The following is a 72,089-nucleotide window of genomic DNA, read 5'->3' on the forward strand; positions in this document are numbered from 1 at the left end:
CATGTGGAATACAACATATTTAGAGGGGAAATTAGAGAAACCTAGATCAATCTTAAAGTTGGATCTACTAAGCACCAAGAGGGATAACTTATATTTTCACTCTAAAAGGAGTTTGCATCTCAATACATTTAATCCCTCTTAGTGATTGCTAGATCCAAAGTTAAGATTGATCTAGGTTGGTTTAATTTAAACCTTTAAATAGGGTATACTCCACATGAATACCATGGCTTCTCAATACCATGGGTAATTTTTCATTATTATTTTATTTTTATAGGGTTATTTTTATTTATTTTATCTTATTTTATTTTCATAGAACTAAAATGTTTTCATTAGATTACATTACCTTTTTTTTATATATATAAGCAATTTGGGTTAGTCAAAATGTTAATCATTATATTGCAACATCTCTACCATACTCGGTTGGAGAGAACTTGTGAGCACATTTACCAAATTCATCTTAATTTTAATATCAAATGACTCCCACATTTTAGCCTCCATCTCCTGGTTCCCTGCTGTGAGGAGAAGTGCTTCCTTTGCACTTTAATTTAGGCAATGACTTTATTCTAGAGCACAGTTTCTCTCTAATCGTTCTGGTTCCACTCCTAGCACATTCCAATCAATCACATGAGAAATATCATGAACATATTTTTCCAATAAAGATACGTGAAAACCATTATGCATTGGTATATGACATGGCAATGACAGCTGGTAGGCCAACATAAGCTTGGTGACTCCAACATAGGACAAGTTCCTAATCCCAATGTAATCTTCTTTAGTGTGACTTTGATGTATACATGTTCTCCCACTTTGTATCCTTTGTGCATTATGTTATGATATGCATAGATGTTCTAGTTATCTAGGCAGTCTACAAATTATGTCTAATATTATTTAACACTTATTCCATTTCCTGAATAAGATTAGGCCCTAACACAAACCTATATTTTGGTTGGTTCCATATCAAAGGAGTGTTACACTTGCACCTATACATAGCTTCAAGTGGGCTCATTTTGATAGATTCTAAATAACTATTAATGTAAGAAAATTCTGCTAGTTGTAAACAATCTTCCCACTTAGTGGGTTGATCCATAATATACATCCTCAATATGTCTTCCAATATATGATTTATTATTTTTGATTTACAATCTACTTGAAGATGGGAGGATGTTAGAAAATATACTATGTTTGTATGAACAAGACTGGATACTTTCACTCTAAGATGTTTGTATGGTGATGGCTCTTTTACTTCCACTTTCACTTGTAGTGTCTAGGAGAGAATATTACCTCATGTAATGGTATAGATAGCTAAAGAAGAGAAAATCCTGAGGTTATTTATTAAAATTTCTAATTAACTATAGATTATGAATAAAATATTATTAATTAATAAAAATAGTTATTATTTGAACGAAATTTCTATTTTTTTAATATGTTATTAAACTATAAAATCAATATGAATCAAAATAACTATCATTAATAATATATTATATTATTAATCCTCTAGAGTCAAATAAATATATAATGTAATATTTAATATTTTCGCTAAGTCAAATTACAATAAAAAAAAAGTGTAATAGTGATGTAATGTAAACATTTGAACTGGGTAAATATAAAATATAAAAATAATAATAATAAATATAAAAATGACCCATGCTATTGACAACCTATGATATTCATGAGGAATACAGCCTATTTAAAGGGGCAAATTTAGGTAACCTAGATCAATCTTAACACTTATACAAATACGTGAGAGGGATCAAATCTCTTTGCATCCCAACATATTTCATCCATCTAGGTGCTTGATAGATTCAGAGTTAAGATGGTTCTAGGTTTGTTTAATTTACACCTTTCAATAACTTATATTCCACATGAATACCATGACTTCTCAATACCATGGGTCATTGCTCATTATTATTTTATTTCTATAGGGTTATTTTTCTTTTTTTATTTGATTTTGGATAAGTTAAAATTTTTACATTACATTACATTAGTCTTTTATTTAGTTATTTAGTTATTTATTTTTTAATGTAATTTTACTTAATCAAAATTTTAAACATTACATTACAACATCTCTACCAAACTAGGCTCGAGAGCATCAGTGAGTACAATTACAATATTTATCATAATTTTATGATTAAGTGCCTCACATATTTTATGCTCCATCTCTCAGTTGACCTCCTCTGAGGAGAAGTGCTTCTATCGCATTTTAATCTAGGCAATTACTTAATTCTCGAGCATAGTTTCTCTCTAATCTAATACTTTTAGTATATCAATCTATAACTCTCCTCTCGCTTTATCTTGTAGCACATTTCAATCAATCATGTGAGAACTATCATGAACATATTTTTCAATAAAGTGACATGGAAAACATTATGCACTTTTATATGACTTGGTAGTGTCATCTTGTAGGCCAGAGACCCAACTCTAGCTAGTATCTCTAATGGTCGAAAGAACCTTGGTGGCGACTTAGTGAAAGTTCATAAAATCAATGTACACTTATTTGGTTTGACATTTATGTATACATGTTCTCCCAATTTGTATTCTTTTTTAACTATCCTTTGATCTGCATAGCCTTTCTACCTATCCTAGGTAGTCTTCAAATTCTCTCTTATTTTCTTTACCACTTGTTCCCTTTCATGAAGGATATCAACTCCTATCAACCAAATGTCTTCGAGCTAACCCGAGTTGTTGTGAAGATAATTTCCCTCTATGGACAGAGGAAATTTCTCTAGTTGAGTGAGTGAGTCTAGCAACAAATTCAACAAACTAATGCATACATTCCTAGCTTATATTTCAAAAGGCAAAGAGAAAGAGAAACCTACCTCACTTTGATGCTAATTGCTCAATCATTTCGTGATGGCTTCAATCACATAGCTTCTAGCCTCTCTCCTTGTTTGTACCTTACCTCTGAGTACCTGCAGGAGAGACCAAATGACAACACAAGATACAAGAGAATACATAGTGTATATTAAATATAGAATACTTGATAGATCAAGGAGTATCAAGCTAAATGAATACAAATTTAGACATTTATGGAAATTGAACATCAGATGTACATATTAAGGAATAAAAAATGGAAGCATATAATCATTTCCTTGATGTTTGAGACCTCCTTCTGGTGGATGTTCAAGTCGAAGCCAAGAATCTTCAAGAACTCCTTATCCAAGTTAGATGGGCAACATTGAGGCATAATCTTAGCATAGGAATGCATGCAATCAATGACCAACCATTTGGAAATGGACAGGATTTGATTTATAGGAAGGAAGAGAGAGTTAGGCATCCTCAAAAGAGGGAGGAAGGTCCAAATCTCAAGGGGAAGGCCCTAAAAGGTATGATCAAAAGCTCTAAATGAGAGAACTTGACCATATCTCTACCCAACAACATCGAGCTCATTGTTTCCCGAAGTTTCAAACATATGAAGCTTCTCTTCCATTTTGAGGAAACATGCCAGAAGATATTAAGCATGGGTTTCCGTATCAAAGGTCACATTGCTAGTGCTAGGTCAAATAAATGCAACCCGACATCAGCATGGGCAAGTATTAGAGGAAATATCATTGGTCCTAAAATTTTGGGTTTCAGTCAACCTTTTTGAGAATTGTGTGGGGAAAAATTTCTTCCATTTTTCATGGATGTTTCAATAAGTGTTTCATGATGATTACACTTCATAGTTGTCAAAATTTTAGCACTTCACAATGTGGAACTGGAAGTGAACAAGAGGTGTGAAAAAATACTATGTAAGAGATTCCCCTAAAGCATGAAGGCGTAATAGGGAGTGATGGGTGAAATTTTTTAGAAGTCAAGGCAAGGACCAGAAAAACATTGTTATGAATGATACATGAATAGGAATCTAATAATAGATGAATCCACGGAATGGGCACAACCATCTGAATAAAATGGATCATGTGCATGGATCCACAGTATGGATGCAACCATGTAAATAGAAAGGATCATATATATGGACCCATGGTATGGTCGCAACCATCCATATAATCATGTGTATAATTATGAATATCTCACAACTCCACACAACCTGGATTTTATCAGATGGAATCTAGGGTCTTGAGCTCTGTCTCGATCCGATAAATATATGAATTACAGCACACAAATAAATGTGTCAAATTCGAACATGATATAAAACCACCTCATTGCCGGTGAGTGATGTAAACCGTTAATAGGCACAAGAGAAACCACAAATAATGACAATGTCTCTCAAGGTACAATCAACACAATCCATGAGTGTCAATAATGAAGCTATCCATTTGATCAAATGCCAATGATGTAAACCTATCGTCGAATGCAACGAACTTTCCATTGAGGCATGCAAGCTCCAAGGTGTTGGAAGGGAGTTTCTAGATCATTTTCCTAGATAACGAGTTGAAGTTGACAAGAAGATATTCATCGGAGGAGGGCCATAGTGTATCCCACATCATCGACATGAAACAAAGGATATATTAGAGTAGGTATGTTTGATTCAAGATTGTAGCAGAAAGGTTAAAGAATGTATAAGTGGTAAAAAACTGTAGGTAGGACTTCTCTTCAACATATCAGCGACACGACTCTAGATTTTGGCAACATTTGAAAAAACATGGGATAATAGGTCATGATGAAGAAGAAATATAATCAGATGAGAGGCAAAATGGATTTCCCAAACTCATAAAGCCAAGAGACTAAATGATGATATCCCAAACTCCACAAGAACAAATAAGTGTCATGTTCAGGAGCGACATGCTCCCTTCACACAAAATACAAGAATTTTTTTCCTTCATTTTTCCCCCACTATTTTTAATGAGTAACCCATTATTTTTTATCACAAGATTGAAGGGGATAGAATATTCTTTCCATATAAGTTCATCCTTCAGATGAATCAATCTTAGTAAGTTTAAAGAGTCTTGGCAAGGATAAAATTTATCTCGTCACGATGACAAGTCCTGCATCATTCAATTTTTGCAAGTCTGACAAAGGTGAACTCGACATCTTTTTCATGTTTAGAGAGTTTGAAAAAGTGGCAAAATGAAAACTCCAAAGGTCCCTTTTTGTAAATCGTCTCTTGAATCTGAAAAGGTAGAAAACAATATCCAAGAGATCCTCTTAACCACATTCAACTGAGGTATTCCTTTTTTGTACAATAGTCTATCTTAGTGTGGAAAAGGGTTAAACTTATAGTGAGTAGATGTCATTTCATTTATTTTAGCGAGATTGAAATGAAAATTACTTGGTGATTTTTTAATGTTTCAAGAGTCAGAAAAAGAGCTTAAAAATGAATCCAGTGGGTCTCTCTTTCATTTATTTTTAACAAGTCTAAAAAAATGATAAAATAAAACTCATTGAATCAATCATGATTAGTCATTCTCACCATGTTCCATGACTTTTCGTTGCAAAAGTTAAACACACATTATTAATTTCAAGGAAAACTATTAAAATATAAGTGAAATATGCCCGCATTTGCTAAAAATGTCATTTAAAAACTTATAAAGCTCAAAAAAGTAAATCATTTTCACCATTTTACCATTTTACAAATTAGAGAGCATCTTTACCCTATTTTATATCGATCTTCAGGCGAAGAGTACAATCAATCCCTGACATAGTTCCCGGAATTAGAAGCTAGGTAGAGTTACTACAACATTTGATTAGTTGGTGGGATGTGGATCGCCAACTATTCATGATTGGGGACTAAGAACTTGAAATAGATGTTGTAGACATTTATTTCATTACTAGTTTGTCTAGAAAGGGACAACATATTTAGTTGCCTGGTTCTCACATTGGAGGGGACAACACAGATATGTTGATTGTGAGACATTCTCTAGGCACTCGAAAAACTCAGAATGGGAAGATAAATATAAAGACCATCACTAATCTCCTACTATGAACAATCCCTCATACTATGGCCCAAATAGTTGGGGCTCATGCATTGCATGAAGCAATAAAGTCTCATTTCCAATATGCCATTGATTATATAATTCCCATGATTTGCAACTGGTGTGAGCGTTTCTTGGTCAATATGAACAGCCAACTTACAAAGTGCAAGTGAGGAAAACTAAAAAAAATTGGTTATTGATCCATCCTAGTGACGTTTTTTTGGACCGTGTGCCATTTTTTCAATACCAATGGATAGAAGTGGATGCACCAGTGCCCACATATCCATGGTTGATGAGGGGGGTGAGTTGTTGTCTCGACAGGAAGGTGGTAAGCGAATGTCTTTCCCCCAACATCTTTTGGATGACTGTGACAACAACTAATCATGATAGATGATTTAGAATACACTAACATAGATTTGTGAGGAGACTCTGATATTCCACTTCCACCAGGTGCAAAGTGGACAAATGCAGGTAAAAACCATTTTATATGTGTATCGGGATTTGACACTTGTGATTTTTGTAGATGTCAGACTAGAGAGACCTCCAAGGGTTTCTCCAATAGTTAGGTGAGTGGCAGGCCAGATAGAGGATACTCCCTATGAGGAGGGAGAAGACTCTATCGTTGACATGAAATGCAATCTAGAACTCCTAACAAGGGGAATTCCAGAATATGCATCAATTTGGTGAGGCGTCACTGCGATATCAGAGGCATATTGCAGGGGTACCTGTCACACTATGTCTATTACTGAACCAAGTCATTAGTGTTGTGTCATGATATCATGAGCACCATGTGGGTAGATAACCATCTATATTCTTTAATTTTCGTAGTTATTTAAGCTTGAGAAGCCATGTGTCACAGAACACATTTTTTGACATTTTGATGTAATAATTTTTTTCAAACATACACACTCAATATATATATATATACATGTTTTCCTATTATGTTCACTATGTAATGGTTTTTTGTTTTACATATGTCAGGAATGTCTATATAATACATAATTAGCCAATATATATGTTACTGTGTTCAAACATCTAAGAATATGTTGATAAGTGATATAATCAAAGTCACATTCCAAAAGACAAAATCGCAAATGCTTTCTCAAAATTTGAGGGTTTCTAACTGAATACTATCTATTAACTTGTTGTACAATGAGCTATGAATCATGATTAACGGCTAACTCTCTAATGCCAAGAGCAATGGCTTCTCACAAAAGCTCAATAATTGCACTATATTTGGTAATGTTATTATTATTTCAACCTAAACATATGCCTTGTAAATTCATTAACTCACCATTAGGGCATATATTTCCCATGTGGAAAAATATAAATTATGTGCACTACGACAATATCCATCAGCAAAATTGACATAAAGGTTCGATGACATCTGCAAACCAGGTAGAACACATGGTAAAAAAAGGAAAACGTGTTTACAAAATCAAGAAAACACACCAAAACCAAACTGCACACTAATGAATCACACACTAATGTACAAAGTATTTACATGAAATCATGCATAATACTTCTTGAGGTGAAGCAAATTTCGAGGTTTAACCAACTAATTTCCTTCATTGTCAACCAACTCATAGGCACCTTTCTGTAATATATGTTTGACAATGTAAGGCCTGTTAGCACTTTAGATTTCACCTCAGGCTGAGAAAGGCAAATCTCAAAGCTACATCAAACCATTCAGCCTCGTAGCTAGCCCTACGGGGCAGGAGAAGGCTCTCTCCGGTCAATCTCGGCAAATATTCAATGAGATGAGATGACCAATCAAAGGTAACACTGATATTAGGCTAGTAAACTGATTAAAAGGTTGATTTATGGGTTTTTGGTGGCAAATTGAGGAGCTGCAATTTAAGGTGCGGGGATTTGACACAGTTTCTGCAGGGGGGTCTTTGGGGCAAGGTAGGAGCTTGTGTAGATGTCTTTAGCTGAAGTGGATGATCAGGAAGAGAGATAAGAAGACTAAAGAGAGCAAACAATGGATTTGAATTCTCTTTAGACAATAGAAAACATAGAAATTAAACAAATTTGAAAGCAGAGCATGGCAAGCATGAATTCTAACTTTATCACTTCATTTGTTTAATATGCAGCTGTATAGAAAGGAAATGAATCACATAACAAAGCTTACAATAACATGAAGAGACACACCATCAACACATGACTCCACAAGAATCCCAAAGATGACTGTAAAACCCTGGTCTTCCTTAGCCAAAAAATTGCAGAGATACAAGTGATAATACGATGATAGCTTCCTCCCTCAAGAGTCCAACCATGAAAATGAGCATGAAAGTACATAATATAGATGATCTAACCTCTTTCCCTGCCTCCATGGGTCGAGCTCACTATCCTAGGAGTTGTTTGAACAACTTCTAAACTAAGCACTACAAAATAGGCAGTCAAAACAACTTGCCTCTATAAACTTGGAAACCAGTTCATACAGTCAATTTTACCCTTTTACATGAGAGAAACTTCTAGAAGAGTAAAACAAGAGTAAAAGTATCCAAAAAGTGCCACAAGTACAGTCAAAAGGACCACCATCGACCTCAGCAAGTCAAACTGGAGCTAAACTGCAAATTCTGGGCTGAAATGGTCAAATCTGGCACAAATTCCTCAACGGGTCGCGCACATCATCCTCAACAGGTCGCGCACTTTGGAGCCCTGTTTGGAGGCCTTCCCGATGTCAGAATGAGGTGCAGGATAGCTCGTTCGAAAGGTCTCTGAGTATACTTTCCAACCCAAATGGACTTTTTGGATTTGGAGGTCATTTGCCTAGTCAAAAGTCAATTCGTCCAAGACTACTTCTGCAGCTCAAAAAAGTGGCAGAAAGTCAAAATTTGGCTGTATTTTGACTTTTTGGAGGCCCAAAACTCCATGAAAACTCAAGGTAATGCATGGGCATACGTAAATTTGCATGAAAAATCCAAAAATGCTGAGTTTTTCCAAAACGGAGCTATGATGACAAAGGGTCTCACCGGGGGTGAGACCCGTTGAGAAGCCAAAACCTGTAAATTGCCCAAAAATGCCAAAAATGAGCCAAAACTTCCAAAAAAATTTGTGCTTGGTGCTGTGAAGAGGCTAGTGAGTGTCATGATGAGTGAGCGAAGCCTCGGCCAAGATGCGGAGGGGGTTGGTCTTCTTCTTCCTCTTAAGAGCCTCGGTCAACCTTCTTTGGAACATTTTCATCTTTGCTTTACAAACGTGCATCCTAGCCCAATAATGGTTTTTCATGTTCCTTAGCAACCTTTTGTCTTGGTTGGCCTTAGCCAATAGCCTCTCCAAGTGGGCATTCTCCTGAATAAGCAATGACTCCCGGTCAACAGGCAATGGGTCACCGGGCCTCCTACAGTTTAGGACTCGGTCACTACGTATCCTCCATAGCTCATCAAGTTCCTTTTCCTCCTCTAATTGCTTGTTGTGCTGCTCAAGATAGTTGATAGTCCATTGAGCCATGTCAAGCTTCTGCTGTAACAAGCGGTTCTCCGTCTCTCTCTGCCTGATAATCTCATGAAGATCTGAATGTATATATGCAGGGATATGGGAAATAAGGGAAATACATGTGTGGACAAAGGGAAAATCATGGGGATTGTTTTGGGAAGTTTGTCCACAATGTCCTTTGCAATTTCATCAACTTTTCTTGTTTACAATATGCTTATAGTGAGGCCAGCTAGGGTTTACAGTTTTGTTGTTTTAGGAGGGGGTAGGGTTTTTGATTTTTTTGGTGACTAGGGACAAGGGATGGCCTGCACTTTTATTTTCAACATGGCATGGGAAAATAGGGGCAAATGAACATGTGAGTGATAAGGGAAGGGAAAAACAATGTGCAAAGGGAAATCTCTTCAAACCACATAAAACTCTAGCAAATTTCAAACATCAACAAGCAGCCACTGAATGATTTTTTCACTTGCATCTTTGGAGGCTTTAAAACAAGTATGGAGGTCAATCATTCATCATCAACCAACAAAAAAATTTGTAGAGAGACTACCTCAACCCAATTTGCAAATTTGAAGAATATTTGAGTGAGTTTGAAGTGAATTTGTAGCTTACAGCTCAACGAGTCGCGCCAGTTCAAAATTTGAACTGCAGAAGGGTTCTCAACGGGTCGCGCACCTCTCAACGGGTCGCACTTTTGCAGGAGGATTTTGGAGGAATTTATGGTGTCAGAATTGTGTGCAGGATGGCTCGTTGGAAAGGTCCTTGATTCTACTTTCCAACCCAAGTGGAATTTTTCAATTTGGAGTTGATTTGACTTGCCAAAAATCAAATCTCCCAAGACTGGTCAAAAAGTGCCAAATGAGGCTGCCTGAAAGAAGAATACTGTTGCAGTCAACTTTTGAATGCCTTCCTCAACCCCAAATGGAGCTCATGATAGCTCATTGGAAAGATCTTGGTGTCTAGTTATAATTTTACCCATCAAGGAAATCATTTGGCCAACCCAGATAGGATAAAACTTGATTTTCCCAAGGTCACGTCAGAGGTGTCTTTGATTCTCCTGAGGCAACGGTATTCTTGACATTTCTCTCAAAAAATGACACCTATAAAAAACGTGAAAGAGGTTTTTCTTCTTTGGCATGTTATGAGCACAAAACTCTCTCAGTTTTCCAAAATTCATCTTTTATTGCTCTGGAACATCATTTGAGTGCGACTTGTCCCGATGTGTGAAGCAAGGAATTTTGTCGAAATGGAGCGAGATGAAGGGGATAGGGGGCTTCTAAATTCTTGGGGAAATTTGTGGGAGTGGGGAGGGATGTTAGGAAGCAGGGGAAAGTGGAATCTCAGTGATTGAGTGAGGGGAAGGGGTCCAAAAGGGCAAAACACAGGCCCAACCTAGAAAATTGCCAGGTTGTAGCTAGAAACTAGGGTTTGTGCAAAAATGAGGAATTTGGCGGATCTAAGGGATGGGAAGTGTTTTATAAGGTACTTTAAGGATAGGGGAAGGTGTATGAACATCAGGATATGATTTTTGCTGATTATTTAGCCGCCCAAGAGAAATTGCCTTCAAAACCCTAGGAGAGGGAAATGACCTTGCCAAAGCACAACTGAAGCATGAACAAGATGTAAAATGACTCATTAGACACTGACATGATAATGACAACCCTCTGAATGATGATAGGCTCAGCTGAATGATGACATGGACTGACATTTGGGCAAAGCCTAGACCTAATGCCTAGTGACCAAATTTTGCTTGAAGACTCACTGAAATGACAAAATTTGACCTTGACACTCTGAGACCACTTTGTAAGAGCACATTTGATCACTGGAGGAAGGCTGGAAAGACTGACACTAACATTGGCTCCAATGGGGATGGTAGCTCCTTGAAGGTGCCAAGAACCTTAGACCTCTGGGAGAGCAGACCAGTGCCTTCAGCCATTGGGCAATGGAGTCAAAAACTCAAGCTGAATGCATGACTGAAAACCGACTCAAACTAACTTAACAACAAGACTGAAAATGGACTAACAAAGGACTCATGACTCAACTAAAAACTGACTCAATACTTAAACGCAATCGACCAACTGAAAATGATGCTCAAAGTGGAGCTTATTCATCACAACCTACTCTAACAGTTTCATTCATCACCCGATCAAGTGAAATGAAACAACCAATGCAACCAAGTAAGTATCTCATCTGCTGTTTGAAATCTCTGCAAGTTCTCACTTATGACCAACAAGAGAGAACTGATGAAAGGCAACTCCCATGACAACTTAGAAACAGATCCGTTGAATGATATGAATTCTCTATCCACCTCCAAAAACACTGCATAAGGATCTTGAAGTTCATGCACATTGGGACCTAGCTCATCCAATGGATTACTTCTCTTCTCCTCATACCATGAATGCACACTTTGATCTGAGCCTTGTGATGAGACCTCTCCTGAAAATGAGAAAGAAACTGACTGCCAGATCAAATTTGTATCAGCACATGTTTCAAGCTCACATGTAGTCAATGGAGAAAGACTTTGACTGCAAACCTCATCCAAAACAACAGGTATTCGATCATGAAAAACTTGAAAAGACTGCTGCAATGTATCCATTGAAAATGTATGACATCCTTCTAGCTGTTCATCTTTTTCTTGAGAGATTTTATGAAGATTCTACCTTATAAACTGAAATGCTTCGAAACAAAAGGGTATAGAATCTTCCGGCATCATCAAATCATCTTCCACAGCTTCATCTGTAATCTGCCCTTCAATTTCATTTGGTGGCTGCAAGTCTGATGCTACAGGCTGCTCAAGAATTTTGTTATTTGTCTTGTCCTCAACATTAACACTGAGAGATTGCTGATTTGTTATAGGCTGTCCGTTTAAAGATTTACTATACAATCTACCCTTCAAAAACTGAAATGATTCGAAACAAAAAGGTAGGGAACCTTCTTGTATCATTTGATCAAATATGTCAGCTTCCATGCTTTCATCTGCAATTTGACAACCAATGGCATTTAGGGGCTGCAAATCTGAATATGAGAAGTCTTGAACAAGGTTTTTATTGCCTTCAAGATGGTCTAGATCAAGACTTGTTGACAGCTGATTCCTAATTTCATGGAAGTTGTCTCTGATGAACTGAAATGAATCAAAACAAAGAGGCAAGGATCCTTCACTTACTTCCCAATTTTCTGCACTTTCCTCATCGATGTCATAGCTGATATGTGATGGCTGAACATTGTATTCAAGCTGCTGAAAATGAATTTTTTCCTCCCACAAACTAGCTGCTGGTTTGTCTGCAAGATTAGCGTTTGTTTGGAGAACATAATCATCATCATACTGATCATAATTAGGCAAATCATCATCAAACATACACATCATATCAACAGCTCTCTCTTCTTCACAATGATCTATAAAACAATCACTACGACAACTAGGGTAAGAAACAAAATGTTTTGGATCAGCAACTTGTTCTTCTTCAATCAGCGCGCCATGAACATCATAATCATTCCTTGAGTTGATCTTGTCCATCATCTTTTCCACTGCACTTACCAAAATGTCAAGCTTTACCTCTAGAGATGTTGATTCGGCCAGATCTATGTTTTTCATCTCTTCTTCCTTCATCCTTGCCCTTCGGATCAGCAGATGTGCCTCTACATTCACTGCACTATTTTGCATCTCGTGAAGTGTTGCAATATCCCTTTCTCTCAACTGAAACTCCATCTCCGGATCAAAGGCACCCGGATAGTGCAATAGAGCAGATCTAGGCGTAGGCCTTATATCAACTGGCAGCGAATAATAAACTTGGTTAAATCTGGCTGAAAATTGTTGTACAGTCTCCCCTGGTAGTCTTTTCAGCTGGTTATACTCTTCTACAATCAAGAAAAGGTTCTGCCCGATCATCCACCTGTCGAGAAAAACTTTGACAAACTGCTGGGAATCTGAGATGCTTGCATCAGGCAGGGCTTTGAACCAACTCTTCACTTTGGCTTGCAAAGAAAGAGCAAAAAGCCTTATACTAACATCTTCTTCATCAAATTAAAAAAGATCTAGAAAATTCTCAAAATTCTACAAATGTTGCTTAGCGTTGACATTCTTACTTTCACCATCAAACATCGGCAAGTATAGATCATATTTTTTGGGAAAAGCATGAAGAACAGAAGGTAAAACAAGAGGTTTATACCGATCTGGAATTTTACAAGGTATAGGGGTATGTACAGCAGGTGTAGAATTAGTTTTGCTCACTTGAGGTTCATCAACTTGAAGATGGCCATCACAAAATTCAGAAGAAAGGTCTTGATCAAGCTCAAAGGTATGCAAATCTTTGGTATTCACAATCTTCGAAGGAAAAGAATTAACTGTAGGCCTGGGATCTCTTCTCAAATACAATATACTTTGCAAAGCCTTCTTGACATTCTTGGGAAAAGAGAAGAAATAATTTATGACAAAGAAAAAAATGTCTTGGATGAAATTCCAACTTGAATACCTGGTCTGTCCATGTTGTCCTTTCATGTTTTTGCTGGTCGGGATCATCCTCCAGTGGAGTCTTTGGATCTGATCTCAAAATTGATTTAGAGTCGCCAAGTGAATGATTTCAGCCTTTCAAGTGTCTGATTCGTTGTTCACCATCAACAATCAGATCTGAACTTGATACATGTACTGGGGTAAATTGTCAATGAAGCGCTACGTTCACAAGCTCACGGAGATTGACTGAAGCAGCGTTTATCTACTAACGCTGATGTAAAACAAGAGCGTTTTCGAAGGCTACCTGGCGTAACTTCAGGCTCCGTCTAAGACTTATGAAATAACACATCAATGAGCAAACGATCATTTGTTCTCCCCAGTATGGTCGCCAGTATGTTAGCGCTTGAGATTTCACCTCAGGCTGAGAAAGGCAAATCTCAAAGCTACATCAAACCATTCAGCCTCGTAGCTAGCCCTACGGGGCAGGAGAAGGCTCTCTCCGGTCAATCTCGGCAAATCTTCAATGAGATGAGATGACCAATCAAAGGTAACACTGATATTGGGCTAGTAAACTGATTAAAAGGTTGATTTAGGGGTTTTTGGGGTTTTTGGTGGCAAATTGAGGAGCTGCAATTTAGGGTGCGGGGATTTGACACAGTTTCTGCAGGGGGGTCTTTGGGGCAAGGTAGGAGCTTGTGTAGATGTCTTTAGCTGAAGTGGATGATCAGGAAGAGAGATAAGAAGACTAAAGAGAGCAAACAATGGATTTGAATTCTCTTTAGACAGTAGAAAACATAGAAATTAAACAAATTTGAAAGCAGAGCATGGCAAGCATGAATTCTAACTTTATCACTTCATTTGTTTAATATGCAGCAGTATAGAAAGGAAATGAATCACATAACAAAGCTTACAATAACATGAAGAGACACACTATCAACACATGAGTCCACAAGAATCCCAAAGATGACTGCAAAACCCTGGTCTTCCTTAGCCAAAAAATTGCAGAGATACAAGTGATAATACGATGATAGCTTCCTCCCTCAAGAGTCCAACCATGAAAATGAGCATGAAAGTACATAATATAGATGATCTAACCTCTTTCCCTGCCTCCATGGGTCAAGCTCACTATCCTAGGAGCTGTTTGAACAACTTCTAAACTAAGCACTACAAAATAGGCAATCAAAACAACTTGCCTCTATAAACTTGGAAACCAGTTCATACAGTCAATTTTACCCTTTTACATGAGAGAAACTTCTAGAAGAGTAAAACAAGAGTAAAAGTATCCAAAAAGTGCCACAAGTATAGTCAAAAGGACCACCATCGACCTCAGCAAGTCAAACTGGAGCTAAACTGCGAATTCTGGGCTGAACTGGTCAAATCTGGCACAAATTCCTCAACGGGTCGCGCACATCATCCTCAACGGGTCGTGCACTTTGGAGCCCTGTTTGGAGCCCTTTCCGGTGTCAGAATGAGGTGCAGGATAGCTCGTTGGAAAGGTCTCTAAGTCTACTTTCCAACCCAGCTAGAATTTTTGGATTTGGAGGTAATTTTCCAAGTCAAAAGTCAATTCTCCCAAGACTACTTCTGCAGCTCAAAAAAGGGGCAGAAAGTCAAAATTTGGCTGTATTTTGACTTTTTGGAGGCCCAAAACTCCATGAAAACTCAAGGTAATGCATGGGCATATGTAACTTTGCATGAAAAATCCAAAAATGCTGAGTTTTTGCAAAACGGAGCTATGATGACAAAGGGTCTCACTGGGGGTGAGACCCGTTGAGAAGCCAAAACCTGTAAATTGCCCAAAAATGCCAAAAATGAGCCAAAACTTCCAAAAAATTTTGTGCTTGGTGCTGTGAAGAGGCTAGTGAGTGTCATGATGAGTGATCGAAGCCTCGGCCAAGATGCGGAGGGGGTTGGTCTTCTTCTTCCTCTTAAGAGCCTCGGTCAACGTTCTTTGGAACATTTTCATCTTTGCTTTACAAACGTGCATCCTAGCCCAATAATGGTTTTTCATGTTCCTTAGCAGCCTTTTGTCTTGGTTGGCCTTAGCCAACAGCCTCTCCAAGTGGGCATTCTCCTGAATAATCAATGACTCCCGGTCAACAGGCAATGGGTCACCGGGCCTCCTACAGTTTAGGACTCCGTCACTACGTATCCTCCATAGCTCATCAAGTCCCTTTTCCTCCTCTAATTGCTTGTTGCGCTGCTCAAGATAGTTGATAGTCCATTGAGCCATGTCAAGCTTCTGCTGTAACAAGCGGTTCTCTGCCTCTCTCTGCCTGATAATCTCATGAAGATCTGAATGTATATATGCAGGGATATGGGAAATAAGGGAAATAAGGGAAATACATGTGTGGACAAAGGGAAAATCATGGGGATTGTTTTGGGAAGTTTGTCCACAATGTCCTTTGCAATTTCATCAACTTTTCTTGTTTACAATATGCTTATAGTGAGGCCAGCTAGGGTTTACAGTTTTTCTGTTTTAGGAGGGGGTAGGGTTTTTGATTTTTTTGGTGACTAGGGACAAGGGATGGCCTGCACTTTTATTTTCAACATGGCATGGGAAAATAGGGGCAAATGAACATGTGAGTGATAAGGGAAGGGAAAAACAATGTGCAAAGAGAAATCTCTTGAAACCACATAAAACCCTAGCAAATTTCAAACATCAACAAGCAGCCACTGAATGACTTTTTCACTTGCATCTTTGGAGGCTTTAAAACAAGTATGGAGGTCAATCATTCATCATCAACCAACAAAACAATTTGTAGAGAGCCTACCTCAACCCAATTTGCAAATTTGAAGAAGATTTCAGTGAGTTTGAAGTGAATTTGTAGCTTACAGCTCAACGGATCGTGCCCCTCCCAACGGGTCGCGCACAGCTCAACGGGTCGCGCCCCTCCCAACGGGTCGCGCCAGTTCAAAATTTGAACTGCAGAAGGGTTCTCAACGGGTCGCGCACCTCTCAACGGGTCGCGCTTTTGCAGGAGGCTTTTGGAGGCCTTTCTGGTGTCAGAATTGGTTATAGGATGGCTTGTTGGAAAAGTATTTGAGTCTACTTTCCAACCCAAGTGGAATTTTTCAATTTGGAGTTGATTTGACCTGTCAAAAATCAAATCTCCCAAGACTGGTCAAAAAGTGCCAAATGAGGCTGCCTGAAAGAAGAGTACTGTTGCAGTCAACTTTTGAATATCTTCCTCAACCCCAAATTGAGCTCATGATAGCTCATTGGAAAGCTCTTTGTGTCTAGTTATCATTTTACCCATCAAAAAAATCATTTGGCCAACCCAGCTAGGAGAAAACTTGATTTTCCCAAGGTCACTTCAGAGGTGTCTTTGATTCTCCTGAGGCAACCGTATTCTTGACATTTCTCTCAAAAAATGACACCTGTGAAAAAATTGAAGGAGGTTTTTCTTCTTTGGCATGTTATGAGAAACAAACTCTCTCCGTTTTCCAAAATTCATCTTTGATTGCTCTGGAACATCATTTGAGTGCAACTTGTCCCGATGTGTGAAGCAAGGAATTTTGTCGAAATGGAGCGAGATGAAGGGGATAGGGGGCTTCTAAATTCTTGGGGAAATTTGTGGGAGTGGGGAGGGATGTTAGGAAGCAGGGGAAATTGGAATCTCAGTGATTGAGTGAGGGGAAGGGGTCCAAAAGGGCAAAACACAAGCCCAACCTAGAAAATTGCCAGGTTGTAGCTAGAAACTAGGGTTTGTGCAAAAATGAGTAATTTGGCGGATCTAAGGGATGGGAAGTGTTTTATAAGGTACTTTAAGGATAGGGGAAGGTGTATGAACATCAGGATATGAGTTTTGCTGATTATTTAGCCGCCCAAGAGAAATTGGCTTTCAAAACCCTAGGAGAGGGAAATGACCTTGCCAAAGCACAACTGAAGCATGAACAAGATGTAAAATGAATCATTAGACACTGACATGATAATGACAACCCTCTGAATGATGATAGGCTCAGCTGAATGATGACATGGACTGACATTTGAGCAAAGCCTAGACCTAATGCCTAGTGACCAAATTTTGCTTGAAGACTCACTGAAATGACAAAATTTGACCTTGACACTCTGAGACCACTTTGTAAGAGCACATTTGATCACTGGAGGAAGGCTGGAAAGACTGACACTAACATTGGCTCCAATGGGGATGGTATCTCCTTGGAGGTGCCAAGAACCTTAGACCTCTGGGAGAGCAGACCAGTGCCTTCAGCCATTGGGCAATGGAGTCAAAAACTCAAGCTGAATGCATGTCTAAAAACCGACTCAAACTAACTTAACAACAAGACTGAAAATGGACTAACAAAGGACTCATGACTCAACTAAAAACTGACTCAATACTTAAACGCAATCGACCAACTGAAAATGATGCTCAAAGTGGAGCTTATTCATCACAACCTACTCTAACAGTTTCATTCATCGCCTGATCAAGTGAAATGAAACAACCAATGCAACCAAGTAAGTATCTCATCTGCTCTTTGAAATCTCCGCAAGTTCTCACTTATGACCAACAAGAGAGAACTAATGAAAGGCAACTCCCATGACAACTTAGAAACAGATCCGTTGAATGATATGAATTCTCTATCCACCTCCAAAAACACTGCATAAGGATCTTGAAGTTCATGCACATTGGGACCTAGCTCATCCAATGGATTACTTCTCTTCTCCTCATACCATGAATGCACACTTTGATCTGAGCCTTGTGATGACACCTCTGCTGAAAATGAGAAAGAAACTGACTGCCGGATCAAATTTGTATTAGCACATGTTTCAAGCTCACATGTAGTCAATGGAGAAAGACTTTGACTGCAAACCTCATCCAAAACATCAGGTATTGGATCATGGAAAACTTGAAAAGACTGCTGCAATGTATCCATTGAAAATGTATGACATCCTTCTAGCTGTTCATCTTTTTCTTGAGAGATTTTATGAAGATTCTGCCTTATAAACTGAAATGCTTCGAAACAAAAGGGTATAGAATCTTCCGGCATCATCAAATCATCTTCCACAGCTTCATCTGTAATCTACCCTTCAATTTCATTTGGTGGCTGCAAGTCTGATGCTACAGGCTGCTCAAGAATTTTGTTATTTGTCTTGTCCTCAACATTAACACTGAGAGATTGTTGATTTGTCATAGGTTGTCCATTTAAAGATTTACTATACAATCTACCCTTCAAAAACTGAAATGATTCGAAACAGAAAGGTAGGGAACCTTCTTGTATCATTTGATCAAATATGTCAGCTTCCATGCTTTCATCTGCAATTTGACAACCAATGGCATTTGGGGGCTGCAAATCTGAATACGAGAAGTCTTGAACAAGGTTTTTATTTCCTTCAAGATTGTCTAGATCAAGACTTGTTGACAGCTGATTCCTAATTTCATGGAAGTTGTCTCTGATGAACTGAAATGAATCAAAACAAAGAGGCAAGGATCCTTCACTTACTTCCCAATTTTCTGCACTTTCCTCATCGATGTCATAACTGATATGTGATGGCTGAACATTGTATTCAAGCTGCTGAAAATGAACTTTTTCCTCCCACAAACTAGCTGCTGGTTCGTCTGCAAGATTAGCGTTTGTTTGGAGAACATAATCATCATCATACTGATCATAATGAGGCAAATCATCATCAAACATACACATCATATCAACAGCTCTCTCTTCTTCACAATGATCTATAAAACAATCACTATGACAACTAGGGTAAGAAACAAAATGTTTTGGATCAACAACTTGTTCTTCTTCAATCAGCGCGCCATGAACATCATAATCATTCCTTGAGTTGATCTTGTCCATCATCTTTTCCACTGCACTTACCAAAATGTCAAGCTTTACCTCTAGAGATGTTGATTCGGCCAGATCTATGTTTTTCATCTCTTCTTCCTTCATCCTTGCCCTTCGGATCAGCAGATGTGCCTCTACATTCACTGCACTGTTTTGCATCTCGTGAAGTGTTGCAATATCCCTTTCTCTCAACTGAAACTCCATCTCCGGATCAAAGGCACCTGGATAGTGCAAGAGAGCAGATCTAGGCGTAGGCCTTATATCAACTGGCGGCGAATAATAAACTTGGTTAAATCTGGCTGAAAATTGTTGTACAGTCTCCCCTGGTAGTCTTTTCAGCTGGTTATACTCTTCTACAATCAAGAAAAGGTTCTGCCCGATCATCCACCTGTCGAGAAAAACTTTGACAAACTGCTGGAAATCTGAGATGCTTGCATCAGGCAGGGCTTTGAACCAACTCTTCACTTTGGCTTGCAAAGAAAGAGCAAAAAGCCTTATACTAACATCTTCTTCATCAACTTCAAAAAGATCTAGAAAATTCTCAAAATTCTGCACATGTTGCTCAGCGTTGACATTCTTACTTTCACCATCAAACATCGGCAAGTATAGATCATAGTTTTTGGGAAAAGCATGAAGAACAGAAGGTAAAACAAGAGGTTTATACCGATCTGGAATTTTACAAGGTATAGGGGTATGTACAGCAGGTGTAGAATTAGTTTTGGTCACTTGAGGTTCATCAACTTGAAGATGGCCATCACAAAATTCGGAAGAAAGGTCTTGATCAAGCTCAAAGGTATGCAAATCTTTGGTATTCACAATCTTCGAAGGAAAAGAATTAACTGTAGGCCTGGGATCTCTTCTCAAATACAATATACTTTGCAAAGCCTTCTTGACATTCTTGGGAAAAGAGAAGAAATAATTTATGACAAAGAACAAAATGTCTTGGATGAAATTCCAACTTGAATACCTAGTCTGTCCATGTTGTCCTTTCATGTTTTTGCTGGTCGGGATCATCCTCCAGTGGAGTCTTTGGATCTGATCTCAAAATTTATTTAGAGTCGCCAAGTGAATGATTTCAGCCTTTCAAGTGTCTGATTCGTTGTTCACCATCAACAATCAGATCTGAACTTGATACATGTACTGGGGTAAAGTGTCAATGAAGCGCTACGTTCACAAGCTCATGGAGATTGACAGAAGCAGCGTTTATCTACTAACGCTGATGTAAAACAAGAGCGTTTTCGAAGGCTACCTGGCGTAACTTCAGGCTCCGTCTAAGACTTATGAAATAACACGTCAATGAGCAAACGATCAATTGTTCTCCCCAGTATGGTCGCCAGTATGTTAGCGCTTGAGATTTCACCTCAGGCTGAGAAAGGCAAATCTCAAAGCTACATCAAACCATTCAGCCTCGTAGCTAGCCCTACGGGGCAGGAGAAGGCTCTCTCCGGTCAATCTCGGCAAATCTTCAATGAGATGAGATGACCAATCAAAGGTAACACTGATACTAGGCTAGTAAACTGATTAAAAGGTTGATTTAGGGGTTTTTGGGGTTTTTGGTGGCAAATTGAGGAGCTGCAATTTAGGGTGCGGGGATTTGACACAGTTTCTGCAGGGGGGTCTTTGGGGCAAGGTAGGAGCTTGTGTAGATGTCTTTAGCTGAAGTGGATGATCAGGAAGAGAGATAAGAAGACTAAAGAGAGCAAGCAATGGATTTGAATTCTCTTTAGGCAGTAGAAAACATAGAAATTAAACAAATTTGAAAGCAGAGCATGGCAAGCATGAATTCTAACTTTATCACTTCATTTGTTTAATATGCAGCAGTATAGAAAGGAAATGAATCACATAGCAAAGCTTAAAATAACATGAAGAGACACACCATCAACACATGATTCCACAAGAATCCCAAAGATGACTGCAAAACCCTGGTCTTCATTAGCCAAAAAATTGCAGAGATACAAGTGATAATACGATGATAGCTTCCTCCCTCAAGAGTCCAACCATGAAAATGAGCATGAAAGTACATAATATAGATGATCTTACCTCTTTCCCTGCCTCCATGGGTCGAGCTCACTATCCTAGGAGCTGTTTGAACAACTTCTAAACTAAGCACTACAAAATAGGCAGTCAAAACAACTTGCCTCTATAAACTTGGAAACCAGTTCATACAGTCAATTTTACCCTTTTACATGAGAGAAACTTCTAGAAGAGTAAAACAAGAGTAAAAGTATCCAAAAAGTGCCACAAGTATAGTCAAAAGGACCACCATCGACCTCAGCAAGTCAAACTGGAGCTAAACTGCAAATTCTGGGCTGAACTGGTCAAATCTGGCACAAATTCCTCAACGGGTCGCGCACATCATCCTCAACGGGTCGCGCACTTTGGAGCCCTGTTTGGAGGCCTTCCCGGTGTCAGAATGAGGTGCAGGATAGCTCGTTGGAAAGGCCTCTGAATCTAATTTCCAACCCAACTAGAATTTTTGGATTTGGAGGTCAGTTTCCTAGTCAAAAGTCAATTCTCCCAAGACTACTTCTGTAGCTCAAAAAAGGGGCAGAAAGTCAAAATTTGGCTGTATTTTGACTTTTTGGAGGCCCAAAACTCCATGAAAACTCAAGGTAATGCATGGGCATATGTAAATTTGCATGAAAAATCCAAAAATGCTGAGTTTTTGCAAAACGGAGCTATGATGACAAAGGGTCTCACCGGGGGTGAGACCCATTGAGAAGCCAAAACCTGTAAATTGCCCAAAAATGCCAAAAATGAGCCAAAACTTCCAAAAAAATTTGTGCTTGGTGCTGTGAAGAGGCTAGTGAGTGTCATGATGAGTGAGCGAAGCCTCGGCCAAGATGCGGAGGGGGTTGGTCTTCTTCTTCCTCTTAAGAGCCTCAGTCAAACTTCTTTGGAACATTTTCATCTTTGCTTTACAAACGTGCATCCTAGCCTAATAATGGTTTTTCATGTTCCTTAGCAGCCTTTGTCTTGGTTGGCCTTAGCCAACAGCCTCTCTAAGTGGGCATTCTCCTGAATAAGCAATGACTCCCGGTCAACAGGATATGGGTCACCGGGCCTCCTACGGTTTAGGACTCGGTCACTACGTATCCTCCATAGCTCATCAAGTTCCTTTTCCTCCTCTAATTGCTTGTTGCGCTGCTCAAGATAGTTGATAGTCCATTGAGCCATGTCAAGCTTCTGCTGTAACAAGCGGTTCTCCGCCTCTCTCTGCCTGATAATCTCATGAAGATCTGAATGTATATATGCAGGGATATGGGAAATAAGGGAAATAAGGGAAATACATGTGTGGACAAAGGGAAAATCATGGGGATTGTTTTGGGAAGTTTGTCCACAATGTCCTTTGTAATTTCATCAACTTTTCTTGTTTACAATATGCTTATAGTGAGGCCAGCTAGGGTTTACAGTTTTGCTGTTTTAGGAGGGGGTAGGGTTTTTGATTTTTTTGATGACTAGGGACAAGGGATGGCCTGCACTTTTATTTTCAACATGGCATGGGAAAATAGGGGCAAATGAACATGTGAGTTATAAGGGAAGGGAAAAACAATGTGCAAAGGGAAATATCTTGAAACCACATAAAACCCTAGCAAATTTCAAACATCAACAAGCAGCCACTGAATGATTTTTTCACTTGCATCTTTGGAGGCTTTAAAACAAGTATGGAGGTCAATCATTCATCATCAACCAACAAAACAATTTGTAGAGAGCCTACCTCAACCCAATTTGAAAATTTGAAGAATATTTGGGTGAGTTTGAAGTGAATTTGTAGCTTACAGCTCAACGGGTCGCGCCCCTCCCAACGGGTCGCGCCAGTTCAAAATTTGAACTGCAGAAGGGTTCTCAACGGGTCGCGCACCTCTCAACGGGTCGCGCTTTTTCAGGAGGCTTTTGGAGGCCTTCCCTATGTTGGAATTGGGTGCATGATGGCTCGTTGGAAAGTTATTTGAGTCTACTTTCCAACCCAAGTAGAATTTTTCAATTTGGAGTTGATTTGACCTATCAAAAATCAAATCGTCCAAGACTGGTCAAAAAGTGCCAAATGAGGCTGCCTGAAATAAGAGTATTGTTGCAGTCAACTTTTGAATGCCTTCCTCAACCCCAAATTGAGCTCATGATATCTCATTAGAAATATCATTTTGTCTAGTTATTATTTTACCCATCAATAAAATCATTTGGCCAACCCAACTAGGAGAAAACTTGATTTTCCCAAGGTCACTTCAGAGGTGTCTTTGATTCTCCTGAGGCAACGGCATTCTTGACATTTCTCTCAAACAATGACACCTATAAAAAAAGTGAAGGAGGTTTTTCTTCTTTGGCATGTTATGAGCAAAAACCTCTCTCAGTTTTCCAAAATTCATCTTTGATTGCTCTGGAACATCATTTGAGTGCGACTTGTCCCGATGTGTGAAGCAAGGAATTTTGTCGAAATGGAGCGAGATGAAGGGGATAGGGGGCTTCTAAATTCTTGGGGAAATTTTTGGGAGTGGAGAGGGATGTTAGGAAGCAGGGGAAAGTGGAATCTTAGTGATTGAGTGAGGGGAAGGGGTCCAAAAGGGCAAAACACAGGCCCAACCTAGAAAATTGCCAGGTTGTAGCTAGAAACTAGGGTTTGTGCAAAAATGAGGAATTTGGCAGATCTAAGGGATGGGAAGTGTTTTATAAGGTACTTTAAGGATAGGGGAAGGTGTATGAACATCAGGATATGAGTTTTGCTGATTATTTAGCCACCCAAGAGAAATTGGCTTTCAAAACCCTAGGAGAGGGAAATGACCTTGCCAAAGCACAACTGAAGCATGAACAAGATGTAAAATGACTCATTAGACACTGACATGATAATGAAAACCCTCTGAATGATGATAGGCTCAGCTGAATGATGACATGGACTGACATTTGGGCAAAGCCTAGACCTAATGCCTAGTGACCAAATTTTGCTTGAAGACTCACTGAAATGACAAAATTTGACCTTGACACTCTGAGACCACTTTGTAAGAGAACATTTGATCACTGGAGGAAGGCTGGAAAGACTGACACTAACAAGGCCCATGCCACATTGGTTCGAATTTACCAACTCCCAATTTATCATTGGCTTGATCATATAACAATACCAAGTCATCTTCAGTAAAAATATGGAGAGTAACAGTTTTACCTTATTGTGCTTTAATTCATTTATTTTGAGCTTCAAATACTAATGCAATAATACAGAAAGTTTGATCAAGACTTTCAAGGTAAAGTAATCATTCCTCCTCTAGCAAAGTGCTATGGAGTAATTCGACAACTAGTTTCAATGAAGGAACATCGAATTCAATCGAAAGGGTTTCCCCTAGACACTACACCAACTAAAAGGGTGTGAATCCAGTTGTTGTCTTAGTTGTAGTTCAGTGTGCCCACAGAGATTAAAATAGCATAAGTTACTAATTTCGTTTATGCATCCCAATCATGCACTGAACAATTGTAACTAAGACTTTGTTGACTCCAACAACTTGGCCATTGGCTTATGGATAGTAAAGAGTTGAGCTATTCTGATGCAGACCCAACTGTGAACTAAGCTCTGTCATCATATAATTTTGAAAATAAGAGCCCTTGTTTATGACTATGGCTTGAGGGACACAAAATCAAGCTATGATGTGATTAAAAATGAATTGAACTGCAATTTTAGCTTCAAAATCATATGTGGGCATCGCCTCGGTCCTTTACTAAAATAATCAATGACGATGGTGATTTAACCATGCCCCCTAGTCGAGCAAGGATTAGATGTCATGAAACCAATACCCCATTTGGAGAAGGGTCTGATGGTAATAACTAGGTGCAAGGGTACAGGTGAGGCATGTTGTTTGTGGTTATAAATTTGGCAGTCATGACATTTTTGGACTCCTAAAATGTAATATTTGAATATCCAAGGCTAGAAATAACCAACACGAAAGAATTTTGGAGCTATAGGATATCTTGACATGTGACCGATACATTTAATACTTTCTCATCTTCTTCAAGTGTTAAATATCGACGAAGGATTGAATCAACACCAACATGGTATAAAGTATCCCCAATAATTTGATTTGGTTAGGATTAATGTCACATGCGTCAATGTTCATAATTTGATAGCTCTGGTTGAAAGGTTTGTATCTAGAGATAGGTAATGATATCTATCACCATCAACAGTACTAATGAGGAATAGATTTTCATCAATAATGAGCTCGTCGAGTGTAGTAGACGTGGTTGCATAAGGAAGGTAAAAAATTAACCCCACAAAAACTAGTGATTTCTTCGATTTAGCTTTAACAAATTCCAAATCGAATTCTTGTAAGATAACAATCCATTTGGAATACTTGTCCCCCAGTAACTAACGAGTTAGAATGTATGTCATTGGGTTGCAATCAGAAATCACAATGGATTTTCGTAAGATAATATAGTGTCGAGAGAGTTGAACAATGTGAACAGGTGCTAAATCTACTTTCTCGACATGGCCATATCGAGTTCCAACATCGAAAATATTTTGACTCAAGTAAGAAATCATGTGTTTGTCTCCATTATCATCATCTTGAACAAGTACCATAGAAATAGTACTATTGACAACGACAAAGTATAAGAAATAATCACAGTGATAATTTGTGGGATGCAGTAAAGGAGAACTAATGAGTGCATTCTTTAATGCATCGAAAGATTTTTGAGCCACTTCATCCCAAATGAATGGGATCCCTTTCTTTAACGAGTGAGTAAATCCTCTGGAAATTTCAGTGTAATTCAAGACAAAATGACAAAGGAAATTTGCTTTCTGTTGTAAACTCTACAACTGATGTAAAGAAGAAATTCATGATGGCCTCCACCTTAAGGGGATAGATTCGCATGCCTTCCTTGGATACGAAAAACCATAAGAAAAGACTGGATTCGACGCAAAAGACACACTTATATGGATTCAAATGAATATTATAGTGTTGACAAAGAAGAAATATCTCTCTAAGGTGATCAGGGTGGTCATGATTTTTAGAAGAATTCATTGGTAACTCATCGAGATAAGATTGAAATATATGCTTAATATCATGAAAGGAATAATACATCACTCATGGAAGGTAGCCCGAACATTCTTCACAGCAAAAGGGAGTTTTTTGTAAGCAAAGGTTTCGCAGGAAAAAATGAAAGTAGTTTTATGTTGATTAGTGGGAAGAATGTTAATATGGTTATATTGAGAAAAACCATCCATAGGGGAAAAAATCTCACTATGGGCACATTCATCAATGATCTGATCTATAAAGGGAGCCAGATAATTATCTTTAGGACATACCCGATTGATATCACGATAGTTAACACAAATGCAGATAGTTCCTTTCTTTTTAGTCATAGGAACAATATTCGAGATGCAATTTGTCAATGGAATAGGATAAATGAAACCATCTTTAAGAAGTTTTTCTACTTCTCCCTTTATGGCAACTTCCTTTCTAGGGTGCATGGGATGAAGATGCTAAAGAATAGGCTTCAAATTCTGATAAGTAAGAATCTTGTGCACTAATAGACTCAAATCTATGCCAGTCATATCTTCGTAATACCAAGCAAAGACGTCAGATAATTCTTTGAAGAGGGCGGTGTAAATCTTGATCTCATCTGGATAACAAGAAACCCCAACATGGATATTTTCGACAATCCCTGATTTGACAGAGATGTGAGTGGGCATTGTAGCTTAAATGTTCCCCAAGTTTCCTTTGGACAACACTTCGTGAACCAAAATAGGTGTATTAAGTGGATGAGTTGGTACATTTGAAACAAGGTTTTCTAGACAAGATTAAATCTCCCCAAGCCTTGGGAGAAATGAAGAACAATGATGGGCATCATTCCATTGATATTCCTCAAGAGACATCACTTTTGTGATACTCTCATTAGTTGGAAATGTCTCATTCAAAGGATATGGAGAATCCCAAGGATCGAGCCATGGACATTGCGAATAGGCATCTAGACCCATAGTGAAATGATCATGAATTTCAGAAGTTGCCACAAAAGCTGGAACAATAGCTTGATGTTCTTTCTCTGCATGACTAAGCAGCATAACATCATCAAAACTATCAATGGAATCAAGACAGGGAATGGCCCAATGATTGCAAAAAGTCGAGACCATATTAATTAAAGCGAAATTTGGAGGTGGAAGAGAAAATGTTCCCATAAGGGAAGAGTATTTGAAAAGACCCACCCCAGCACTCTCATAATGAATATCAATATTCTCAACGTATGGCACATTACCATTTCAGGATTTGGAAGGGAAAAAAGCAAGTTGATCGATAATGACTATTTTCCCTTGATGATAAAAATGGAGCACACAAAATAAAGTGGAAACGACACAAAACATTACATCGATCTAGCTATGACCAAGTAGAAGATTCTAATTTAGATTCACATCGACACTTCTACTTCCAGTTTAACAATTTTTCCTTCCAATGATATCGACAAGTCATTGAGAATACCATATGGGCATGAACCTCTACCATCGAAGGCTTGCAAGGTGTTAGGGGACTGGTTGAGAGGTGGAGAGCCAATAGGTTTCCAACATGAAAGGGACATGATGCAAGTAGAAGAACCTTCATCAATAGCTATCCTATGAATAGTCTTCCCCTTGATAATAACTCGTATCAAGAAGGCATGTTAAAGTGGGAGACGAGGTACGTGGTTTTGTAGGTCAAAAGTAATCAGATTTGAATATATAGGATCAATTCCTATTATGGCGGGTAGTAATTATTTCCTTTGTGACGGACAAGTCTAGAGGAATTTCAAAGTTGACATTACCGACAGTGCTTGAGCTAAATCTTCAATAATATTAAAATGTTGAGTATCTCGCGCATTCAGATTAGATCATGAATTTAGAAGAACACCTTTGGGAGGTGGTCCAATAATGGAATCATTACTAGATCATTTAATATGAATAAGACCATAACTAGGTGCAGTAGAGGTAGAAGGCATATTAGTGGCATCATTTTCCACAACTAGTTTGGTAGGATTCTAATAATATTTTGATCGAGTAGCAACAGATACAAGTATCATTCAACTCATAAAAACTTGAGAACTTGAAGATGTAGAGGATTGAGCTTGATCTACCAATGAATTCTATTTTGATGGAAAAGGTTCCTTCAACACAATGTCCATGGGGTACCTTTTAATAAATGACAAACCTCAACACAGTAGGGAAAATGCTTGGTATAATTATATTCATCAAATATAAGACAAGGATATTTCAGCTTGCATTAGGATGCATCATCAGCAGATGGTTTAGGAGGATCTGATTATGGGGTATCAGATTTAGCATTACATTTACCCTTCTTTTTTCCTTTCGAGGCATTTTCTACTGTGGTAGATTGGACAACATTCACCTCGAAAGTTTTACTAGGATTTTTTCAGAGTATTCGAAGGAGGAGAAGGCGCGGTAGCCGAAGTATATTTCTACTTCGTAGAAGTAGGAAAAGCATTACTAGAAGTTTGAGCTACTAACCCTATAATGCCATCAATGGATTGTGTTTCGAAAACTTTAGAATATGTTATATCAGTTGAAGGTTGTGGATAATCAGGTAAGAGATCATAAAGCATGCCACATTGAAAATATACAAAATCTAGATACTCAGCACGGGCAATGGCTTGTTATTCGGTCACACAATCACCCATAGATATGTCCTTGGCGATTTTATTAATGAATGAATTAGTAAAACATCCACTTAAAATATCATCAGGGATTTAAACTTAATAAGGTGACACTTACTTCTCCATTCATGGATGTGAGCGGAGATGTGGGTAGCAATAATCTGTTTGAAAGATGTTAGAATATGGGTACAAGTTTCATACTGAACTGGTAGTTGGAAGTGAGTAAGAAAATCCATTAAAAGAAATTCTTGAAATCTTGAAAGACACCTCGAGGTAACTCGATTTACCATTTGGTGGCACCACCTGTTAGGGTTCGCTAGAAAAGACGCAATCAAATGGAATCGTTGAACCAAGAGTTGGATGAACAACATAAATTGTAGGTCATGACATGAGCTTGGGGGTTTTCCCTGCTCTTCCCTTCCAATTTTGGATAATCGACAAGAATTTTGGTAGGAATCAGAGTCTAATACAATGAATGAAGTATTGGTTCGTTTGTGAGCCTTGACACATATGATAACTCCAAAGTTGCTAAGAACATAAATTGAGGATTAAAATGTATGAAAGGCCTTTGATAAGGTCTAAATTGAGGGTTTCAACTTTGTTTGTACTGATTTTTCCCCCATAGCAATGGTGTAGAGCCTCCAAAATATATTCAAAATATCATCCACTTTCACCTTTATTACCACCATTTCTAATGCAAAAGCATTCAGCCCAAGGAAAATCATTGTAAATAGTAGACATAGGGGGTCATGCATTTTAGGATATAGTTTCCTAAGTATCAAGTTAATGCAATATTTAGGCTTTTAAGTGTGATTTAATTAGATAATGGGAGAATATGTAAATGCTCTCAAAATAAATAAATGAGAACATGAGTGGTAGAAGTCAAATCCAACTCCTAAACAGTTCCATGATTCTAGGAACAAGAGAGAGCATTTAGGCATTAAATGGAAAGCTGATAAGAAGACTTTTCTATTTTAAAACAAAGGAAAAGACGGAATGGATAAAATCTTAAGGAGACTTATCTGCCACATAAGTATGCATGCAAAGAGCTTTAGGGCTTTTGTTAGAGGGGTGATCGGACCCTCCATTGATCTAATCCAATGCATTCTTATAAATAAGTGAACTTGCACGTTCAGTTAAGTAGGATGCCACAAATAGTAGAAATCAGGCCTGTGTGTGAGCAAGATATAGGAGTCTCAAATGTAATCCTTTTTTACATTAATATATATACAGAGTTATTTCTGAATGCCTCAATACAGTGTGAATTGCGTGTTTGTGATGAATTATGAATTGAACTGGTAGGTTCTGTTACATGAGGTGTGCAGGCAGAGGTCTGCGAAACACGTAGGGGAGACATTCAGGATTGTTTGAAAAGAACATCGAAGAGAAATTTTGCGAGGCAAAAACCCATAGAGAAATGCTGAGAAGATAGCGAAAACATAAGCAAAGAGAAGAGTGGATAAGTGAATCAGAGTTGCGTAGTGGAAACAACAAGGACAGGAGCTTTTGAAGAAACTCAAGCACAGAGAGAAATTGAAGAAAACGCGAAGAAATTCCAAGTAAAAGGAATAAATGGAGAAGTGCAAGTGATGCTCAACAGCCGTTAGATCTTATAGATCAATGGCTGTGATGAAATCACATCAGTAGAAGACCCTTTTAAAGTGATCAAAATGAGCCTTGGAGAATTGTGAAGAGCGAGCAACGATTAATCACGGACCATTGGATCATGGCCAGATCAACGGTCATGATTAAATCGCATATCAGCGATCGGAGGTGACAAGGGTCAACAGTATGAGTGTTGTGATATCGTCGACAGCGATAATCGGTGATCGACGTTGATAATATATCAGCGTTGGCAGAGATCGAGGTTATAAGTAGACAGACTTGGAAGGAGCGGACCCGAAGGTATTTGAGAACACAAATACATAACATTTGAAGTCTAGTACATGAGTTGGCACAGGATTTCCTTTGTATTTCCCGTCTTTCCTATGTATTATGTTAAAGTGTTGTGCGAGTCTTTTAAGACTCAATATATATATTAATGTCTCTGATAACTACATATCGGAGTGGAAAGGGTATTGATATACATATAAGTGGAGATGCCAATAAGCGATTGCGATGGTGATAAAGATAAAGCATTGAAATGTGTGCAAAGGCGTATTAAGGCAAAAAGGTTTGTTTGTGGAGTTTCCCTTGTAAACATATGTTTCCTTTGTAAATGAGTTAAGAAGGGAAAAAGCATTAATAGTGCAATTCATGTGATATATCATATATTAACAAAGGTTTTGAAGGGGAAGGTTATATGTGCATGAATAAAAGGATTTAAAAGGATCTAAATAGGAAGGTTCAGATGGGGTGATTGAGGTTCCGTTACAAAGGAACTGTATACGAGCGCCGTGACCATTTATGGTCTGAAGATTTGACTCCATTCAGAGTTAAATATCCTAGGACATTCGTGGATGCTTTTGATGAATGCATATTGTGGGTATGTGCGAGTGTTACCCTGCACCATTAGTGGTATCAGAGCAGAAGTTTGTAATCAGAGCAGATTTGTAATCTGTAAGTAGAAATTTTAAAGTTCTGGAAGATTGTAACATTCCAATAGAGGCTTGGAGTAGGCAGGAATAGAGGACAATCCATTCAAAGTGCAGAAGAATGGGTGACGCAAGATCATGCTAAGATCTTGAAGGTGAGGTAAAGTGTTCTATTTTAAATTAAGAATGTGTGTTTTTATACTAATGCACAGGTGACAGCAAGAGAAGGTGTGAGAGAAGAACATATGTGTTCTTGAAGATAGAGTAAGGAGAATATTGTAAAAGAGAAGTGGCAGTGAACCTGAAGAATCCAACAAGAGATTGGATAGAGAGGACAATTGAAGTGTTCTCAAGAGAGAGTGAGAGATCGCAGAAGCCTAGAAGGAGCAAAGGTGTTTCTCAAGAGAAGGTTCCAAACAGAGGACCAATGCTTACCCAAAGATTGAGTGAGGAGAGCTTATTGAGGTAAGACTGCAGCCAAGAGGACTAGCTGTTGCAAAGGCTTGTTTCAAAGGAGCTCATGAAGAAGGAAGAGAAGGAGATGACTATTGATAGTCATAGCAGAGATTTAGAGAGAAGCCACGGCAGAGGATATAAGAAAGAGGATGCCAAAGCAAATGGCAAGAGGATGAGTCAAGAAGAAATTGGCAAAGAGGTTGCTGAATTAAAAGAAAAAATCAATGCATTAAGGAGAATGCTTGAGGAAAGCCAAAGGCTAGGTTGGGTCTTGAAGAAGAAGCCAATGGAATGGTGTGAGATGCAGAGAAGGCTACAACAAAAGCAAGTAAAGTGGCTAAAGGAAAAACTCAAGGAAGTTGAATTAGAAATGGAAGAATCCATCTGTAAACCAGAACAAGGAGAATTTATGGGAGAAAGTGAGGATGAATACTTGAAGACTGAAACTTCAAGTGAGGCCAAGGGGTCTACTGATTTTAAATATAACAATTTGTGTATGATTGCAGGTGAAATTGGTGAAGGAAAATTTGTTGATATTGTCATGAAGAAGGATGAAGACCAGCAAAATCAAAATTCTATTTTGGAAAAATATGAGATAGATAGATCTCATATATAGCTGGAGAAAGATATCAAGCAACCAAGTGAAGTGATTGAAGAGATTGAAGAGGATCCAATCACAAAATTTCTAACTCATCTGAAGGATTTAGAACAGCAAGGGACTGAAGGAAAACTTGAGGAAGAGACTATGTTAGCTGAAAACATAGTAAAGGATCATTAATTCATTATGATGATAGGCACAGTGGAGATAGCCATGGAAACTGTTGAGACAGACAATAGGGAAGAAGTACATCTACTGAAAGATGTTAAGAAGGAGGAACCCTATGCAAAGGATTTAACCTTGGGAAAGGTAACACTAACAAAGGAGTGTTTTGAAGAGGATGGACAATCTTTTGAAGATGTCAAAAGTCTAGAGGAGTACCCTAGGAGAATAGAGTATGATGGAGGAGACCTCTTGAATGAGGGAAGTGGTGATTTGCTATAGCAGAAAGACCTTGAGATTACAAGGGTCGAAGGAAGACAATATTTTACTACTATAATACAACATGTAAAGGATAAAGCTAGAAGAAGAGAGAATTATGATGAAGTGGGTGCTAAGTGTGAAGAGGAAATTAAAATACTAGAGAAACTAATGAGAGAACCTGATGATAGAATAGAAGTTGTAGTTACAATTTCTGAAGAAGAAGATGTGCCTCAAGTAGACATGGAGACAGGAATATGCAATAATTTTTTTGTAGGTTCATTAAAAAGCATGAATGAGTATGAGTATGTAATCAGAGAGATTGAGCAGAGATTGTTTGAAGATGGTAAAGAGGCAGTAGGAATCAAACAATTTCAAAGTGAAGATAACCAACAGTAGGTTAAGGAAGGATAAGTTCACTAATGTGAACCCAAACAGGAAGACATCATTAGAACAGATGGTGTGGAAGAGAAATCAACTGACAGTCTCATGGATTCTGCTGAGAATTCGAATCGGCATACTAATATGCTAACATAGGAGAAGGAGAAAACAAAGAAGCAAACTAAATTGTTTCCAAAGGAGGATAAGGCACAACAACCTTATGTTTTTTATTTTAACAAGTGTTTTGAGTGTGTGGGTTTTGTTGCAAATGCTAGAGGAGATTTGGCACAAGTGAACAACCAAATAAAGGTGAAAGAAGAGAATTCTATGGAAGAATTCAATCCATCGAATGGAGAAATAAATTTTCTAGAAAGAATGATGAACATTCATGATTTAATCATGAAAGAGGGTAAGGATGATAGGGAGGTAGCCAACAAAGCAAGTAAACCAAAGAATGAAGTAAGTAAAAGAGAAGTCAGCATAGGAGTCAGCATAGCAAGAAAAGCAAAATAAGAGGCAATGTCTACAACAAAAGTGGAGGCAAAGTCTACAACAATGTATACAATGGTAGCAAGCAAAGCTAGTGTAGAAGACAGCAGCAACAACCTGGAACACAAAGAAGGAGGAAGAAGTAAGGAGCAAAATATGGACCAGCCCAAGGATATGTTGGACATAGAAATTGAAGAAATGTGGGAGCTAATGATGAAGCATTCCAAATGGAGGAAAATGATAACAGAAGTAAGCAAGATCAATCATAAGTGGAATCTAATTGACAAGAAGAAGAAGATAGCAAAAATGCAGCAACAACAAGGGAACAAAGCATCTGGACAGTTACAGAACAAAGTGTAGGATCTAAGAAGATAAAGATCAGAAGACACGTGATCAGGAGATCATGAATATTTTCTACTTTGGGAGTCTAATGCATGAGCATTCAGCCCAAGGAAAATCATTGTAAATAGTAGAGATAGGGGGTCATGCATTTTAGGAAATAGTTTTCCTAAGTATCAAGTTAATGCAATATTTAGGCTTTCAAGTGTGATTTAATTAGATAATGGGAGAATATGTAAATGCTCTCAAAATAAATGAATAAGAACATGAGTGGTAGAAGTCAAATCCAACTCTTAAACAACTTCCAAGATTCTAGGAACAAGAGAGAGCTTTTAGGAATTAAATGGAAAGCTGATAAGAAGACTTTTCTGTTTTAAAACAGAGGAAAATATGGAATGGATAATGTCTCAAGGAGACTTATCTTCCATATATGTATGCATGCAAAGAGCTTTAGGGGTTTTTTAGAGGGTTGATCAGATCCTCCAATGATCCAATCCAATGCATTCTTATAAATAAGTGAACCTGCGCATTCAATTAAGTATGAGGCCACAAATAGTAGAAATCAAGCCTGTGGGTGTGAGCAAGACTGAGAAGTCTCGAATGTAATCTTGCTTTTACATTAATATATATACAAAGTTATTTACGAATGTCTCAATAGAGTGTGAATTGCATGTTCGTGATGAATTATGAATTGAACTCGTAGGATCTGTTACATGAGGTGTGCAAGCAGAGTTCTGTGGAACTCACAGAAGAGACATTGAGGACTATTCGAACAAAACAACGAAGTGAAATTGGGCGAGACAAAAACCCATAGAGAAATGCTACGAAGATAGCGAAAACATAAGTAAAGAGAAGAGTGGAGAAGTGAATCAGAGTTGCGCAGTGGAAACAACAAGGGTAGGAGCTTTGGAAGAAACTCAAGCATAGAGAGAAATTGAAGAAAACGTGAAGAAATTCCAAGTAAAAGGAATAAACAGAGAAGTGCAAGTGATGCTCAGTAGCCGTTAGATCTTATAGATCAATGGCTGTGATTTAATCACATCAGCGAAAGACCCTTTTAAAGTGATCGAAATGACCCTTGGAGAATTGCAAAGATCGAGAAGCGATTAGTCGCAGATTGTTGGATCGTGGCCAAATCAACGGTCACCATTAAATCACGTATTGGTGATCGGAGGTGACAAGGGTCAAGAGTATGAGTGTTGTGACATTGCCGATAGCGATAGTCGACGATCGGTGTTGATAATATATCAGCGTTGCAGATATTGGGGTTATAAGCGGACATACTTGGAAGGAGCGGATCCGAAGGTATTTGAAAATGCAAATACATAACATTTGAAGTCCGATACATGAGTTGGCACAGGATTTCCTTTGTATTTCCTGTGTTTCCTACGTATTATGTTAAAGTGTTGTGTGAGTCTTTTAAGACTCAATATATATATATATATATATATATATATATATATATATATATATATATATATATATATATTAATGTCTCTGATAACTGCATATTGGAGTGGAAAGGGTATTGATATACATATAAGTGGAGAAGCCGATAAGCAATTGTGATGGAGATAAAGATAAAACATTGAAATGAGTGCAAATGTGTATTAAGGCAAAAAGGTTTGTTTGTGGAGTTTCATTTGTAAATGTATGTTTTCTTCGTAAATGAGTTAAGAACGTGTTGAGGGCCCCGAAATCGGGTCAACAACAAGGGGGATACCCACCCGGTCCGGAACCTGGTTGGCGGCTCCTTGCCTGTTTGGTGTAGCGGGTCCGACTGGGGATAATGGGACCAGCTTCCCAATCTAAAGGTTAATGTGTGTGTGTGTAGATTCTGATTATGCTGATTTTGAAAGTATTTGAAAGCTGACTCAAATCTAACTAGCAAACAGATTCTATATTATTGCGATCTAATGAAAACAACACATCTAATCTACGCTAACCCGAGACATGTCTCTTATATTATGCAATCTAAAAAGATTTCGAACAATAACTGGTAATAAAGATCATTCAGTTATCATAAGAATATGAACCATTTAAGATAAACCATTCTGCATAAGAAGTTAGGCAGAACAGTTGTGAACAACATATCGCATAATAAATCATTCATATGTCAAGCATAAACAAATGATTCCACCGTATAGAAGTGCCAAATGGTAACCCAAACATTCATACATCAGCATATAAACAAATCAGCTGTATATCACTCTAAGAATATGAGCAGAAATTAATCAAGAGATAAAAGTACCATTTATGACTGATTTCACTCACAAACTTCAAGCAATAACGATTCACCTCTACTTACTTCTAACATCTACTAAGAGTACAGAAGTGCAACATCAGTAGCAGACATTAAAATGCAAACATAAGTAAATCTCGATCCTTCCATTCATCAAAACCTCCTCTGAGGGTGCAGAAGTGCATGTTCCGAGGACAAGTTTTTGACAAATTTATGGACCCTTCTCCAATGCAATGAGAAGGGTTAAAATACTAATTCCTAATTCTAATAATAGTATCATTACAAAATTTTAGGATACGGTTTTCAAATGACTGTCCTTTTTCTAATCTAGCTAAAAGAGAAAAAACAACATTCTAAATGAAATCATTTGTGCACTTGGCCTTTGAAGTTGCAAGTGTCCAGCATAGGCTTGAGAAGAGTCGGTTGGTTGATTTTTGCGTTGAGCTGGGCTGCGAAAACGGCATCTATGAGAGCTGGCGCTACCTTCTCGGTTGGGTTCGTAATGCACTTCACCGTCATCCATTGGCTGTGTGGTTTAACCAAGTATGTTCAGTAACCTTCCCAATTCAGCCTAGCCAATGTTTAGATTGCCTTCCCTTTTGCCTGTGCTTTCTGCCTCCATTCTGTCTCCAGTTGCAACTTGCTTGGTAGGTACCCCGGGGTAGTCTCTGTAATTAAATTGGCCCTGTGTAAATTTTCATTTACACAGTCGATAAGAATGCTCGCATGTGTCGCCGCTGTCTCTGCTTCTTTCTCCGCCTGCGTGATTTGTTTGTCCCATTTATTAAAGAGCAGCTCCTTATGATTTTCATTAATCCTGGGTGCTCCTACTCTTTTCCCTTCCTCATCATCTTGCCAATTTAGATATTCTGTCACCTTCTTGTCGTTGTGATCATAGTCACTCCGCAATTCCACCACCTGACTGGTGATTTTATCGCTCAGCTCACAAAAGTGCCTCCATTGTGATATTTTACGTCCCAACTCTTCCTGTTGCTGCAGTAGTTGCTCATTCAATCCGACAGACTCTGAAATAAACTCTGCCAGTTTAGGCTCATCTTTATGCATTTCTTGCATCGTCTGCAATTGTTTTTCTTTTTCTTCAAGACTTTTCTGGTAGCCTATCTACATCTGTTGAAAGTCTTCCTGTTGCTTTTCTAACTGCCTGGAAGCTTCAGTGTTCGCGTTGGCTTGTTGCAACTGTTGTTGTAACAGTTTTATATGATTTTCTTGTTCCTTTAAGAGTTGCTGAACTTCAGAGGCCTTGTCAATGGTCGCAGAAGCATACGCTCCTGCAATCTGAGACAGCTTCGTGAGATTTTCAGTCGGATTATTATTTGGGTCTTTCCACAAGACGTCCATATGTTCAGTACTTTGAGACAGTGCATTCTCAAGCTTTCTCTTCTTTCTCTGTCTCCTCACGACTGCTTTGTGCTGGGGACTATAGAATACATCCAGTGGGGGAATTTCTTCTACGTTAAGTAGAAGTTCTGAGGCTGGAGCGATAGGAAGGTGTTCAGCTTCTGTGGTGCTACTGACCATGGTCGAAACGACTTCTTGCACCACCTGTGTATTGCTCACAGGTGTCTTCGGGACTTGCCCTTCAAGATTAATTAATTCATTGAAGGTTTCCCACTCTTTATCTAGCTCTGTTGTGACAAGGGGTGCTTCGATGACAGGAGGTGGGACATCTCTTGGTGGTGAGGCGATAACTTGCTGCTGAGACATTGCACTCGACTGAGCTGTGTCTTTGGTCATTTCTTCGTTTTTTCCTTGTTCGTGACCAGACTCTTCAGGATGCTTAGATACTTCTTGTGCGGCGTTGGACTTAGACCTGGAAGTGCTAGTGTTCTCACTCAGGCTGATGCTCAGAGTCGGTTCTCTAGTAGGTATTCGCAACCTCTCTAGTGGAATACTAGCCAGCCTTCTTTCTCTGTATAACGTGAATTTCTGGAGGTCACCTGAAGACAACCTCGACTGAGCTTCCTACAAAATTTCTTTGAGCGAGCTCTTACTCTGAAAGAGATCATCAAACAAATCTTTCTTTCCAGAGAACACTCTTATCTTGACGTTCGTTGTGAATTCTTGGGCCACATTATTTGGGTCGAATGGCCTCGCTGAGAACTTAAATAATTGAAGACACGTCACATTCTCCACCTCGCCAACAGCGTGTCCTACATCGAACAAAGAGAAGGCCCCACAAGTGACGGGAAATTGAGGCCAAATGGCCTTCTTCTTGTCCTTTAGGTCCTTGGTTAAACCGCCTTCAGAACAGGTTTGATAAGCGATTTCCCGGGCCAAAAGTTTATCAGGGATATATAGGGGTAGGACATGTGGAGGTACAGTGCTTCCAAAAACTCTAATGTAGGTAAACCATTCTTCCCCAAACCATCTTGAGATGGGGATGATGTCAATTTGGGCTTCTGGGGAGCACCTTGGGGGGTCTTTATCGTATATCATTCTATATAGGGGCAAAATAACCCGATGGCAAATCTGGTGAAAATGAGGGGCAAACTAGGAATCCCATAAGATCTTGTGATAAACATGGATGGGCAATGGGTCTTGGGTAGTCCATTTCCAACCCATAACAGGAAAATTAGATACAAGACAAACAGAATCCATAATATAGGCAGACAGATAAAAATGAGGATAGACCCTTTGAGAAAAGGATCTTTTGGACCGATAACTGACAACGGCCGTGTATAGAGTATCAGAAAGGATTTTGGCCCAATCTAGGATTTCGGCATTAGTGGCAGCATCAATTAATGGCAGCCATTCAGATGAAAACTTGTTGATATCTGGCATCCCAAATAACCTACAGAGCATAGCCGCAGCAAAACAATATGGGGAGGTGAGGGAACCAGTGTTGTACATACCGTTTTTATCCTTCTTTAGTGGCTCATCTCTTCTAGACCATTCTTTAGTGGTGTCTGATAGATCTGGATTCTCTGCCGCGAACTTCCTAACGAATTCCGCATTATAGGTCGCTTGAGGTTCAGGAAGATGATACATAAGTTTCAAATCTTGCGCAGCAAATGATCCTACAAGCCCATGTCCATGAACTTTGAATTGTCTTCCCTTCAATTCTGCATCATCCAATATCCATTTGATCATATCTGTGTATGGTAGAATTTTGGGTCTTGCTGCTATTCTGTGGAGGAATGAACATGCTAGGTCTTCCAAGGTCAACTCAGAAGAGCGTGGAGCGCATGCGACAGCAGTCACCTTCATTATTCTAGGCTTTTCTTCTTCTAGCAGCCTGTACATACCGTCCCATGTTGATATCCCTGCGTCTTTGTTGCAGGCTGTGTCTGTGTACAGGGGTGCCATCTCCTTGGTCTTCTCCCTTGCTTCGGAGCTTTGAGCTTTGTTCTTCTTTCCCATTTCGCTTTGCGTTTCTGTCCGAGTCGTCTTCGCATTTTGTCCCTGCAGGTTACGAGTGAAATGGAAATGACTAATCCAAAAAGGTGATGGGAGAGTTTTAAATGCAAGAGATAAATCAAATACGCCACCTTACGTGAAATAAATCTCTACCAAGGCACACGTCTTTAATCCACTTAATAACTGACAACTAATTCATTTACTATCATTAAAAGCGCATGATTTCGGGTCAGATTATAGAAAGTGGCTTTTTCTTTGAATGGCGCGCCCGAAGGATTCGTACTGAAGTGGTTTATGATTTGCTGACGTAACCTCGCATGTCACGCGATTGCTAATCGCATCATCGCAAATCGCATGGATGTGGCATCGCAGCGATCGCAATATCGCAGATCGCAGGAATTCGATATTCACAAAATCTTGCCTGGCTTATTTCTGCGATATGCGATTTTAGCGATCGGCGTTATCACGGATCGGGGGATCTTTAAATTTTCTTCTTGAGCGTTACCGATTTGCGACGCGATGCCATTATTAACATGAGGATCTTGTGCATAAAAAAGGGAAATGAAGGTGTTTCATACTTTTTGCAATGCGACCTTAAGGTTTTCTCTTTTATCATGGACTTAGGTTTTTAAGAGGATTTTTCCAAGCGTATGATTGTCATTTCAAAAAGAAACTCTTGTTTTTCCAAAACAAAAATTTAACTAAGGGTCCCCATCCATTAAGTATCATGGCTAATACTTAATGAAATAAGGGGGGGGGGGGGGTGTTGCTGGCTACAACAATTGGCGATTCACTTGGGAGAACCAGTTATCTCTGCTTTTATGCTTTCAAACTTCCTGAGAAAAATGTCTTAAAGAAAAACTTGAACTTTATTATAAAAAGATAAAACAAATAATACTTTAAACTGTCAATGATGTTTCGTTTCAACCTGTCTCTATTTCAATTACTTGCGCCTTCATCTTGTCTTTGCATTTAAACCAGTCATTACTTGGTCTTGTAAAACATAAAATAAAGTCTTCTCTGTGTGTTAGCTCTTTTTCCTCAAATATGCTCCTTTGTCGCAGGTAGAGCCTCTGCTGCCAGCAGGCGTCCATAGCCTCGACAGGGTTACCTATTACCTAGCAATGATCCTTTATCCTGCTTAAGGTTATTTACAACTTTTTCAGAGAAAAATCCTTTTTTGACACTTTTTCCTTTTTTTATTCTCTAAAGAACAATGTCTTGGTTTGGTGGCCAAATTATGACACATTCATTCACTTGATTTACACTTTTGCTGAACAAGCTGGCTCGTGATGAGACCCCTTGCCTTTTGATTGCAATAATCTTGAGTCATTGCCCTGTTTTGGTAGACAATTTTGGCAAAGTCAGCAAGTTATAATATATGTGATCATGATAAGCCGGCTGGTGATGAGACCTCTCATTCTTTGAGATATAGCGTCTTTTTAGATTATTCCTCTGAATGTTGCGTTTTCCTTTAGCAGGGAGGAAGTCAAACTTATTTCCTTAAGAAAGTTCTGGACGACAATGATAGGGCTGTTTTTGTTAATGGCTGCTTTCACAAAGAATTTTTATTTTAATATTGATACCTTTCATTGTGCTGACCTAAAAACAAATTTTCCACTGAGATAGCTTTCTTTAAAGTTCTTTGCAGTTGAAACTATCATCATATCTGGGTTAAAGTTCTATTGATAATAAAGATCAAATTCCTAAAAGATTTGTTGTTCGTAGAAGCAGAAGTTTCAAAAAAATTTCAATAGAGAAAAAGGTGTCTTTAGTAAATGCCAAATGCCGTTAACCAAAGCAAACATTATTATGAGAGGCGAACATTCCCTAGGGTTATGTAGAGAATATGAATAATTTTGCCTATCGATTTATTAAAAGCAAACCTAATAACCTAGCTAAATTACTCCTACTCCTATTCTAACTATATACAGGAAATAACTATGTGAAATGATATTTCCAATGGAACCATGTATTTATTTTTATTCCTAGCCGTATGAATCTTCCAAGTATGAGTAAAAAGAACCAAACTTTCCTTGGATCCTGAATATTGGCTGTGGAATAAAGACATACAACCCCAATTGGAATTCTGTCTGATTTTCCTTTCTCATGAGAGCCTTTTACCAACTGGATTCCTATTTGATCATAAAAATTAGGATGAATTTCTGTTATGAATTGATGATCTCTTAATAGGAAGGATAACAAGTCATATTGCGAAAATGATTTTTTAGTTTTAACGACTTGTAACTTGTTTTTTGTTAACACTGAGTTTTTAGCGATTTGGTTTGAAATGAAAGTTCTCATATATAAATCGCTAAAACAAAATCTATCAAAAGTTTGAAAATTTAAAAAGAAATCCGATTTTGTACAAAATGAGTGCAAGTGAGAAAGAAGTGATTGGGTATTTACAGAAATAGTGTTACAGCACCACTGGGATCTACTTGTAACACCTTGCTCCTCACAAGAACTGGCCAAGTTTTGTGGATCAGGAACTAGGTTATGATTGTGAACAGGGATGAAGCTTTCTTCACGATATGAATCATAGATCGGGGTATTGTCTTGGATAGTAAAATTGTTCAAATGAGCTTTTACTTTGAGATGGGGACCGGCCGATATGATTTCTGATTTAGGATGTTCCTTATTATCTGACCCTAGTTGAGTTACTTGAGATAACTCAACAACATCATCATCGTCAAAGTAACTATCGCAAAAGACTCTACAGATTTCCTTAGGCTCCTCTTTTTCATTGTATGTTTTCAGACAAGGAAGGTCAGGAAGCTCTTGTCTGACATTTATCAGAGGTTGTGCTAAAGCGGTCTCTTTATCTTGAAAACCCAATGATGAGTCGTTTGAATAACCCTCTATGTTTTTTGAGATATGCTTAATATTGAGAGGGGAAACATTGTCATCACTAAAAACATCGGGATAAAGAGAAAAATGTGAATATGGAGAACTGCATTTAAAAACATCCTGAAGCAAATTTTGTTCATCAGATTCATCATAAACATCGGGCTTTAGATCATACCTTTGTGCGCTGATACTTTCTGAAAGAGAAACAGTTGGTTGATCTAACCTTGGCATAGGCATTCGTTGATTTGAAATGATATTGTCTGACTTTATGTCAGAGTCATCTTCTGGTTTCAAGGTAGTTCCCCTTTGAGCACTTTCGTATTTATTTTCTAGTATTAGAGCATGCATGACTCCTAGGCTTTGCAGATTTTCTTCATTATGGATGATCTGTATATTTGACTTGAAATGCTCATCTATATTAGAAGAAAACGAAACAAAGGTCGAACTAATTTCTGCTTGGTCAGATAAAGGAGGTAGGAAATACTCATCATAATCTGAAGATTCTTCATTTGTGAGCTCATCCTCGAGATCACACTGTAGACATTTGAGATGAAATCGCATATTGAAATCCCTTACGGGTTCATCTTGTTTCCGTAGATAATCAATTTCATCATATACCTGGTCATAGTCATAACAATCAAATTCCAAGATGAAAGTCCTAACGAATTGGTCCCAGCTGTGGATTGATGCAACTGGGAGGGTTCTGCACCATTTTCTAGCTTCCGCTGTAAATGTAAGAGTAAAAATCTTGCACAAAACGCCTTCATCAATTCTCTGAATGTCAAAACTCGAAACTTTTTGAATGAACTGAAGGGCATGATTAAATGCAGAATAATTATTCTTACCGTTGAATTTTACCTAAGACAAGAGCCTTACCACATCTGGTGGAGTGTTGGAAGAGGTAGGAACATGGATGCAACTCCAAATAGGAATCCTATAAGTAGCCATCATGTTTCAAGATTTATAATTTGGAAAACATTCCAACGGACACTATGCTCAGGCCCTCCTTATAGCGCCAAATATGTTGAGGGCCCCGAAATCGGGTCAACAACAAGGGGGATACCCACCCGGTCCGGAACCTGGTTGGTGGCTCCTTGCCCGTTTGGTGTAGCGGGTCCGACTGGGGATAATGGGACCAGCTTCCCAATCTAAAGGTTAATATGTCTGTGTGTAGATTTTGGTTATGCTGATTTTGAAAGTATTTGAAAGCTGACTCAAATCTAACTAGCAAACAGATTCTATACTATTGCGATCTAATGAAAACAACACATCTAATCTACGCTAACCCGAGACATGTCTCTTATATTATGCGATCTAAAAAGATTTCGAACAATAACTGGTAATAAAGATCATTCAGTTATCATAAGAATATGAACCATTTAAGATAAACCATTCTGCATAAGAAGTTAGGCAGAACAGTTGTGAACAACATATCGCATAATAAATCATTCATATGTCAAGCACAAACAAATGATTCCACCGTACAGAAGTGCCAAATGGTAACCCAAACATTCATACATTAACATATAAACAAATCAACTGTATATCACTCTAAGAATATGAGCAGAAATTAATCAAGAGATAAAAGTACCATTTATGACTGATTTCACTCACAAACTTCAAGCAATAACGATTCACCTCTACTTACTTCTAACATCTACTAAGAGTACAGAAGTGCAACATCAGTAGCAGACATTAAAATGCAAACATAAGTAAATCTCGATCCTTCCATTCATCAAAACCTCCTCTGAGGGTGCAGAAGTGCATGTTCCGAGGACAAGTTTTTGACAAATTTCTGGACCCTTCTCCAATGCAATGAGAAGGGTTAAAATACTAATTCCTAATTCTAATAATAGTATCATTACAAAATTTTAGGATACGGTTTTCAAATGACCGTCCTTTTTCTAATCTAGCTAAAAGAGAAAAAACAACATTCTAAATGAAATCATTTGTGAACTTGGTCTTTGAAGTTGCAAGTGTCCAGCATAGGCTTGAGAAGAGTCGGTTGGCTGATTTCTGCACTGAGCTGGGCTGCGAAAACGACATCTATGAGAGCTGGCGCTACCTTCTCGGCTACGTTCGTAATGCACTTCACCGTCATCCATTGGCTGTGTGGTTTAACCAAGTATGTCCAGTAACCTTTCCAATTCAACCTAGCCAATGCTTGGATTGCCTTCCCTTTTGCCTGTGCTTTCTGCCTCCATTCTGTCTCCAGTTGCAACTTGCTTGGTAGGTACCTCGGGGTAGTCTCTGTAATTAAATTGGCCCTGTGTAAATTTTCATTTACACAGTCGATAAGAATGCTCGCATGTGTCGCCGCTGTCTCTGCTGCTTGCTCCGCCTGCATGAATTGTTTGTCCCATTTATTAAAGAGCAGCTCCTTATGATTTTCATTAATCCTGGGTGCTCCTACTCTTTTCCCTTCCTCATCATCTTGCCAATTTAGATATTATGTCACCTTCTTGTCGTTCTAATCATAGTCGCTCTGCAATTCCACCACCTGACTGGTGATTTTATCGCTCAACTCACAAAAGTGCCTCCACTGTGATATTTTACGTCCCAACTCTTCCTGTTGCTGCAGTAGTTGCTCGTTCAAGGCGATGGACTCTGAAATAAACTCTGCTAGTTTAGGCTCATCTTTATGCATTTCTTGCACCGTCTGTAGTTGTTTTTCTTTTTCTTCAATACTTTTCTGGTAGCCTATCTTCATCTGTTGAAAGTCTTCCTGTAGCTTTTCTTACTGTCTGGAAGCTTCAGTGTTTGCGTTGGCTTGTTGCAACTATTGTTGTAGCAGTTGTATATGATTTTCTTGTTCCTTTAAGAGTTGCTGAACTTCAGAGGCCTTGTCAATGGTCGCAGAAGCATACGCTCATGTAATCTGAGAGAGCTTCATGAGATTTTCGGTCGGATTATTATTTGGGTCTTTCCACAAGACGTCCAGATGTTCAGTACTTTGAGACAGTGTATTCTCAAGCTTTCTCTTCTTTCTCTGTCTCCTCACGACTGCTTTGTGCTGGGGACTATAGAATACATCCAGTGGGGGAATTTCTTCTATGTTAAGTAGAAGTTCTGAGGTTGGAGCGATAGGAAGGTGTTCAGCTTCTGTGGCGCTACTGACCATGGTCAAAACGACTTCGTGCACCACCTGTGTATTGCTCACAAGTGTCTTCGGGACTTGCCCTTCAAGATTAATTAATTCATTGAAGGTTTCCCACTCTTTATCTAGCTCTGTTGTGACAAGGGGTGCTTCGATGACAGGAGGTGGGACATCTCTTGGTGGTGAGGTGATAACTTGCTGCTGAGACATTGCACTCGACTGAGCTGTGTCTTTGGTCGTTTCTTCATTTTTTCCTTGTTCGTGACCAGACTCTTCAGGATGCTCAGATACTTCTTGTGCGGCGTTGGACTTAGACCTAGAAGTGATGGTGTTCTCACTCAGGCTGATGCTCAGAGTCGGTTCTCTAGTAGGTATTCGCAGCCTCTCTAGTGGAATAATAGCCAGCCTTCTTTCTCTGTATAACGTGAATTTATGGAGGTCACCTGAAGACAACCTCGACTGAGCTTCCTGCAAAATTTCTTTGAGCGAGCTCTTACTCTGAAAGAGATCATCAAACAGATCTTTCTTTCCAGAGAACACTCTTATCTTGACGTTCGTTGTGAATTCTTGGGCCACATTATTTGGGTCGAATGGCCTCGCTGAGAACTTAAATAATTGAAGACACGTCACATTCTCCACCTTGCCAAAAGCATGTCCTACATCGAACAAAGAGAAGGCCCCACAAGTGACGGGAAATTGAGGCCAAATGGCCTTCTTCTTTTCCTTTAGGTCCTTGGTTAAATCGCCTTCAAAACAGGTTTGATAAGCGATTTCCTAGGCCAAAAGTTTATCAGGGATATATAGGGGTAGGACATGTGGAGGTACAGTGCTTCCAAAAACTCTAATGTAGGTAAACCATTCTTCCCCAAACCATCTTGTGACGGGGATGATGTCAATGTGGGCTTCGGGGGATCACCTTGGGGGGTCTTTATCGTATATCATTCTATATAGGGGCAAAATAACCCCATGGCAAATCTGGTAAAAATGAGGGGAAAACTGGGAATCCCATAAGATCTTGTGATAAACATGGATGGGCAATGGGTCTTGGGTAGTCCATTTCCAACCCATAACAGGAAAATTAGATACAAGACAAACAGAATCCATAATATAGGCAGACAGATAAAAAGGAGGATAGACCCTTTGAGAAAAGGATCTTTTGGACCGATAACTGACAACGGCCGTGTATAGAGTATCAGAAAGGATTTTGGCCCAATCTAGGATTTCGGCATTAGTGGCAGCATCAATTAATGGCAGCCATTCAGATGAAAACTTGTTGATATCTGGCATCCCAAATAACCTACAGAGCATAGCCGCAACAAAACAATATGGGGAGGTGAGGGAACCAGTGCTGTACATACCATTTTTATCCTTCTTTAGCGGCTCATCTCTTCTAGACCATTCTTTAGTGGTGTCTGATAGATCTGGATTCTCCGCCGCGAACTTCCTAACGAATTCCGCATTATAGGTCGCTTGAGGTTCAGGAAGATGATACATAAGTTTCAAATCTTGCGCAGCAAATGATCCTACAAGCCCACGTCCATGAACTTTGAATTTTCTGCCCTTCAATTCTGCATCATACAATATTCATTTGATCATATCTGTGTATGGTAGAATTTTGGGTCTTGCAGCTATTCTGTGGAGGAATGAACATGCTAGGTCTTCCAAGGTCAACTCAGAAGAGCGTGGAGCGCCCGCGACAGCAGTCACCTTCATTATTCTAGGCTTTTCTTCTTCTAGCAGCCTGTACATACCGTCCCATGTTGATATCCCTGCGTCTTTGTTGCAGGCTGTGTCTGTGTACAGGGGTGCCATCTCCTTGGTCTTCTCCCTTGCTTCGGAGCTTTGAGCTTTGTTCTTCTTTCCCATTTCGCTTTGCGTTTCTGTCTCAGTCGTCTTTGCGTTTTGTCCCTGCAGGTTACGAGTGAAATGGAAATGACTAATCCAAAAAGGTGATGGGAGAGTTTTAAATGCAAGAGATAAATAAAATACGCCACCTTACGTGAAATAAATCTCTACCAAGGCACGCGTCTTTAATCCACTTAATAATTGACAACTAATTCATTTACTATCATTAAAAGCACATGATTTCGGGTTAGATTATAGAAAGTGGCTTTTTCTTTGAATGGCGCGCCCGAAGGATTCGTAATGAAGTGGTTTATGATTTGCTGACGTAACCTCGCATGTCGCGCGATCACTAATCGCATCATCGCAAATCGCATGGATGTGGCATCGCAGCGATCGCAATATCGTAGATCGCAGGAATTCGATATTCACAAAATCTTGCCTGGCTTATTTCTGCGATATGCGATTTTAGCGATCGGCGTTATCGCAGATCGGGGGATCTTTAAATTTTCTTCTTGAGCGTTACCGATTTGCGACGCGATTCCATTATTAACATGAGGATCTTGCGCATAAAAAAGGGAAATGAAGGTGTTTCATACTTTTTGCAATGCGACCTTAAGGTTTTCTCTTTTATCATGGACTTAGGTTTTTAAGAGGATTTTTCCAAGCGTATGATTGTGATTTCAAAAAGAAACTCTTGTTTTTCCAAAACAAAAATTTAACTAAGGGTCCCCATCCATTAAGTATCATGGCTGATACTTAATGAAATAAGGGGGGGGGCTGTTGCTGGCTACAACAGAAGGGAGAAAGTGCCAATAGTGCAATTCATGCGATATAGCATATATTAACCAAGTTTTAGAAGGGGAAGGTTATATATGTGTGAATAAAAGGATTTAAAAGGATCCAAATGGTTTTCCTAGTTCTGATAGGAAGGTTCAGGGGGGTGATTGAGGTTCCATTACAAAGGAATTATATAAGAGGGTCGTGACCATTTATGGTCTGAAGATTTGACTTCATGCAGAGTTAAATATCCTGGGACAGTTGTGGATGATTTTGATGAATGCATACTGTGGGTATGTGCGGGTGTTACCTTGCACCAATTTCATGCACATGTCGCAACTCCATGACCATATAACCTTTCATTAGCATCCATTTTCCTAATTATATGGGTTACCTTTGTGTTTTCCAAAAGCTAATGATTTCTAGTATTTTAAGTGAATTTATGGCTAAAAATTAGAAAAATGACATATACTTGCTAATACATAAAAGTGGCTTGACTTCCGTGACATGTGTAGGTCATTTGGAAGCTTCCAAGGCACCCTTATGTGGCCTCCAATGCTCAAATTCGAATTCCCTTCAAGATATGGAAGGAGATTTAGATAAAGGTCAAAGAGGATATGTGTCTCATCATTACCTATTTTGATTGTAAATCTATGATATTTTCTTGGGATCTAGGGAGAGAATAATGGACCTCCATTAATAAGGTAGTTTCTTATGTTTTTGTATAAATAGGAGAGCCTTTTCCTTTAAAAGGCATGTGTAAAGTCAAAGATACTCAGGTGGAAAGTTAAGATGACTTATCAATGAAATTTATATTTAGCACCATGCTCATGAGTGATGTTCAACTTGATTGGTAATGCCTGCACTGGGAGCCTCTCAACTTGCCATCTCTCATGCTTTTGTACTGGCCACCTGTAATGTGTGAGATTTATTGTTTTTCATAGATTAAGATTTATTGCTTTCATAGATTAAGATTTATTTCTTTCGTATCTTTTCCCATGTGAGAGGTTAAGAGTGATTGTTTTACTTTCTTTCATATCTTTTCGTGTGTGAGAGGTTAAGAGTGATTGTTTTTATTTGCTTTCTACCTAGAGGTTAAGAGAAATTACTTTTATTTTCTTTATACCTAGAGGTTAAGAAAAAATGTTTTTATTTTCTTTCATTTCTTTCCGTGTGCGAGAGGTTAAGAATGATTTTTTTCACTTTCATTTCATGTAATTTCAAATTCTGCATGTTGTACTATAATTGTAGTGTAATTTCTTTTGAATTGATTGTTGAATTAGAAGAGTCAAATTTGGTTTGTCGTTATTTGGTTCCATAGTTAGGTTGATCTAAATTGGAAGTTAATTTATAATATATACAGTGCACGCATGCCTCGCAAGTTTTACGAAACCCCCGGGTTGACAATTAAATGATAGGTAATTAATTTTCCTCAACATTTTGGCGTCATTTCCACGAAAGTGTGCATACGAACTAGCTTTCAGTCTAGAGTTCATTTTTCAATTTTTTTAGATGCATGATTAAAGCATGGAGATGCATAAATCATTTAGCAGCATATCATATCTCTCTCTCTCTCTCTCTCTCTCGCTATATATATATATATATATATATATATATATATATATATATATATATATATATATATATATATATATATATATATATATATATATATATATATATATATATATATATATATATATATATATATATATATTTGTTACTAACCATTTATGGATGAAAGATCTAGAATGTAGATTAAACATTCTTTGGAGCACAAGGACTACATTGACGAATGGTATCGAAATGTGATTGTGTCATGACATTCATCTGTTCTTCAAGAGATCTTTGTAACAATTCTAAACGTTAAAACGATCTTTCATGTCCTCATGCACAATGAGGTCCATTTTCCAAATTTGGATATGAACATTCTAGAAAGTCTAATTCGTAAATGTATCCATTGGAAACATTCATATACTTAAAAATAAAAATAAAAAATCTTTCAAGTAGGATAAATTAGGAAAATAAAATCAGATCTAATTACATTTAGTTCTTATATATATATATATATATATATATATATATATATATATATATATATATATATATATATATAGATATATAGATATATATATATATATATATATATGAAAATATATATTATTATTAAAAAGAAAAAGACAAACAAAATTTAAAAGAAAAAAAAAACAAATAAATTCATATAAAACAAAACCCATAAAAATACAAAATAAAAATATCATTAAACCAAAGTCACGTTGTTTTTAAAAGAAAAACAATAGTCCCACGACCTCTATATGGTCTGCAAATGATGCGATGTTGGAGACGTAAAACATGTACGGACTTGGTGTTGGTTCAATGCCAATATTTTTTTCCATAACGGCCTTTGTCTTTACAAATTTAGCCCTCTGAGATGTGCTCTTGGTTTTTCCTTCCCCTTACCTTGACTATCACCTCAAGGTTGATCCTCGGTGCATGCCAGTTCATTGTCAGTAGTTAGCCAGACATCACAATGCTCCAATGATTACGTTTTCATGGCAGGCAAATCATTCTTTGAATTCCATGGGATATTCCAATGAGCTACGAGGCCATGCAATGTTTTCTTCACTCCTAAATCCAAATGGAAATTGCAGAAAGTGATGAAGTCCTGGAGCTAATTCTCATGGCGGTATTTATTAGAACAATCACAAAAGGGACAAAACCTGCTATGTCTTTTGATAATACATCCACATATTCAAATAGAAATGAAGGCATGAGTAATGTATTTCCTAGTTTAGAATTGAATTTAACAGCTGAAAAGACAAAGGAAATTACTGAGTACGAGAAAACTTTATTCAATCCGACCATGGATGATTTTATCCCAGAAAACGTAATAGTTTTTTACCAGTCATTTTAAAACAAGTTTTGTGACCAATTTTGGGCAAATCTCAGAAAATAAGACATGGGTATTTCTCATAACAGGGTGAATTAAGTAACTCATGAGCAATTTCCTCAAATTCATAACCGTTTTAGAGAATTTATGGGTTATTTGGAGCCTCATTTTGCGAGATTTCGTGAAAAAATGGATTCCCAATTAAATGCACAAACAACAGTTACAACCATGATCTAATTTCCCTGATCTACAAGAGGAAGGTCTGCCAAGATCTGATCTCCCTACTCTACAGAAGGTTGATGGAGTCAAAGAAATTAGATCCTGCCAAGATGCACACACCACTTGCTGGTTATTAGTTGAGGGATTTCTACCATCAAATGAGGTTACAGATGCTATCCTTAGCTTTGATTTTATTTTTCCATTGACGTTTAATACAAGCTATGACTTTCATCTCATCAAATATTTGTCGTTATTATTGTACCAACATCTGTTTCTCCAAAATCTGAATACCAACCATTCCAATAAATCTCTCGGTATGAATCAAAGAGACCATTTTCGAAGCCCACATCAACAATTTATTCTGTAGCTACACTTTTCAGAAGTAAATCTAAGGGAACTCTTGCAAAAGTTCAATAAAGCTGAGATCAAATCCTTATTTGATGGAAGGTGCTGATATAAAATTCATATGTAAATTCCCTCATTGAAACAAAGTGGAATCTCTTTTTTATTTTATTTTTTTAAATGGAGCAAGAGCCTAATGATCAGTATAGCTTTGAAGGGTTTGGTTGATTCGAATACAGTTGTTCCTTCTAAAAATGCCAAACATTCTTATACAAGAGAATTCCTATTATCTTTCGGTGAATTGGATAGTTGCAATAACCAGCCAAGTGGGATTGATTCTCTGATTCTGAGAAACAATGTTGTGGAAGGAGTAAATACTACACCATCGTCTTCAACAAGAGGCTTGATTCACAGAGACAGTGATGGTGAAATATGTAAAGAGGCATCAGAGTGTAGAGAGATATTTCGAGAGAGTGTATAAAGTAGTGGAGGAACTCTTTGCATCGGATTGAAACATGGATGCATTTCGTGAGAATGATTGAGCTTTTGATAGAGATGGGCAAGATGGGATATGTTCTAACAATTCAAGATCGCCATTGCAGCTGTCAGGGAGATGAAGGTTGTGCAGATATTTGATCTAATCGAAAGGTACGATTTCGATGAAAATATCAATGCTTTTAACTTTCTATTTGACGCTTAGGGTTGGAATTAAACCAACAAAGTAAATACCAATGCATGCTCTATACTACTACAACATACATAGATATATATATATATATATATATATATATATATATATGTATATATATATGTATATGTATATGTATATGTATATGTATATGTATATGTATATGTATATGCAGCATATGCATATGCATATGCATATGCATATGCATATGCATATATATATATATATATATTATTTTTTCCTTTTTTGTTTACTGCACCAATAAAACAAGTAGGAATTTTTTATTTTTTCTGAAAGAGGTACTGATTAATTTGAAGATTGGGCTAACTATTTATCCATAACAAAATGCATAGTTGTGTGTACTTAACTATCTATTTAGGATTTTAGCTACAGAAACTGCACAATTCTGCAGCTATGTATTCAATTTAATGATCTATCTGTCAACGATGCATTCTAATCAGAACCTCATGATCAACATGCCACATCATCTACTTACCTCATATTTTCCATCAGCGTCATGTTCCCATGCTACACTTACGCATGATAAATTTCATTGTTTCACAAAATTTTAAAATAAGCATAACTTTCTCATACGACATCGGTTTTTGACGATTCAAACATCAACGGAAAGAAATCGACGAGATCTACAAAATGAGGAAGATGTAAGTAGAATTTGAAAGAGTAAAAAAAGAAGTTTTTGACAAGACATGGCAGGTAACCTGAGACACTAGTTTCGAAAAAGGTAAAGATTCATTTCATTTTCTTTCATGAATTTATTTTATTAGTACCAATTCTCAGTTTATTTTTGTGTAAATGTCATAAATAGAGGGATTTATCACCTCTCTCTTTTGATAATATTACATTTCATTGCATAAAAAGTACTAACTTTTTGCAGGTTCTAGGAATGATAAACAGATGGACACAAACAAACAGTGTCTCTTAAAGACCACATTTCAAAAGAACATGTTTGGAGCAACATCAAAGATGAAATATCCAAGAATGAGCACATGATTTGGATAAATAATGCTAAATCAGATCCATCATACCATTTCAAAATCTTTCAGATACCAATCTTACCATCACATTCCTACTTATTCATTCAATAAAATCTTCATCTCATTTTCCTTGACAGTGATTTTTCTGCCTCGCTTTCACTAACCTATAACCCAATAATAAATCAATTCAGCTTCCCTACAAATATGATTCATTCCATTTTCCATTTCATTTTGTCAAATAAACCTTCATCCACTGCTAAAATTTTCATCCATAGTCCTTCAAAATTATTGTTTTATTCTCGCGTTAGATGATGGAGGATTCATTAAGGGCTCACTTCTAACAAGTCTTGACCTATCGACATCAGCACATTATTTAGGTGCAAGGCTAGAGTTATTTTTAAAGTACCTTGAGGCTTGTATGCCTTAATTACAATTTCTCTCGCTGACAATCATAGGAATACACCAATATCCCTTGATCGTTAGATCTTGCAAGTGGCTTGACATCAGCTCATCTATTCACAATTTGCAATATGTACTTATTTACCTTGGCACTTGTTGACATTAATGATGAGTTTGCTTCACATTGGTTAATGACATTCATTAATGGCTAGTCATCCAATGAATTATCTTCATGCTTGGCAGTAACACATTCATTCACATGACTAGAATTGTACCATCGAGTTTTGTAGCAGGTGAAGACTATATCATTTTAGCATTTTGCAGCAGATACAACAGATTTAGTAGCAGCAATAAAGACTCCACTTTCACCACCTCATCCACCATTTATGCAACCAAGAAGAAAATTAAATTCTACATTCTATTCCATGATCCAGTAGGAGCTACAAATTCTCTACATATGCAAAGTTTGTCCATTTCCTAGGTAAATAAAGGTATGATATTTTCTAGCTTTTAAGCATAGAATTCCTTGAATACTAAAATTATAAATTTTGGAAAATACTTCACCATATTTCCTTTCTCATTTGAAAAAAAGAAAATCGTAAACACCTTTAGTTAGTGCGGGGGAGGTAAATCCATTTATTATCACATCCATATGACTTCATTCCATTTCACTTCATTTCATCCTAACATACTTGTCCTAATAAATTATGATTGCATTATGGTTCAAAAGTTATGTTATTTGCAAATAAATGTCTAAATGATTAGCATATTATATGGTTTATTCAAAGATGTATTCTTAAATATGTTCAATGAATCATACTCCAACAAAACGAAACAAGCTATTGAAACAGAAGAACCAATACCACTTAAAATTTTGTTGTCACACAAGAACCAATCAAACATGTTGCAATTCAATGTATGATAAGAAATACTTTTCGAAAAGAAAAGAAATTGTAAAATGCAAAGTTTAAGGACAATTAATATAATCCAAGCTCATTCAAAAGCAAATCATGATTAAGCAATGCAGTAGATTTCATAAGAACATGCAATACAGTCAGTTGGGGGGTATGTAGAGCTTCCAAAAATTAAAATGTATTCAAAATATCATCCACTTTAACCTTTATCACCACCACTTCACTCACATGTCACAACTCCATGACCATATATCCTTTCATTAGCCTCCATTTTCATAATTATATGGGTTACCTTTGTGTTTTCCAAAAGCTAATGATTTCTAGTATTTTAAGTGAATTTATGGTTAAAAATTAGAAAAATGACATATACTTGCTAATACTTAAAAGTGGCTTCAGTTTCATGACATGTGTAGGTCATTTGGAAGCTTCCAAGGTACCCTTATGTGGCCTCCAATGCTTAAATTCGAATCCCCTTCAAAATATGGAAGAAGATTTGGATAAAGGTCAAAGAGGATATGTGTCTCATCATTACCTATTTTGATTGTAACTTTATGAGATTTTCTACGGATCTAGGGAGAGGATAATGGACCTCTATTAATGAGGTAGTTTCTTATGTTTTTGTATAAATAGGTGAGCCTTCTCCTTTCAAAGGCATGTGTAAAGTTGGAGATACCCAGGTGGAAACTTAAGATTACTTATGAATGGAATTTAGATTTAGCACCATGCTCATGAGTGGTGTTCACCTTGATTGGTAATGCTTGCACTGGGAGCCTCTCAACTTACCATCTCTCATGCTTTTGGATTGGCCACCTTATTCAAATGTGTGAGATTTATTGTTTTTCATAGATTAAGATTTATTGCTTTCATAGATTAAGATTTATTGCTTTCATATCTTTTCCTTTTTCAGAGGTTAAGAGTCATTGTTTTATTTTCTTTCATATCTTTTCCTGTGTGAGACATTAAGAATGATTGTTTTTATTTGATTTCTACCTAGTGGTTAAGAGCAATTGTTTTTATTTTCCTTCTACCTAGAGGTTAAGAGAATTTTTTTTTATTTTCTTTCATATCTTTTCCTATGTGAGAGGTTAATAATGATTGTTTTTTCTTTCATTTCATGTAATTTCAATTCCACGCACTATACTATAATTGTACCATAATTTCTTTTGACTTGATTATTGAATTAGAATAGTTGAATTTGGTTTTTCGTTATTTCATCTCATAGTTAGTTTGATCTAAATTGGAATATAATTTCTAGCATATACAGTGCACGCATGCTTCGTAATTTTTACGAAACCCCCAGGTTGACAATTAAATGATAGGTAATTAATTTGCCTCAACAAGCGGATTGTGACCATATGCATTTTCATACTACCCCCACTGAGAGGAATTTGGACAATACAAAGGTTGCATATGTCCCCAAAGAGGTGGTTTCTAAAGATGAAATGTTTGATATTTGCCTCACATAGGACATTGAAAACAATAAGGGGGATAGACAACCTTTGAGGAGTATTGAGCATAGTGTTTTTGATGCAACAGTTAACCTTGTTGTCACAACATTTGACCTTGCTCCTGCAATGGTTGACTCCGTTGATACAAGGGTTGACATTGCTACTACAATGGTTGACCTTGATGCTGCAATGGTTAACCTTACTACTGCAATGGTGGACCTTGTTACTGTAATGGTTTTCCTTGATACTACAGAGGTTTTTGATAAGACCCTTATTACATGTAAGATCCGTGTTGTACAGAAGGTCATTGTTGCTGATAGGTTCCTTCCTAATATTGATAGGTTCCTTTCTACATAGCATTACCATCTACTAAAGGATAAGTTCCATAAGAAGATTGAAACTGACCGAGCGACCCAAATGAGGGATTAGGACCAGAGTTCATTTGGGATCCTACCTCTTTATTGCAAGGTGGAATTTGAGGTTAATGTGAACCATAAGGAGGGTATGGATTTTGGTAAGGTATTTGCGCTGAAAGACACTGGTGATAAGGAATTTGGCTAGATCCATAATGAATACTACCAACAGTTTGACTTGCTCCCATAATGTGAGATTGGGATCCACTCATATAGGTTCCACGAGAAAGAAGAGGTACATATGTTGGAGGTGGTTTGCACCCATGTGATGGGATAGGCGATGGTACATATTGCCCACTGAATGGAGTAGGTGTAACCATTGTAGAGGTCAAAAGAGGAGTTGAAGAACCTATAGGGACATTAGCTATCCCAACCATGAATGTAGGTTGAACAAGAACTCAAGAAACCATAGTTTGAACAAGAATTGGGGAAGCCACGTTCGAAACAAATGGGCCAAAGTTATGCTTAATGCTAGATGACCATATCGAATTATGATAAAGAAAATATGTGCTTTGAGTAGGTACACTACTTTTAGGTGGCAGAGTTCACCCACTCCCTATGTGAGGAGAAGAAACATATGGAAATCCTTCAGGTGAAAAGTGATATTCAGATTCATCCCCAAAACCTAAAGTATGAGTAGATGAAAATTTTAGAGGAGGATTTCCAGGAGAGGTTGGAATCTCACCTTTTGATGCCATGTGTGGAAACAATTGGCGAGGAGGAATCTAAGGTTATTAAGGAAAAATTTCCAAAGGTATGTTGGGATTGTCAAACAACGGCCATTGAGGAGATATTATGAAAGTATCATAAAGTTGATTTGGGGGAAACAACAAAAATTGTTGAGGAACCTGAGGACTTTCTAGGTTAGATTCCTAAGAAGATGACAACGACTCTTGAGGTGGAGGATGATAAGTAAGGGTTTCAATACTCAAGCCAATTATAAGTTCAAAATATTTTCCTTCAAGTGACTCTAGAATCTCAGGGAGGACTCCTTGTGGTGTCCCTTCAATGTAAGATTGTGAAGGGGATATGTGAGGTGAAGTCGGCGGTTGTGCCATGATGATCTTTTCTCAAAAACAAAAGGAGAGGAGGTGATTTATTTTGAGCTTCAATTAAAATTTACCATTAATAAATCTTAGTGAGGTGTAGGAATTTATAGGGTAAGTTTCTCATATATAACACCAAAGGACATCGCTCACAAATAGATCACAGATCAATACACCAATATATTTGGCGTGGTTAAAACCCTCATAGAGGGAAACATTCCATGACCTGAGCCAATGCTGCCACTTCAGGCAATTTATTAATAAAATAATGAAAATTTACATAAGCTTCTCTCATGAATGGTTACCCTACAAATGAACCTCCATGCTCTTTAAATAGAGATCATGGACCAATCAAGTGTTAAGCCATGGATCAAGTGTCGGTAATACTAAGGAGAGAATGAACCATCAGATCACTTCACGTTTAGAACATATCATGACCCTTGGATTGTAAGTTGCAAAAGTACATAGTAAAGAAATAAATTTTACCTAAATCTACACTAGACTAAGTTATACTTAACTATTTCCTATGTGTCAGAATATCCTAACATCCCCCCTTAAGAACAACTTGGTATAGGATTGAAGGATTTACAAATATGACACAATAGGAGAAGGAAGGAGGCATTAGAGTGTATCCCCCCTTAGTGACAACTTGCTGATATCCAACCATAAATCGAACTTTAGTAAACTTCGCCTCTATGAGGGCCATTGTAAAGATCTCTACAACTTGATCATTCGTTGAACAATATTCCACTTCAAGAACATGGTCATGAATGATCTTTCTGCTGAGGTGCATGTGTAGTTCAATGTGTTTGCATCACTAATGTTGGACTAGACCTTTTCATAGTTGAATGGCACTTTGATTATCACACCAAATTGTAGTTGGATGTTGCTGCTGAAAGCAAAACTCTGACAGGATTTGACGAAGGCATAGGGCTTCCTTACTAGCTTCTACGCCACCATGATACTTTGCTTCTGCTGAAGAAAGAGAAATGGAACTTTGTTTCTTGCAATCCCATGTAATGGGTCCTGAACCAAGAGTGAACACATAACCTGCAGTAGACTTCTAATCATCAGGGTCACCAGCCTAATCGGAATCAATGAAACCAACCAATAGAGGAGATGCTTCTGCATTGTAATGAATCCCAAACTGAACTGTACCTCAAACATAACAAAGTATTCTTTTAGATGCTTTCCAATGACTTTCATGTGGGTTTTTCATAAACCGAGCAATAAGGCCAACATCAAAGGAAAGGTCAGGATGAGTACGGGTCAGATATAAAAATTTTCCTACAAATTAACGGTATAAGGTTGCATCAAGTTCAGGAGAAGTACAACTGACTGAAATTTTGGCTCCAGACTGAAAGGGAGAAGGGGCTATCTTATAGTATTCCATGTGAAAATGGCGTAGAAGATCACATGCATACTTGGACTGGGAAAGGGAAATACCTTCCTTGGATTGCAAGACTTGAAGACCAAGAAAATAATGCAAGTGTCCTAAGTCTATCATTTCAAACTTCTTTTTAAGGCTACAATTCACATGGTTTATAAGGTTGGGATCACTACCAGTAATGATAAGATCATGAACATAAAGAAAAATATTGATAACAGACTTGCCCACTTTCTTGGTGTACACAGTATTGTCAGAATGACACCTAGAAAAGCCAGTTTCTAAAAGAAAGCTATCCATTTTGGCATACCAAGCCCGAGGGGCTTGCTTGAGACCATAAAGGGATTTATTAAGCCGACATACAAGGCCGGTGTCTATTTGTGTAAAGCCAGTAGGTTGTTCCATATAGATTTCATCATGAAAGTCCCCATGCAAGAAGGAAAATTTAACATTCATCTGATGGACTTCCCATTTGAAAGAGGCATCAAGGGAAAGAACAAGGCAGATAGAGTTCATTTTGGCATCAGGGGAGAAGGTTTCAGTATATTAAATTCCTTCAACTTGTGAAAAACCCTTAGCAATAAGACGAGCTTTATGTTTATCAACTTTTCCATCTAGTCCATACTTGGTTCTATAAACCCATTTTCATATAACAAGTTTTCGTCCCTTTGGAAGAGGAACAATATCCCATGTATCATTTCGAAATAATGAACGATATTATTCATTCATAGTTGCATCCCAATATGGATGGCTTGAAGCTTCTGCAAAGGTGTGGATCATAATTCGTTGAAGCTTAAGCCAGTAAATAAGAGGCTCTATTGAGATGAGAACGTGTACGTCAATGATCTGTAAGATCACTGGCAAGAGCACCTGCTACATCTCGAGTAGCACAAACCCATTTTGGAAGCTGAGGAGATGAAGGAGGATCTTGAGAAGGTGGGGGAGGATTTTCATCCTCGCTGTCATCATCTAAAGAAGAAATATTTTCAGAATTAGAAGGGAAAGATAGAGGTGGCACATTCGTCGAACTAGGCTGGTAGGCTGACATATTTTCAGCAAACTTTACATCTCTTCTAATGATAACATTTTTGGACTTAACTAGAATAAGTCTATATCATTTGACATCTTCAGAATATCCAACAAAAATACATTTTTCACTCTTAGGTTCTAAAGCTTTATGTTTCTCATATGGAATATGTGCCCATGCTTCACTTCCGAAAACATGAAAGTGACTTACATCTGGTTTAATTGAGCTCCTTGCTTCTTCTGGAGTGACATTCTTTAAAACCTTAGTAGGAGTGTGATTTAGCATGTAATTTGCATAGTTAATTGCTTCTGCCCAAAAATTAAGACTAAGTCTTTTAGATTGAAGCATGCGATTAGCCATTTCCTTTAAGGTGTGATTCTTCCTTTAAGCTACACCATTTTTTTGTGGAGTATATGGAACAGTATGTTGCATTTGAATTCCATTCTCAGTGCAAGCGTTGATGAATTTGTTGTTAACAAATTCTTTGCCATTATTAGATATTACCTTAAGAATTTGATGTCTAGATTGTTTTTCATCAAAGGCTTTAAAGGCCAAGGACATGTTAAATACTTCACTCTTAATTTTAAGAATTATACCCAAGTGCATCTCGAGAAATCATCAATGAAGGTTAAGAAATACTTGTAGCCAGAGAATGAAACAACTGGAAGTGGACTACATAAATCACTATGCACAAGCTGTCAAGGGGCTAAGGCATGTTTTTCAAAACTATCCTGATGATGTTTTCTGAGTACACATCAAGAACAAACACCATCTCTACAAGATACCATTGGAAGACCTGTCACCATATTTTCTTTACATAGATTCTGAAGGGAACGATAGTTTAAGTGACCAAATCACTCATGCCAATGTTTGCTCACTTCATCATTATGAGCAACAAATATGGAGGGAAAATTTGCTATCCAAAAGTTGTTAAACTTATACAACCTTGTAGAATCATCAGCAATGCCAGTAGATAAAATCTGTCTAGGATCTCTTAGGTCCTTAATTACAACATCATGAGGTGAAAATTCAACGATTTTACCTTCAACTAAATGAGTTATCTGATATACAAATAGAAGTTTTCACGATAAAGTTGGAACACATAATACATCATTAAATTGACCATTGTCTATATGAACAATTCCAGTCCCTACATCACTAAGAGATCTATCATCACCAACATATATATTTTTAGTGTTACAATCATTTAAAGGACAAAACATGGCATTGTTTTTGGCCATGTGATAAGAAGCTCCAGAATCAATGAGCCACTCATGAGAATGAGAAGAAGAACATACATTTAGTGCATAACCAGACCAAGATGTTTGACAACCACATGCAAAAAGTGACATTCCTGAAGATGAAGTTGAAGTTGAAAAGTGCTCCAAATGGATGTTATGCTTCTTCATTGCTGCTTCCAAGGCTTCCATCTTCTTAAAGCATTTGGATTCTAAGTGGCCATCTTGATTACAAAAGTGGCAATGTCTATCAGTCTTCTTCCCTTTCTTTTTATTTTCCTTATCATTTTTTTAAATGATTTTTCATTTTGAGGCTCAAATTGCTTAGGACCCTTGTTTGTATTAGGACCATTCTTTGTAGGATACTGTTTCTTAGTATTCTTTGAATCTGCTTCCTCTTCGGTGGCTAAGGCTTTCTTAGAAGAGTTTCCAAGATTAAGAAGACCAAGATATAAGAGCTTTTCATGTCCTCTTACTAAATAATCACAAAAGGAATCAAAAGAGGGGGACTTGTAGTCTTGTCCTTGAGAAATAAAGGCTTCTCTAGTAGAATGGAAGGGGGAAACAAAACAGAGAGTAGGTTGGTCCCAACTTAGTAAGCATGGAATAGATAAGGCTACCATCTTCTTTCTTAACCTTAACACCTTTGAAGAGAAGTCCAAGGGTCTTGAACTTGGACAAAAAATCTTCATTGGCAGAAAAATTATTGGGGTCCAATGTAAGCAACTCATTTTCGAGTTGATGGGATATAATTTCATTTTTAATTCCAAAAACTTTACTGAGTTGTTTCATTGCTTCATTAGGAGTATCAAGTTCCGCGATATGGAATCTAAGGTCTAGAGAAATAGACATCCCTATCAACCCACGTGCTTGATCTTGCTTATTTTCTCATTTGGCTGCCTTATCTTCATCTTGAGGTTTGGTTTCTTGGCCTGACACTATTCTATAAAGACCTTTACTTCTAAGTAAATCCATAATGTAGGACCACCATTGGAAGTATTTGGTGCTGTCAAGAATAACTTGGCATGGAATTTCCATTTTAACATAAACTGAAGCTATAGATCCTAAAACTAAGTGTTCCAATGGAAATATCTTGAAAAAATAGGCTGATTAAAAACAAACGGCTCTGAAAATGACTTCTGGATGAAGAATTTATGGCTTTTTGAATAAACGTTGTTGAAGATGCCACTGAAGTGCGTGAATGTGCGGAAATGAATGATAATGCTATATTTAAAAAAAACTCCCCCTCCTTTCCAAACTTAATCTAATTAGCTCACTTCAAAAAAAAAATATGTGACTCACTTTTATAAATAAGTGAAAGTCACTTTTACAATGGTACTTTATGAGCTAATCACTAAATTGTAACTTAAATAAAAGATAAAGAGACTTTAGAATTATAAGTGACTCACTTTTTATAATGGGTGAGAACGCTTTTACATAAAGTAATTTTAAAACATAAGATACATGTGCTTTTTGAAAAAGTAATTCAACAAAAAGAAAGATTTGAACTCAATACCTCTATTCTCATAAAGTAACTTTGGACCAAGTGAGCTAGTTTAAAAGATTAGTAATTTTTGGGAAAGAGGAAGGGCTTTTTTTTTAGTCACTGAAGCTTTGGGGTGCGTGCTTACTTGAAAATGCTCTTTTTTTCCTACAAAAAAAAAACCACAAAACCCAACATGGACATACCAGAAAAAACAAACATTACAGCTTGAAGTTAGCTTTAGCCAGAAGCTAAATATTTTCCTCAATGTTTCTGATTTTCCCAGATCACACTAACGCGTAGCGGAAAAGAGCGTATGCATGAGAAAAATCCTTCCTTTCTATTTCTGATTTGCCCAAATCGTATAGAGTCGCGGGGCAAAGATCATATGAATAAATGAAAGATATAGATCCAGTAATAAAAAATAGAGAGATAATTAAACCAAAATAAACATAGAAAATAAATAAAAACTGCAAATAAACATTGTATACCTCCAAATCTTAAAAATGACGTAGCTAGGGCTACCATAAACCTTTTCGCGTGAAACGAAAGGGGTTCCACACTGGAACAGATGCTCCTAACACAATAGAGCAGTCCTCTCAGCCTAAAAGTAGTTGGAAACAATAGATCTAGGACTCGACAGTCAGATACAGTTGCACTAGCTTTGGATTTGGATCACCAACAAATGCGGCCCTCAAATAGCTTCGATATCATGTACGAATTTATAGGGTAAGTTTATCAGACAGAACACCAAAGGACACCACTCATAAACAGATCATGGATCAATACACCAATATTCTTGACGTGGTTAAAACCCTCAAAGAGGGAAACATTCCATGTCATGAGCCAACATGACCACTTCACGCAATTTATTAATAAAAGAATGAAAATTTACATAAGATTATCTCATGAATAGTTACCCTATAAATGACCCTCCATGCTCTTTAAATAGAGATCATGGACCAATTGGGTGTTAAGCAATGGATCAAGTGTCAATAATACCAAGGAGAGGATGAACTATCAGATCACTTCATGTCTAGAACATATCGTGACCATCAGATTGTAAGTTACAAAAGTACATAGTAAAGAAACACACTTTACCTAACTCTACACTAGACCAAACTATACTTAACTATTTCATATGTGTCAGAATATCTTAACATGAGGTAAGACATGTTATCATGGGTATTAAATTTTATAACTTAGAATAGAAAATAAATACAAAAAAGGGTAATCTAGGCAAGAGTGTTTACCAAGTATCCTTGAACTGTGATATACACCTTAGCCAAAACCAAGGACTTAACGTACTAGAGGCCATGACCAATATCCATGAATGATGTTTTTGGTGCACGTTTACAAGGCGACTGACTCAATTACCCATGGCTAAAGGATAGAAATCTAGTGGGGTCTCACAATATATACACAACGGTAAGGGGAGCACAAGTCTATGTTAGCATTGTCTAATGCATAACCATTTGATGAGAGAATTCTTATATACTTGTCATAAATGGAGCACCTCTGATATACCTAAGAGTATTGGAGAACGATCCTATATACTTCCATACGCGGAACGGTATTTCACCATTGGGATACAATGTTGTAGGATAATGGCAACTGCTAAGTTTATAGATGTTGAGATACATCCCTAGCCTTGAAATCTAAATTCTTTTGTTAAGTTCCAAATTCTCCTTAGGTTGATTGAGTAAATTTTAATGTTTATCTTGAATTATGTTACAATTTTAGGATCAAAATGATGTCACCTAAATCCCTAAGATGCAACTATATGAGAAAAGGAAACCTTTCCACTTTAATGAAAGCCAGAATAATCAAGGGAAGAAATTTCAATCAGTAATGCACCAGATAAAATATATAAAACAACGTGCATTCCACTAACTTTCACTTTCGCTTTACAAATTTAATGCTCAAAAATAAAAATTATCTCCACTTTTCACTATCTTAAATTGAATGTTTTCGAAATTAAAATGATCTTCACTTTTACTAAGATGAACTCATTGAAATGATTTTTTTTCTTTGATTTTCAATCATCTAATACAACTAAAGAATCTCAAACAAAAAGAATATTCGATTAAAATTCTGTAAAGCAACTAATGCATCAACCAAAGTAACATCAAATCCAATTCAAAAGCACCTAAATGAAAATAACTTTCATTCTTTCCTTTTGAACAAATAAACAATGCACTACTTTTTGCTTGAAAATCAAACAATGTAATATATGCTTGATTTAAAACAAATATGATTTCCATATATAAATTACTGAATGAAACTTTAAAACAAACTTTGTTAAAGATAAGCTAAAACAAATGAAAACCAATGTTTTTGATGATTTCCATAGAAAACAAGACTCAATCAATGAGAAAACAAGTATCTTAGTGACACAACAAGCAACAAGTGATGACTAATTAACCTAGAAACCCTAGAACTCAATCTAATTCTTAGTTCAAGAACTTCAAAGTCAAAAACACTAATTAGCTAATTAAACGAGGCAGTCATACAAAAACACTAGAAATCCATACTCAGAGGATAGAAGAAGACCTTCAGAGGCTAAGACACACTAGAACATAGGATATAAACCCTAAATTTTCTCAAATCTATGATATCTACGGGGTTTCCATAGCAAAAAATGTGCTCAAAGTGGCTTCAGCATGACTATTTCAAGTAACAACGTGCTCACAACAAGACCGTTCATGTCAAAAATGTGTTGGGTGAGAAAGTTGGGAAAAAATAAAAAATAAAATGTTATAAAGAGTCCAAACCTACCACTCTAAATAAGTGATCATTCAATGTGAAGAGTTATACAAACCAATACTAACTAATAATTCAATGGTCATTCAAAGTGATCAAAAGAACAAATCTAGAAAAGAGATTGAAGAGGCTATAATTTCCCTAGTGGAGTCCCCATTTTGTTGTGCATGTAAGTACCCTCTACAGAGAGAGGTGATCTCTCTACCCCAATGACCGAGTCTAGCAAAAAATTGAACAAACTAAGGTATACTTTCCTAGCTTATGTTTAAAAATTTAGAAAGAGAGAGAAACCTACCTCGCTCTGATGCTAATTGCTCAGTCCTTTGGTCATGGTTTTGATCCCTTGGCTTCCACACTCACTCCTTGTCTATTCCTTATGTCTAAGTACCTGCAAGAGAGACCAAAGGAAAATACAAGATACAGGAGCATACATAGTGTATATCAAACATAAAATACTTTATAGATCAAGGAGTATCGAGCTAAATGCATAAATATATAGACATTTATGGAAAGTGAACATCAAACATATATATTAATAAATAAAAAAGGTAAGCATAAACTATTTCCTTGATGTTGGAGACCTCCTTTTGGTGGATGTTCAAGTTCAAGACAAGACTCTTCATGTACTCCTCTAAGTTAGATGGGAAATATTTAGGCATAATCTCAGCATAGTAATGTAGGCAATCAATGACCAACCATTTGGGAATGGACAGAATTTGATTTTTATGAAGGGAGAGGAAGTTAGGGATCCAAAAAAGAGGGAGTAAGGTCCAAATTTCAAGGGGAAGTCCCTTAAAGGCAGGGTCAAGAGATCTGAATGATAGAGATCGACCATATCTCATCCAAAAAATATCTAGCTCATTTTTTCTCGAGGTTTCTAGCATACAAAGCTTCTCCTCCATTTTGAGAAAATTAGCAAGAAGAGATTTAGCATGAGTTTTCATATCCAAATCTGTGTTGGTAGTGCTAGGTCAAAGCACTACAGCCTACAATCGGCATGGGAAAGCAGTGGAGAAAAGAGTGTTGGTCATAAAATTTAGTGTTTTAGTGAACCTTTTCAAGAATTTCCTTGCAACAATTTTTCTCCAATTCTTAAGGGATGTTTCATTATGTGTTTCATGATAAGTACAATTCAAAGTTGTCAACATGTGGTAGTTTGGAATGTGGAACTAGAATTGCACATGAGGTGTGACAAAATATTGTGTAAGACCAACTTAAAGGAATGTGGTACTTCCACCTGTACATAGCTTCAAATGGGCTCATTTTGAGATATTCCTAGTAGTTATTATTGTATGCAGTTTTTTCTAGGTGTAAATATTATTTCCTTTTCATGGGATGATCCTCAATATAGATCCTCAACATGTCTTCCAGTATTTGATTTATTCATTTTGTTTGACCAGCTGTTTGAGAATGGTAGGTTGTACTAAAGTTCAGCTACATATCCATTCCTCCAAATAGAGTCTTCTATAATTTTGAAGTAAACTTATCATCTTTGTCTCACATAATTATTTCTAATATTCCATGTAACCAAAAATAATATTTCATTAAAATATCTGCAATTTGTTTTGTTCCAAATTTTGAGTGAGCATGTATAAAATGAGTTACCTTATTTTATCCACTACTACCATTAAAAATTCATGTTAACTTCTAGCTCTTGGAATAGTAGTGATAAAACATAAGGAAATAACTTCTGATTTCCACTCGAAAAATGGGTAAAGGGTTTAGTAGTCCTGCTGGGTGTTGGTGTTCTACTGTCACCTAATGGAAATCTAAATAGTTAGCTAAGTACTTGGCCACTTTCCATTTCATTATCGATCAATAAAATTCCATTATTAATGTTGTGATCAATTTTTGTTATCGAAGATAACTTGAAATAGGTTTACGATGGACTTTATTCATAAAAATGTAATTCAAAACCGCTTCATTTGAAACATATATTATTTTCATGAATTTCAATAACTAATATTGATTTTATACATAATTACTAAGCTATTAATGATGTAAATTTTCTCTACAATTATCTATAAACTTCATCTTTCATAGTTGTGATTCTTATATGTTTTGCAAAATCTCTTTTTGGAGGACTCGTAGAAATTTCAGTTAAAGTACTTTCACTTCTACATAGGGCATCTACTAATTTATTCTCTTTCCCTTTAATGTTCTTGATGTAAAATTCAAATTCACTTAAGAATGTCATCCGTTGTGCCTATCTAGTAGTCAAATATGCTTAGCATAAGGAAAAAAATAAAGTTTAAAATTATGTGGTCATTAGTAAGAGTAAATTTTTCCCCAATAAGTAATGTCTCCACATCTTTAAGGTATGTATAATAAAAACTAATTTCAAGTCATAAACAATATATTTTTTTTCATGAGGCTTCAATTTTCTTGATCATAAGCAACTTTATAGTTTTGTTGCATTAATACACCACCCAACTCTCGAAAACATGCATATTTACATACAACAAAGTTTTTTCCTAAATTAGCCATCTTTAAAATTGGGTCTACTATTAATTGGTGTTTTAATCTTTCAAAACTCTCTTGACATTTCCATGTCTAATTGAATTTCACTCTGTTCTTTTGCAAATAAGTGATGCGATAGGCTAATCTAGAAGTGCCTTAAATAAATCTTCTCTAATAACCAATAACTCCCATGAAGGATCTAATATCTTCTACACCCTAATGTACTATACAGTTTAAGATTGAATTAAACTTTTCAGGATCAACAAATGTGAATTCTTTAGACATAACATGACCGAAATATTCAATTTTATCTTTATAAAATTCACGCTTGTTGAACTTTTTGTACAACTAATGTTATCTCAAGCTTCATAATATTATCCTTAAGTGATCTTCATTTTATCCTTGACTTTCAAATATATCAGAATATCATCAATGAAAATCAGTATAAATGTATCTAAATACTTGTTTAACAGATTGCTCATTAGTCACAAAAAAGTAGGATGGGCATTAGTAAGACAAAAAAGTAGGACTTAAAATCCATAGTGCCCATACCTAGTTCTAAATGTAGTCTTATGCATATCCTCATATTTGATTCTTAATTGGTGATATCCAAATCTAAGGTCTATCTTTGAACATATAGTTTCCCCTCTCACTTGGTAAAAAAATCATCTATTCAGAGTAAATAATATTTATTCTTAAGTACTAGTTCATTCAATTGTCGATAATATATACACATATGGAAAGTTCCATCCTTCATCTTTACAAACCACACTGAGGCTCCCTTGGAAGAAACACTCGGTCAGATTTTTCATTTTTCCAATAATTCTTGTAACTAAATTTTTAATTCCATAAGTTTAGGGATTCTCATTCTATATGGTGCTTTAAACACAAGTGTGGCTCCTAGTATTACATCAATTGGAAATTCTATGTATCTTCTCGGTGGTAATTCTGGAATTTCTTTGTGACAAACATATTTAAATTCTCTTATCATAGTAAGTTCATCTAGATAATGTATCTTTTTTTGTTCGTGTATCTTCTTCTATCTAAACAAAAAATGTTTACATCATTTTCATGCATATTTTTTCAACTCGAAGGCTGAAACTTTTCTGATGAAGATAGATCTAGGTAGGCCTCTAACCACTTGCTCTGTTTATTCCTCAATTACATAAGAGATATTCTTTTCTAAGAAGTTTATTATATATTTGTCTCAGTCACTCAAACAAATAAGGGATAGTCTCAGCCGCTCAGATAAATAATCCCATCAACTGTAAAATAATATAGGTACCGCTTCCATAAGCTCCACAAGTTTGGTAGCACTCACTCGTTGTATGTGTTTTATGAATGCATTAAATGTAATAACGATTTCCTTCAAGGAGATACATAACCAATTTCCTGTATTTATAAAAACCTGATTGAAATATAGTCTCTCTCTTGTCTCCCGAGATCCAAAATCGCATACCAAAGTATACCTAGCTCACACATTTTTCATTTCAAGTGAGTTAATAAGTGAAACTAGTCAATTTGTTTTGTCAATTAAACCTTAACCTTTCATGATTTTATTTTGTAAATTTGGTTTATTTTGCTCATTGAACATTATATCAATCAAAATTTTTATTTAACTTGAATTTGTTTAAATTTTTATTATATATTATTATTTATTAAAATTTCTAATTAACTATATATTATAAATAAAATATTATTAATTAGTAAAAACATTTTTATTTGAATGGAATTTCCATTTTTTTAATATGTTATTAAACTGTAAAATGAATATGAATAAATATAATTTTCATTAATAATATATTATATTATTAATAATTTTGTAGGGAGGAACTCTCCTCTCGAGTCTAGTAGATATGCAATGTAATGTTTAATATTTTTGCTAAGTCACATTTCATAAAAATATAAATCAAACTAAACAAAAAGTGTAACGTGATGTAATGTAAACATTTGAACTAAAGTAAAAATAAAATAACAAAATAATAATAAACATAACATTGACTCATGGTATTAACAACCTATGAGTTTCTTGTGGAATATATCTTGTTTAAAGGGGAAATTAAAGTAATCTAGATCAATATTAACATTGAATCTACCAAGAACCAAGCAAGATAAAATATATTTTAATTATAAAATATATTTTCATCTCAAGAGATTGATCCCTCTTAGTGCTTGGTAAATACAGAGTTAAGATTGATCTAGGTTGGTTTAATTTCCACCTTTAAATAGGCTATTTTCCACATGAATACCATGGGTCATTTTTTATTATTATTTTATTTTTATATGGTTATTTTTCTTTATTTTATTTTGACATAGCTAAAATTCTTACATTACATTACTTTTATTTTTTCAAGTAATTTGGCTTACTCCAAATATTAAACATTATATTACAACATCTCTACCATACTGAGTTGGAGATAACTTGTTAATGAAATTAAATAATTTATCTTAATTTTAATATTAAATGGCTCCCACATTTTATCCTCCATCTCCCTCATGTCCTCCTCTGAGAAGAAGTGATTCCATTGCACTTTAACCTAGGTGATGGCTCGTTTATGGAGCATAGTTGCTCTCTGATCTAATAGTTGTAGTGGCTCACCCTTGAACTCTCCTAGTTTCACCCATAGCACATTTCAATCAATCACGTTAGAACTATCATGAACATATTTTTCCAAAAAACAGACCTGAAAAAATTATGTACTTTTATATGAATTGACAATGCCTACAGGTAGGCAACCGACCCAATTCTAGCTTATATCTCTAATGGTTGAAAAAAATTGGTGCCAAGATACCATAAGTTCATAATCTCAGTGCACTCTTATTTAGTCCGACATTGATGTATACATGTTCTCCCACTTTGTATCCTTTGTGCATTATCTTTTGATCTGCATAGATTTTCTACCTATCCTAGGTAGTCTACAAATTATGTCTTATTTTATTTATTGCTTTTTCCATTTTCTGAAGAAGATAAGGTCCCAACACCAACCTGTCTTTTTTATAGCTTGAGCTTACTGGAATGTGAAAATTCCATCTATACATAACTTTAAATGGGATCATTTTGATAAATGCCTAATAGCTACTACTGTCTACAAATTCTGCTAGGTGTAAATAATCTTTCCATTTAGTGGACCAATCCATAATAAAAATCCTCAACATGTATTCTAGTATCTGATGATTTATTGTTTTCTAACCATATGTTTGAGGATGGTAGGTTGTACTAAATGTAATCTTAGAGTCTATGTATGATATAACTATTTTCAGTATTCCATGTAACCGAAAAAAACTGATAAAATCTAAGTAAATAACATCCCATTTCTAGTCCGGAATGGATAAATGGTTCATAGTCTACTAGGGCGTTGGTGTTCTACCTTCACCTGTTGGCACTCTAATCACTTAGCTAAATACTCTATTACTACCAATTTCATGTTCAACCAATCAAATTCCTTTCATAATGTTGTGATCATTTTATGATATGCAACAAAAACTAAGAAAGGTTTTTGATGGTGTTCATTCTGAAGTGGTTGCTTTCAAAGAATCTTAATTTGGAAAATATATTATTTTCATGAATGTTAATAACTCATCTTAATTTTCTATGTAACCATGTAGCTCCGCATGATGTAAATTTCAACTACAACCTATTCGAAAATCAATAGTAGGAGTTGTTAATATTATTTTCCTTATCCTTAATATTTTCTTGTGAACTTATTATCTTTCTTATGTTCTTTTAGTTATTATCTTGCCCAAATACCTTCCAAAATGATGGTCTTTCCTAAATTATTATTATTCAACTAAGTAGGATGAAAACGTCTAACATAATGTTATAAAATGCATAGATGAA

The sequence above is a fragment of the Pinus tabuliformis genome, chromosome 9 (assembly GCF_031772625.1).
Source record: "Pinus tabuliformis cultivar Carrire ecotype Pingquan chromosome 9, CPIR1, whole genome shotgun sequence".
In the NCBI taxonomy this organism is placed as follows: Eukaryota; Viridiplantae; Streptophyta; class Pinopsida; order Pinales; family Pinaceae; genus Pinus; species Pinus tabuliformis.